We start from the raw sequence: 72,089 nt of genomic DNA, 5'->3' as shown, positions 1-72,089 counted from the left end.
TTAATTTATTGCTTTACGTAGTTGCATGTGATACTTATTTAATGTATGTCTTTGCTTTACTTAGTTGCCTGGTGCCATCGCTTATCTGCCACCGGTTCTGTATAAATTATGATTGGTTGACGCATTGAATGATGATAGTTAAAGAGGAAATGAAAAATGTGTTTAATATGTATTATTATTATTGGTATATATATATATATATATTTTATTTTATTTTATTTTTACTAGATATGACTTTCTGGAATAGACAAAGATGGGAGAAAAAAAAAAAAAAAAGACAAATAAGTTTATATACATTGTTAGGAGTTAGAACCACACGTTATTTGTTATAGTTTCACCAGATAAGTTGGGACTTAATAAAGGACGAGCAAGGTGTCTCTGTCTTTGTCTGCCATGTTTCATTGGCTATGCTTAGTCAGTGCTTTACTAAAATCCATTTAATGGTAAAGCAATAATAGAGTTTCATTCATCTCAATCTCTCAATATAAACGAGAAATCTGTGAGAGTATTGAAAACCCAAGAAGTAAGTTAAAAAAAAAAAAAAAATTGGCGGAAGAGAGTAGAGAGAGGCTGCTGAAGAATGTGGTTTACTATGAGAATTGCCCAGGTTGTAAGGTGGAACAGTATAAAGAGATACAATGTGGTTTACTAATTCGAGACCTTCTTTTTATTTGGATTGTTGTGTTGTGTAATGGTATGCTTTTTCTTATTCTTCTACTATTTGTTATTTATTTATTTTTATTAATTTTTTGTTTTTGGCATTCCAAAGCATTGTTGAATGTTGATCATGTTGATGTTTTGTTTGATTTGTTGCATCTGTGATGTGTATTTTGTTCTCTGCTATATGTTTTGTACTTGTTAGATTACTGGTGGATGAATTTGATGCTGCACTTTGGAAGGTTGGCAGAGGTTGACAAGGAAGTAGCAAAAGAATTTGATGGAAAACATTTTCACATTCTTTCTTCTTCTTGACACTCTGTTTTTGATAGACATGCTTTGAAGTTCTATTTTTGATAGACATGCTTTGAAGTAGGATTGAATGAAGATCCAACAAACATCTTTAACTTTAATTCAGTTTTGTTAACCTTTTTGAAGTCCGACTTATAGCCTTGTTTCTTCTTCTTCATCTTCATCCTTCTTATATTTTTTTTTCAAGTTATTTTATTTTATCTGTAAATAGATTAGACATTTATTATTGCCTTTTGTTTTCCTTTTCAAACATAATTTCGTTGTGCATCACATTGATATTTTTTGTCATTTGGTACTTTTTACTTAGATCAATATTATTTATACCATGTTTTTATAGAATTTTTTTAAGAAATGATCTCTCCTTCATTTCTTGCTTGAATCACACATGTCTGGGACCATTTGTATGATCTATGATCTATATGATTTTCTCAGCATATTAATTGTTTATGATTGACTGTCTTTCTCGATTTGTTTGCAGTGCTGCCAATAGCATCTCTGTTTTCATTCCTTTATTTCATGGTAAGTGTGTATTTTATTTGCGAGTGTTTTTTCCTTCATTATACTCATTCGTAGATAGCTTCCAACATTTATAGCATTTTCGATGCCATTGATGGAATTTTTGCATTGTTATTTTGAATTTGACATGTTTATAAGTTTGAATGTGTTACTTGACATGGAAATGTTTCCTGTGTTACTTTTAATTATATCTTATTTTATTTGTCTTACCTTTAGAAAATTCATAGAATGTATCTGCGGACGTCCTTTTAGCATATTTTTCTGACTCCTTTAGTTCTTGAAGATGTATGAAATTATATATTATTTTTTGAAATGAATTTGGATGAATGCCCCTATTTTGAAAGCTTTAATGAAAAATACCCCCCCTTGTGTTGATATGTATATGTTAATGAAATATACCTTCTCCATTTCAAAATTCTTTTATCTACCCTTTTATACCTATTTAAACCTTTAAAAAAATTAAAAATGACTTTTTGTAATATTTATATTTTTCTGGCAGTCTAGATTAATATTTGTTGAAGGTTGGCCATCTACTCAATGTATTGATTGAAATTGGTGTTTTTGTTGCTGTTTTGGAGATTTGGGCATCCTTTAGCAAATCAGTCTATGAAATTGGATTTTGGTTCTATACAATTCATAGAGAGCAAGGGATATTACTAGGTATAAGCTATTGCCTCAATTGTTATATTTGAACATTTATACTTCTTTATGGATACTTTAGGTATTTAATTATTTTCCTTGAAACTTGTATGTTAAATATTGTAACTAACTGCAGATATTTCGTTTGATTTCATCCACGTATCAAATTCATCCAGGTATCAAATCGGTCTCCATTTTAGTGGAGGTGCCCCGTCTGCTTTTAATGCTGTCACTAAAGTTTGGCATTATACCAATTGTGGTGCCAATTGGTGTTCGAGATTTTGACATTGATGCGGAACATTGGGTCAATTTTGGACTGATACCAACAGAGCTTTTTGTAGGAGTTGTAATATTCTCTAGTTTTTATTCATTAAACACTTGTACAATTTTCTCTTGCTAATTAAGATTTTTTTAGTTTTTGTACATGATTCTCGTGTCAAGATGATGTGTAAGGACCCAATTTCATTATTAAATTCTCCATATTATTTGAGATGTGGAAAAGTAATAAAGAAGAAGGATGAGAATTTAAATGGATGGTAATTGAGTTCTCAAATATTGGCTCTCTAGCTTCTGACCATTTGAACTTGTTTGAATGACATGCATTGAAATGTAGTTAGTTTTATATTGTAGACTATTCCCAGCTTGAAAGCTTCTTCCAATCACTTTTAAAATGCGACTCCATGGTAGTATGTCCAAACGAAAGTTGTCAGGAGGGAATTCATTGTGCACTTGTGGAAAATATTTAAATAAATGGATATGAAAGTATAGAATAAATGGAACAGTCTCCCATTTCTCATCTACCCTCATTTCTTATTAACTGTCGAATAAAGTGCAAAATATTTAAACAATTTTTTTTACCATCTCCCATTTCTCATCTACCCTCCCTGCTACCACATTCAATGAATCCTGTGTGTCTCCCTCTCTCTTTCTCCTTTGTTGGTTACGTACCTTTCAGCCTTTCTTCGCACTGACCAACCATTGCAGAAAACACAATACCACCTTCAATTCATTTCACTCTCCCTACATACCCCCAACCTTTTGTGATAACAACAAGATTGAAAATCTTCATTGTGGAGCCCATAGACTTCAACAGGGTGTAATTAAAGTGTAGTTTGTGCGGATCAGAGTTAAAGATTTTTTGGTCTGTGGATATATATATAAATATATGTACAGATATGTATATATTTTTCCCTTATATTGGATTCATTGTTTGTCACGTTTTGACATGATATATAAATGCAAGTTCTATGTTGGTGCTATTTTATGTAAAACAATCCATAAATGGTTTGAAATTTCCATTTGAAAATTACAACCTTTGTTCGTTACATACGGTCCATCGATAATTACGAAACACTTGCTTGTTGGAAAATTTAACGGCGGTTCCATCGGAATATTTAATTTTTCCATTTTCTGAAAGAAAACCGATTAGACAATCGAATTTGTCCACTTTGATAATGTTATTGTATACAAATGACATACTAAACGTAACTATATTTATGATCTTGAACAAAATAATCCACAAAACACCACAATGTCAACATTGCATCCATTCAAGCTAACGTTATGTTATGATTTAGCACATGTGCCACAAACTTGACATGTTAATCTACTTGATCCACTATTTCTGTTAGAAGTAGCTATTCTACTAGGCGTTAATATGCAACGTTTAAACATAATTATTTGGCTTATTTTCTGAAAATGCATTTGTATTTTTTCATTACTTTTGGTTCAGGATTATAGTTAAACCTTCCAGCAAAGATTCTACAAATGCAATTATTTTTAGCCATACGATCTCACAAATCACCACAAGCTTGTGACAAGGAGATACTTATTATGTTTTGAATTGGTAAACCCTTTGTGCTCAATGTCACTAATTTCAGTTCTACTGTTCTATGATGGACCATAGAGTTTATGTTCTGAAGGTACTTGGAGATACCAACGTCAAAGAACGAAGATTATATGTATCAAAAGGAATTGAACGTTGGTAGAACTTGAAGATGTTGTCTACAACGCTCTCAACTTAGATTCTACACAACATCAATTAATCTTCAAGTTTATATACCATGGGTGTTTGTTATGTGAGCCGTACGTTGTGGAAAATGAGGAAGACCTATAGAGTTTTATAAAAGAGTATAGTTCACACAGACCTCAAGATAGATCTCCACTTATTGTTGATGTGTTATCCAGGGTTCCACAGAGTATTAATACTGCTAGATGTGTTGTGAATAGGATACCTACATGTTCAGGATTTATGACTATTGCCCCACTATTTGTAGTTCCAGAGATAGCTATATGTACCTCTGATGCTGACATGCAGTCCCCAGTGACCAAACTTCATGCCCTAGAAACTCAACCTGGATTCTTTGAAAATCAAATTTGTGAAAACGATGTGCAATCTGTGGAACATGATCATGATAATAAGTGCTTCTACATTAATTATATGAATGAATATCGTGGACATGATTATGATCAAGATGAACAATTTGAGGTTGAGGTTAACACTGATCATAGTGAATATGGGTTACGTGACATTTGTTGGACCCAACATTCAGGACTTTCAGCTGGTGATAGTCGACATGGCGATTCTCCTTATGGTAATAGTCCAATTGATAATGTGAATGATGATGTGCTTACTTCTCCTTATACCGAAAACCATTTGGACATTCGACAGGATTCTACCGCATCCATGGATGAACATAGGGTTAACCGTCGCTTCTTATCTGTCAATGCCCATGAAATCATTCGAATCAACCAACTCTTTGCGAGTAAGAATGCGCTATAGAAGAAGCTTAGTCTTTATGCACTAAGGAGAAATTTTGAATTCAAGGTCGAAGTCAGATAGGGTCCGATATGAGATTGTATGTGTAAACGACAATTGCATGTGGCGATTGCATGCTACCAAGCTACATGGTGATAATACAAAGGCCTTCATGATTAGGGCCTTCAAGGATGAGCATATTTGCTCTTTAAATATCATGAAAAGGGATCATCGTCAAGCAATAAATTCAGTTATCGAAGACATCATCTAGCCAACATTTGATGGGATTTCACAGCAATACAAACCCCGAGATATCGTGCATGACATTCGCCTAATTACAGAGTAAACATAAGCTACAACAAAGCATGGGCCACTAAGGAAGTTGCACTATCAGGTTTATGGGGCACGCCAGAAGAGTCATATGCAAAACTTCCTTTATGGAGTCACGTTTTGAAGAGCAAAAATCCGGGCATGTTTACTCGAATTGAAACTGACGATCAAAATAGATTTTTATATTTTTTCATGGCACTTGGAGCTAACATTAGAGGGTTCCAGCATATGCAGAGAGTCGTAGCTGTCGATGGAACTATGCTGAAGAATAGATATAGAGGTTTGTTATATATTGCATCATGTTTGGATGGGAACAATCAAATTTATCCACTTGCTTATGGAATAGGCCCTGGGGATGACAGACATAAGAACATTGCAAAAGCGATACGTATAGTTTTCCCTAATAATCACCATGGCCACTGCACATATCATCTTGGTACAAATTTAAGTGCTAAGAAGTTTAAAGGTAATGTCAATACGATTATATCAAGTTTTAATGATGCAGCTAGAGCATATATTGTTGAGGATTTTGATAAGGCCATGCAGCTTTTAGAAGGGATTAGTATTGAAGTTGTACAATATCTCAAGGATGCAAATCCTGCAAAATAGGCTAGATCACATTTTTCGGGCAATAGATACAACATAATGACCACTAACATCGCAGAGAGCATGAACTCTGTGCTTCTTGATTCTAGGGATAAACCTGTTTTGCCATTACTAGATCACATTTGTGATGTCTTGTAAAAGTGGTGGTATGAACGTCGAACTAACGCAGCTGCAATGTAAACTCCTGTTACTAATTGGGTGGAAAATATCATGCAAGAGCACTCAAATAATGGCAGAGGTTTACGTGTTATTCCATTGAACTTATATGAGTTTCAAGTTGTTGGAGTTGTCAACTTAGAAAATAAGACGTGCTCATGCAAGGAATTTGACATTGATGGATTTTCTTGTGTCCATGCAATTGCAGCATGTAAGCATCGACATATTTCTCCATATATCGTATGCTTAGCGCATTACTCAGTTGACTCACTCCATGACGCATATTCGGAAACCATATATCCACTTGGAGATAAATGTCAGTGGCATGCTCCAGATGATGTCATAAACCAGGTTGTACTTCCACCTCAGATTGGTAAACAGTCAAGAAGACCAAGAAAGAAGAGGATTCAATCTCAAGGAGAGGAGCGTCATCAATATAGATGTAGGAGGTGCAAACAGATTGGTCGCAGCAGTCGATCATGCTCGGTTGCCGTACCTCTTGATAGCACTACCAACAAACAGCACCATTCAACCGAAGGACCATAAAGCGCTCGACGCTATATTAAGACAATGGGGGCACGTTATGCGGTATGCATGTGTTATGCAATGTAGTCAGGAGTGCAATTAGTAGCTCAACCGCGTAACATGTGTTTTGGCATAATAGACGTTGGTTTTATGTGTTCTTTTGTTGTCAAAGTCATCTGCCGCATTGTGTTGATAACATATCATTCTATGTTCAGTTTTTGGTATGTTTCTTACTGTTGCACGGATGATATTACTGCCCACTGGTAATGACCGATGCATCGTCGGTAATTGACATTTGTACCCCGTCGTAAAAGAATCATCACAATTCCATCTGACAACTTCAATCATGTGTGTTCCAACCAAGAACATGCTAAATGTAGCATTATTAATGATAACTGCTAATAAAGTAAGAGAAAAAATGACATTAATAAGTGAAAATGTTCAATTTGTTTTTGCTTTAAACATTACCGTAGGTTTCATCGGTAATTACCGAAACCCTTGTGGTAATCACATTTTACCAATTTTATGGCCCCTACAAGTCCCCTAATGTGTGTTAAATGAAAAAAACATGCAAAATATAGATTCTTAAATGATCCTAAGGAGAAAAAGCCCCAAAGGTTCAGAAAAAGTTCTCAAATTGGCAAAAAAATATGATTACTGCAGGCCTTCGGTAATTACCGATGAAACCTATGGTAATCAAATTAAACTTACTGGAAATATTACAGTAGGTTTCATCGGTAATTACCAAAACCCCTATAGTAATCACATTTTACCAATATTTTGGCCCCCATAAGTCCCTTAATGTGTTTTAAATGCAAAAACATGCAAAATATAGATTCTTAAATGATCCTAAGGAGAAAAAACCCCAAACGGTATGAAAAAGTTCTCAAATTGGCAAAAAATTACGATTACTGTAGGCATTCGGTAGTTACCAATGAAACCTACGGTAATCAAATTATACTTTCTGGAAAAATTACCGTAGGTTTCATCGGTAATTACCGAAACCCCTATGGTAATCACATTTTACCAATTTTTTGGCCCCCACAAGTCCCATAATGTGTGTTAAATGCAAAAACATGCAAAATATAGATTCTTAAATGATCCTAAGGAGAAAAAAACCCCAAAAGTTCTGAAAAGGTTCTCAAATTGGCAAACAAATATGATTACTGTAGGCCTTGGGTAATTACCGATGAAACCTACGGTAATCAATTTATACTTGTTGGAAAAATTACCGTAGGTTTCATTGGTAATTACCAAAACCCCTATGGTAATCCTATTTTACCAATTTTTTGGCCCCCATAAGTCCCCTAATGTGTGTTAAATGCAAAAACATGCAAAATATAGATTCTTAAATGATCCTAAGGAGAAAAAACCCCAAACGTTTTGAAAAAAGTTCTCAAATTGGCAAAAACATATGATGACTGTAGGCCTTCGGTAATTACCGATGAAACCTACGGTAATCAATTTATACTTGTTGGAAAAATTACCGTAGGTTTCATCGGTAATTACCAAAACCCCTATGGTAATCATATCTTACCAATTTTTTGGCCCCCACAAGTCCCCTAATATGTGTTAAATGTAAAAACATGCAAAATATAGATTCTTAAATGATTACCATAGGGGACTTGTGGGGGCCAAAAAATTGGTAAGATTTACACACGGTTGCTTTGTTCGGTGCCACCCTATACCACTCATTGAATGCCCTCTCTTTCGATGCATCAATATGTTGATTAAGATTAAATTTGACCTTCTTCTTACACGGGTCGGTGTAAGGAGAGATGACGTGATGTGACTGGTGGTAAACTCTACCGAATCGGCTTGTATCACCAACGTTATGTGTCCAATCCTCCACCTCAATCTCAGCTGATTGGTCATGATGTGGATTGTCAACTGAAGCACTAATATCCCACCCCAAATGCAAAGGCCGATATGGCACCAAAGCCTAGGAATCCTCCACATAAGGTCCTCCAGGTACGATAGGCTCAAACGGTGTTGTACAATCCTCATCCTCCTTCCTACCATTGGAACCGTCTATGGGTGCATCAAATTCTTCGGCTTACTCTCCAAATGATGGTGCCACAGGGGATGATGGTTTGGGTGTGCATATGATGTTCGGCCTGCAAAACACAATGGTTATTTTGCAATTCCCAAACCCTAACAACAAATAATTGCTTAATTATAATATATAATTTAATAATGCTGAAACCCTAAAGTATACTAAGTTGTCTAAATGATACCTGATGCTTTTGTTGGTCAATAACAGAATTAAGCATCTTCCTTAACGATGCCATCTCTTTCTTTAATTCATCAAATTTTGCCTCCAAGCAAGCAAGCTAATCAATATCAATATCCAAAACATAAGTCAATATATATTAGTACAACATATGAAATACAAATTTGCATGTAAGTAACAATTGCATACCTTGAAATTAGCATCTGGAGGGCCACTAGAATGCTCCTCAGTTTTGGACACATCTTTAGCGCCAACGGTGGCTATCGATGCGACAAATGGTGGTGCTGTATAGCGAACTTTATGTATGTTCACTGCTATTGTTCTCCAGTAATCCGTAGTCTTCTCCTTATCGGTAGCATCTAACCTCCAGTGCACAACATACTACATGAAATGAAGAAAGTAAAAAAAAGTGAATTTGGTAACTAACTTTGGTAATGTAACTTGAATGTAGTCGTACCATGTAGTCTAAATAAATTTGGCTTACATTGCTATTTAGGTGAACCAATTATGGACAGCAAAATGGTTTGTTGACTTGTAGCATGCCATCCAAGGATCCTCGGACAACGGGTTTCCTGCCGCTCGCCAAAATGGTTACCAAAAGCATGGATGGCTTCAAACCCCTATAACTACAAAATATAAATTATAGGTTATTAAATATAATTTTTAAGTAAACGCTACATGTATTAAATATATTACCGTACCTGAAATGCCAATGGAAAACCTTTTAGGTCATATGACTATGATTTATTCTTTACTGCATGTCCTCTATGCTGGAATGCATTGTGAAATGAGTTGATCGTCTCCTTGTAGCTCAGAATGCCCCATGGGTAGGAATTAAATACCTCGATATCAGCAACCAAATCAATGAATTTTCTATTTATTTGAACCCTTGGATCCATTCCGAGTACACCATGAACTAGGAAATATAGTCACACAATTCTTACAGCATCCCAATCTCCACAAAATGTGTACCCTTGAATATTCATTCCAGTTCGGGCAGTTTCAAGTCAGTCCTATCATTTAGCAACCTCGTGAGCAGCTCCTTTCCTTTGGAAATTTGCATATCATACATGGAAGGGTACCTACAAAACTTTAAGCCACTAACGAGTGCGAATTCCCACTTCGTAAATCGCACTCCAGATCCGCCGAAGTTAAACTCCAGTACTTCTGGATTGTTGGACACAACTCGTCTGCAAAGCAGGTGATGCATTAGATGACCAGAGAACCTGAGGTTCTTCATGTCAAGTAAGTGTCCAAAACATGTTTTTCTATACTTTTCCAGCTGCTCACTTGTGAGGACACTTGTAATTACTTTGTTCGCTTCTATTGGATTCCCGAATGAATGTGCCCTAACTTTAAATATATCGGCATCCTGAAAGATCTGTTCCTTTGGAGCGTCGATGGGCTACAAAATGAATTACATAAATGGAACGGACGTTAACCATTTAATCATACCCTATTTTCCCACCCTAACTTGATAATAATAATTTCCAACCAAATCTTAAGACATATAGGTTCACATTTTTGCACTAGTGGTAATTACTGATGAAACCATCGGTAATCAACCTACAATGAACTAAAAAAAATCCCAATGGCCTATAGGGCAATTACCGATGACATCTGTCACATTCATGAATAAATACTGACAGATGTCTTATCATTTACCGCACAAAACAACATAAATGAATATAAAACTTACCATCTCAGATGGGGGAGAGGAGAGTGGAATGTGCCCTGGAAGTTTAGTGCTTTCCGTCTCAGCTTTGGATTGCTGCCTAGTAGTTCGTCGATGCTTAAAGTTGGGTGCTGATGTGCTACCACCGCGTCTCTTACTTTGCACCTTCTTACCTCCTTTCTTTGGTTGAGCTCGCAAGTTCCTCTTTGGTGCCATTATAAAGTACAACCTACAAATGTACATTGAGAACATTAATAAATTTTTATCTACCTTTAACCACATTGTCAACTATATTTACATATATAAATATCCGCAATCCTCAATTTCATACGCTCTCTTCCTAAGGATATTGTGTATGCCATCTACAAAATATTTACTGAACATTTACTGTATAGCAGTGTGTTTACTTTTAACTCTTTCTATCTTCTTCTTCTTCTTTATTTTTATTTTTTCTTTTTTGGGGATAAAGTGTTTGCGTGTTTGCTTCTAGCTAACCATGTACCTAAAATTTTATGCACCGATCTTCTCTCTCTCTCTCTCTATATATATATATATATCTATACCTTTAGAAAGTACTAACAATTAACAAGTACTAACTCTGGAAATCTCAACTTCAATTCTAATTAATCATAAAGTATTTTTTTCTTATCTCCAAGTATTGATTTTTAGTGATAAATTACCCTAGCAAAAAGGAAGAAGAAAAAACTTAAAAGGAAAAAAAGGTCTAAAAAGCAACTAAGATTTCTAATGCGGCTATAGTTTAAAGTGGGGTTTTAATAGAGCAACCCACAATTGTGGCCAATTATGATGCTACATGCAGAAGCAGATAAAGTGAAACATTGAAATGACTGGAGAGGAAGTAGTCAATTCACCCAAAAAAGAAAAACAAGAAAGTGAAGTATAGAGGTGGAAGACTACATAGAAGTTACACAACAGACAAATTGTTATAAGCCAATCAAAAGCCCTTAGACTGTATATATACATATCATATTTATGTTATATTTAATTATTTCTTAACATACAATATATGTCTAAAGAATATGCACAGAAAGTTGCAGACTATAATCTGAACATATAGGTTAAGCTGGACTGCAACATGTCCACCACTTCTATATGAGTATGTCAACTAATGTAGCTACATCTCTTCCCCATACTGCTTGTGTTTAACCTGATTTGGTTATAAAAGCTCAGACCTACCGACAGCTATATATGCTATACAAATCATTCACTTTATATTTATTTTATCTGTATAATTAGTTTAGGATCAAGGATTTATCTGTATACAAATCAAAAAAGCAAAATAATTAGTTTCTTAAGGGACAAGTACATTTTTATAAAAATTCTTTTTTTCAACCCACAAAAGCAGTTTTCTAGACAGAGTTTGAGTATCATGCACTAGTGAGATAAAACCTTTAGCTTTAGGATTTAAACTTTGATCAGGGTAAAAATCCTTATATCCCTAAGTTGTAACAAATATATATATATATATATACATATATTATGTTTATTTATTACAAACTAACATTAACATTTTTCTTCATCAAATTCATTGATTTCCCTGCTTTCATCCTTTATTTATTTTCCATGCTCAGGGATGTCGATGGAACCCAAAAAAAAAAAAAAAAAATTAAAAACGATGTGTCGTCTGGGTGTCGTTCATCCTAGACGACATGTCATTCGCTCCATCTTCAACCTTTAGCCAGGTTGACCCGAACCCACCTGAATCGATCCCGATCCAATTTTTGACCCGGTTATTTCTCCCACCTCTAGCCACCGTTTAAGGCCAAACCGATCCCCTTTTTTTCCTCTCTTTATTTCCTATTGATACCCAATATCAATCTATCCTAAAACCTAGGTTATAATCACTTCCATACAAAAACCTAAATTTCAAATAAACTTCAAAAATTCCACATTTTTAACCGGTTCTAAACACAAATCAAAAGTTTCAATGTATCACATTGTACTAAATCTGTAAGTATTTAATGGTAAGGCAACAAATAAACACAAAAAAAAAAAACCCACACAGGTCGATGGCAAGGCAACAAATAAACACAAAAACAAATCCACACCGGTCACGGCAAGGTAAAAAATTAACACAAAAACAAACCCACACCGGTCCACGGCAACAAATAAACAAAAATATTAAAATAATTATGTTAGAGATAGCCGTTCAAGGTTGCTGAGATGAGATGAAGTTTTGTTTTTTTGTTTTTTCTTTGTATTTTTAAGGGTGCTGAGATGAAGCTTCCTTTGTTTTTTCCACGGCAAATTTTGTTTTTTTGTATTTTTGTGTATTCTTATAAAAACAATTATTTGATGTACTTTGTTTTCTTTTTCTAAAAAGTAGATTTTTGTTATTTATTTGTTTAAAACATAAAAGGATACCCAAGTTATTTTTTATTGTTTTAAGGTTAAAATAGATATTGAAGGGTAGAAAAAAAATAATAGCAAATAAATGGGCAAATATCACTAAGCTCATCCTGAAAGGGATATTGGGCCAAATTCCCCATTGTTTATTGATAATTTCGTTTTAAATGTCTACGATAATTTTTTTTCCCCCGAAATACTATTATATATAAATTCATATTATAATTCAAATGAATTCTAATTTTATATGACTGCTTAGACTCAAATCAGAATTGGTTTAGGATTCCTGCTCATCAAAATAAACAAGCCAATTTCAAGTTTTGTTATTTTTAAGAGATCAAATATCCAAACCTAAAGTTTAAAACCATAATACCAATTTAACCTGGATTAATATATATATATATATAATTGATAAATAAAAAGAAAAATATAATAAAATTTAGTTGGTGGTTTAGAATTTTTATGGTTTGGAATTTCTAGTATGAAATAAAGAACTTTAATTTCCTGTTTCTAAAATAAAAAGCGCTTGTAGTTCATAGTAAAATAATCTCATTGCTGGAAAAAAGTATTTCGTGTAATAGTGATTCCACATAAGTATATTTAATGTGGTATCGAGATTCACTCATTTTTTGTCATATGTTTTCAACAATGTAAAAAGTTACACAATTAAAATAATATATTTTTGAATTTTTTTTATTTATGTATTTTCTATTTTAAATGTAGATATCTCCTTATTTTCTTTCCAAAGGTCTGTTACAAATCTGAGTTTATTTATTTTTTAATTATGAAATTGATATAAATTTGAATTGCTAAGTGTACAGATATGAGTTGCTAATGGAAGAGGAAAGAAAAAAACTTATGGCTGATGACAAAACTTCCATCACCGCTGCATAGAAGAACCCAACCTGCTGCCATTGACAAGTTATCATCATTGAAAAAGAGCCCTAGCACTGCTGCCATAGAGAAGAAACCCCACTTTGTGCTTCCATCAAGAAGAACCTTAACCATGCCACCACGAGAAAGGACTGCAATCTAAATCCTTGGAGGAAAGCCATGATGCCCCCTTTTTTTTTTTTTTTTTTGGCTTTTAATTAATAATCTGGTTGAGAGGGATTAAAACATATTTTTGCTTAATTATAAACATATGGCAAAAAATGAGGGGATCTGGGCATCACATTAAATATGGTGATATGGAATAACTGTTACAGGAAATACTTTCTTCATTTGCTGATATTTGAAGTAGAAAATAGCAAATCTAGGAGAGAAAGTTTAAAATATCATAGAGAATGAATAAAAATTTTATTTAGAATGGAGATGAAAACTTTAACAAAATAGTGTGATAAAGATAAAATAGACTAGATTATTTGTATCTTTTCAATATTTAATATTATCTTTTAACTGTCAACCCCTACATAGAGGAGAGGAGGGCACTATTTGACGGTAGCAATAGTAGTGCTTATTTTTTAATATGCTTTGGCTCAATTCTTTTGTTGTTGTTGTTCTTCTTCTTCTTCTTTTTTTGGTTAAATCAGTTCTGTTCTTTTTTTGTTATTTCAATTTTTAGTTGAATTTTAGTATTAATAAAAATCCTTTTTATTTTCCTAGACATTTAAAAGACATTGTTTGTTAGTCAGATTTAAGTGTCTTATTTACTATCTTTTTTTTTTTTAATTCAATTTAACAATTATTTCAAAGTTAGCATGTCCCACGATCGAGATTTTTTTTTCGGTGAATCCCACGACTGAGATTGGTAATACTGTAAACAGATAGATATATTAGATTGGTAAATAGAAATCCCATTGCCATAGTTTTATTTATGGGATGTTTAGGTAGTGGTAAAGTTAGTAGAAATTTAAAATTTTCTAGGAAATTGAAATTTTTTCCTGTTTGAATAATTTCTAAATTTGTGGGTTCAAATGTAAAATAAATCTCCTAATTTGGGAAACTAACAAGAAAAGTGGATCCTACTAAAAATGTGTCATTCTAAAATTTTCTAAAAAACTGATATTACGTATTTTTTTAAATACAATTTTATCCTTTATTTTTAATGTATAAATTTCTTTAATTACTTATAAGTCCTATTTTCCTCTATAATTAACCAAACACTATAAAAAGAATCCAAGAAAACTCATTCTCAGGAAACTGAATCCCAAAAAACTGATTTCAAAGAATCAATTTACTTTAATACTTTCTCTTTTACCAAACATCCCATGAGAAAAAAGAATATTCGAACTCTCTCAAGTGTTGACTATTTTAACTATGAGTGAAAAGCTATTCAAATTGGCTATTGAATTTGCTAATATGTTCAACCATATTAGTTTAACTAACTTTCTATCTAAATTCCCATTACCATAAACGTTGAAGTAAATTTTTTATATAATTTAAGGAAAATAAACACTAAAAAAGAATAAAACAACATTTTTAAAAATATTTTTCAATAAAATAAATTTTTATCAATAATTATTAAAAATATATATTTCTTTTTTATAGAAGATCATGAAAATAAAATTGAGGAAGTACTTTATCCTTTGAAATATTTTTTAAAAAGATAAAAATTTTAAGATAAGTATTAATTATTTTCAAAAAACTTTATTCTTAAAATCAAATGCCATTTAGTTTAATTTCTTTTTACATGCGTCATTTATTTATTATAAATTTTTTTTTAATTATCAAAATTCTAAAATTATATGTTACAATAAATAAAAAAACGTAAGAGAAAAATATTTTTTAAAAAGATTTTTTTCAAAGATATTTTTGAATTAAAAATTTTTTATAACTCGTAAAAATCTAAAGTTATGCTTTTTATACAAAACCATGTATATATATATATATATATATATTGGATAAACAGGGATATATGAAACGCTATCTAAAAAAACTATTTATTTTATTTTAAAATATATTTTAAAGGATTATTTATGTCTTTTTTAGTGTTTACTGTATGTATGACCCCAAATTATATAAAAGTCTTACTTTAGATAGAAAATTAATTAGTAGATTCATAAACTAGTTTGTTAAAAAAATTGAGGATTTAAAATGCCACTAATCGTATTGTTTAGGAACCTTTATTATTATTATTATGATGATGATGATGATGGTGAATCTATAGGAAGAATGAGCCGGTCGCATTTACTACACCCAACTTTAAGTTGCAGATATTCTAGCACAAAACTTTAAGATACAGATACTATAAATATTGGTAAAATAATAAGACAAATGAAAATATTATAAAATGACAAAAAAGAAAAGAAATGATTAAAAAAATGAAGAGATAAAACTAGTTAGGAATTATGCTAACGTGTGGTCTATATGAACGTGGGCGGCGTCAAACCGATATAGATATAAATTTCAATTTTTGAGTATATTATTATTGTATTCCCCTGATCGAAGCACTTTCCTTTCAGAATTTTTTTTTTTTTTAATCTTTAAAGTTAAATCTTTTTTAAAATTTTATTTTAAAATGTTCAAACATCATCAATTTAAAAACTATTTATATACTATTACGTAAATAAAATTCAATTTAAAAACTATTTTACGCAAGTAAAATTCAAATGTAAAAATTAAAATTGAAAAAAAAAATTTCAGATTAAAGTTTCAAAATATGTCCGACTCAAGGAAAAGTATGCTAATTATCATTATTATAATTATGTACATTGTATCTATTAATAGGTTAGAATATTTTTGCATTTAAAATATTTTACTATGATAGACCCTACCACGTTTTAATACCCACCATTATAATTTGATTCCCACGTGCATACACCTTCTGATTTCACCCATCCCTCAAGTCCCCAATAATTCATGTCACCCTATTCAACATAATAATAATAATATTGATAATAATTCATTTAAACTCTTATCTATATATCTCTTACCTTTGTGAAACAAAGAAAGCATAAAAAATAGACCTTCCCCTGAATGCTCATCTTCTTTACTTTTTAAAACCAACCAGCCACCGTTGACGATGAACAACGACGACGACCACAGAGCGATGAAAAAAATGCTTCAGATCAAGAACTGAACGAGAAGCCAGCCACCACCAGTAGCCACCAACTGAACGATGACTCCAAGAAGCTTTTGATCTGGCCACTCAAGCTTCAAATCTCATCTAAAAGATATAATTAGCTGAGGGAAGACAAATTTAACAAAATGACTGACGCTGTTCTTGGTTTTGTGTTGGAGAAGTTGGAAAATTTGATCATCCATGAAGCAAATTTGTTCCATAGAGTCAAGGATGATGTTAATTTGCTTCAAGATGATCTTCGCATTATGAATGCCTTTCTCAGAGATTCTGAAGGGAAAGGTGACGGTCAGGACATGGTGAAGGAGCTAATCGGCCAAATCAGAGAAGCTGCTTTTGAGGCTGAAGATGTCATAAACACATACATGGCTCAAGTTATAAAGCAACGGATGAGGAACCTGCTGCAGAAATCGCTCCATTACTTTGATCAAGCAGTCGTGCTTCACCAGGTTGCAGAGAAAACCCAGAGCGTCAAGAGAAGGATTGATAATATTTATGCCAATAAAACAAAATTTGGCATAGAAGCTCAATCTCATGTAGATGAAGAAACAGAGCTATCACTCCAGGAGCGTCGGAGAAATGTTGAGGAAGAAGATGTGGTGGGCTTTGGCAATGACACAGCAAAATTGGTTGATCAGCTTCTCGATCAAGGCAGAGTACAACGCGAGGTAATTTCAATCATTGGCATGGGTGGTTTAGGAAAGACCACACTTGCCCGAAAAATTTACAACAACACTCATATCAAGAATCATTTTGATTACTGTGCATGGGTTAATGTATCTCAAGAATACAAAACCAGAATGTTGATTCTTGATATGTTGAAGTGTGTTGGGCCAATAGCAGACGAAACATATAAAAAGTCTGATGAACAACTTAAAGACACACTGCATGACAACTTGAAAGGAAAGAGATATTTTGTCGTCATGGACGACGTGTGGAAGCTTGAATTTTGGGATGAGATAAGAGCATATTTTCCCAACGAATCAAATGGAAGCAGAATATTAATCACTAGTCGGGAAAAAGAAGTTGCCTCTCATGCTAGCTCAACTCCTTATTTTTTACCATTTCTTGATAAAGAAACGAGTTGGGAACTCTTATGCAAGAAGGTGTTTCGAGGAGAAAAATGTCCTTCAAATTTGGAAAGTCTCGGGCGGCAACTTGCTGAAAGTTGTAAAGGCTTACCACTTTCTGTTGTGGTATTGGGAGGTATTCTGGCAAACAAAGAGAAGACACACCAAACATGGTCCGATTTTGTTGGCAATGTCAATTGGTTCCTCATCGACGAGGACAAAAAGCGCTGTGCAGATATTCTTGCTCTCAGCTACAACCACTTGCCACGTAAATTGAGAGTATGTTTCCTATATGTCGGTATCTTCCCTGAAGATTATTTAATCTCTGCAAGGACACTGACTCAGTTGTGGGTGGCTGAAGGATTCATATCTGTTCAAAATGACAGCACAAAAATGGATGAAATTAAGATTGCAGAACAGTACTTGGAAGGGCTCATCGATCGAAGTTTGATCCAGGTAGCAAGTAAGAGAAGCGACGGAGGTGTGAAGACATGTCGTATCCATGATCTCCTAAGAGATTTCTGCATAAAGATGAGTATTCAAGAGAAATTCTATGAGGTTCGGGTGAATGAGCTAAGTTTATCAAATAGCAACCCTCGGAGACTTTCCATACAAGGTAAAGTTGATTGTTATGAAAGAATTTCCTCCTCAAGCACTAGTTGCAATTCAATTTCTGTTGGGTCTTTGTTTCTCTTTGCCTCATACTTTGATTACAGTTCTTTGGAATGGGCTATGGAAAACTTTAGGTTTATCCAGTCGCTTTCTTTTGAGGCTTCAGCTATGCATCATTCCCTGCATCCTATTCCCGAGGAAATAGGACAGCTAGTATTTCTAAGATACTTTAAAATATCTGTTACTTATGGCTTTGTTCTTTTACAATCAATTCCTGCTTCCATATGCAAGCTTCCTTATCTACAAACAATTCATGTGCAAGGGTCAATTGATGAGGGCTTGCCGAAAGAGATATGGATCATGAAGCAATTAAGGCATCTCTATGCAGGACAAGGATTAAAATTGCCCCAGCCACCTTCAAAAGGTGGTCACACTTTAAGCAACCTCCAAGTCCTTTCCTGTGTAGAGGTTGATGAGAAAACTGTCATTCTCTTTCGAAAATCTTTGTTCCCAAATTTGAGAAAACTGCATTTAAGTTCGCATCTATGCTGGATTGATCAATCTATGGTGTCCGAAATATTGGCAAGTCTCAAGTCGTTGCAACACCTACAAATCTTGAAATTGAGTTGGTTGACAATTGGGCAACGGTTGGATTTGTTCTCACTATCATCATCATCAAAACTCACCAAGGTTACAGTTCTAAATTGCAACAGGGTGGACCTGATAAGTCTTGGGAAACTTGTCAGCTTACGGATCCTAAAAATTAGAGAATGTGATATGTCGTCTCGGCAGCTACATTTCATGGCTGGTGAATTTCCGCAGTTGGAAGTCTTTAAAATGATTGGTTTAAGAGATATTGAAACGTGGGAACTCGATACACATGCAATGCCCAACCTTCAGCATTTGGCCATTGAAGAATGTCAGAATTTGAGAAATCTTCCAGATGAACTCTGGAGCTTGGCTAACCTCAGAAAGGTAGAGTTATCGGAAATCCCACAAAATTTGAAGGAGAAACTCATGACCAAGCAATCAAAGATGAAAGAGGACGGATATTCTTGCAAACTCATCATTCATTGAAATTGATCCGTCATCATCATATTCATGGTTATTGATGCGGTAATTGCCCCGATTGGTGGAGTACCGACGATTTTCTCCACTTGGTGGCATTTTGGCTGTTGTTTAAGTAATTCTTACTCTAACTTTTCTTCAATGCTGTCCCTTTCTTTTTTTTCTTTTTTTTTTTTCTAAAATAAATGTTTGTTTTATAATAATTACCGTCTTGTTATCTGGTAATTTGTATTATGTCTGATATATATGGTTGTTTTTATGGAATGAAAATAGAATTTTTCTCTTTTTCTTTTTCGTTCTTCTTCTTACGATTTTCTATATCTTTGCATGCTCACGAGCTTCCCATATATATTGTATGATATGCAAAAGAAGATACTCAGAACAATCTAATCCACATATGGTGGAGTGGTGGAGTATGCTGGTATGTTAAATTAATGTATATCTTTAATAATAATTTTATAAAAATGTCAAATATTTATAGAAAAACAACAAATAGAAACGTATATGTAGCTCGCTTAGTATTTCAGCTAATATAAATGTATAGCTCGCTTAGTAATGCAACTATAATTTTTAACTGTGTCATGCTCTTGTAATTTAGCCCAATGTAAACTTTTTTGGAGATGCAATTTAATATAGCCCCTCTTTTCAAATAATTAAAATTCTACCAATTAACATTTTTATTTAAATCATTTATTTTATTCTAACTCTGTTTTTAATGTGATTTATTTTTATATGATTGAGCGAAGAGAGAATGAAGATGAGCCTTTTTTTTATAATTTGTTCAAAAATAAATCATATAAATAATAATTTCTTAATACATATGTTAAACTGGAGAGAAGAATAAAATTCTATTCAGAGGCCGAAAATAATTGGTATTGGACCAAACAACCCACCGGACTGAAACCTCAATTTGGGCCCGTTAGGGGTCATTCTCTATTGCGTCGCTTACGTAAGGGCATGAATATACATGTCCACAAATTTATTGGTTGATAATTTCCTTTCAAATGTCATAATTTTTTTTCAAAAAAAAAACTTTTATAAATCAGTAGTATATATATATATATATATGTATTCAAATTATAATTCAAATTTCAAAATTTTGTGAATTTTGATTTCAAATGACTACTTAGGCTCAATTTCAAAGTTTGACTGGGATTCGTGCTCATCAAAATAAGCAAACCAAGTTCAAGTTTTTTATTTTTAAAAGACCAAAGCTCCAATCCAAAGTTTAAAACCATAGCTACAATTTAACATGGATTATATTATATATATATATATGATTGAGAACTAGAAAGAAAAATATAATAAGATTTGGTTGGTGATTTATAAATTTTATAGTTTTGAATTTCCACTATGAAATAAGAAATTTTAATTTCATGTTTTTAAAATGAAAAGCACTTGAATGAAATATAAAAGGCTTACAAAAAACTTGGTGCTGCATAGTAAATAATCTTTTTTTATTTGCTGATGTTTGAGCTTAGAAATAAAGTTTAAGCTATCATATAAAATGAATATAAATTTTATCAAAAATGAAAATAAATTTTATATTGGATAAATATAAATTTTATCGAGATAGTACAATAAAGATAACTAAATTTTATTAGTACGGTATTATCTTTTTCAATATTTAATATTATCATCTCGTGTAATAAAGAAATGAGGCACCATTAAAAAAGAAGCAACAGTGTGTTCATTTTTAATGTGTTCTAGCTCAATTTCGTTCTCATTTTGTTGTTTCATATATATATTATTTCATAAAAGTTGATAATTGAACAAACTTGCATACTTTCCTAACATTCACCATTGCCATCATTAATAATGATTTTTATTAGAAAGCAACGAAGTGAAGAAAATAAAATAAAATTTTCTTATTCACTCTTTCTTGACTAAGCAAGATATTCAGTCAGGAATATTTATACATTTGCACTGCTCTTGTAACGAAAGGAAAGCACGGTAAAAAAATTTCAATTCCTGTAATACTTTTTTACCTAACTAAAAAGAGAGTCCTTTTTTTTTTTTTTTTTTTTTTTTTTTTTTTTTTTGCTAGTGTGGCTGTTGCCCCCAGGCACCCCAACCCACCCCATAGACTCGAACCTGGCACTCACAGGCCAAGACTAAAAAGAGAGTCCTTTTGGATGTGAGGAGTGTGTTTCCACATATGGTTCACATGGTCAGTTGCTAGAATTTGAAACTTTGATTTCCTCCTTGTGCTCTCTGTTGTTGCTGTGATGTGATGTAAAGGTTGGACGACTGTTGACTTCATCGGTTAACCCGCCAAAACAGGTGAGATTCCCAGGTCTTTTGGGAAAATTTACCCTTTTAAAAGCCTTATCCAGAAGCTTCACAACAAAATGGGCGTTTCAATATTGAACTAACCAAAACCCAACAACAAAAATACATGAAGAAAGAATAAGTCAAGAAATACTTACTTTACCAGAAAACAAAGTTTTGAACATATATTGATATCGAAAATTCAAATAATTGCACAAAAGGAATTTATTAAGCTTACGCTATGTCCATCGATTCGGACATATATCGAAATCGGAAAGCCTATGAATATCAGCTATTACCAGAGGACTTGGGCGGCTGCCTATTTTAGGATTTTTGTTCGAATGCTTATATTAGGAAATTACTCAGCGTTCCCTTTTATTTTTTATTTTTATTTTCTAGTTAACTACATTTACTTCCCTCCTCAGAAATCTAATTTAAATCACTCACGGGAAAACACCAAAAACAAAGCCAAGCTACTCTTTTCAACCAGCAAAAATTGGAAAATGCATTAACAAACACCAACTCAACAACAATGAAAAAATCTGTAACAAAAAAAATAATAATAATAAATAAATAAAGAAAAGAGTTGTGAATGTAGAAAGAAGGAATTGAGAAACAACTGTAAGTCAAGAAATAATAGTAAAAAAAAAAAAAAATTAAAATCATTCTAACATGAATCTGACTCTATATGTATATGGTTGTGCTCTGTGGAATGAAAATGGAAGTTTGCTTCCTTTTTTTTTTTTTTTCCTTCGGGATTTTGTATGTTTAATTCAAGAACTTCCCTATTAATATTTAGCATCATACGGAGAAGAAGATAGTTAATGCAATATATGGTGGAGTATGCTGGGGTGGAACTGCTTGAAGATTTTTCGAAATAATATAGTATGTTCAGTTAATGTATATCTTTAATAATAAATTTATTTTATAAAAATTACAATATTTATGGAAAAGCAACAAATGCAAATGTATGCATAGCTCGCTGCTTGGTAATGCAACTGGCTTCTTCAACTGTGTATAATTTAGCCCAATGTATACTTTTCTGAACACGCATTCGAAACATACCCCCTCTTTTTCAAATAATTATATTTCTACCAACATCTTTACTTAAATTATCTATTTTATTTTAATCAAAAAATAATCTATTTTATTGTCTTTATACATGCATTTGAATTATTTTGATTGTTTCTTAATATATGATTTATTTTAATATGATTGAGGGAGAAGAGAAGTAGATGAGTATTTTTTTATAATTTTTTATAAAAATAAATAAATAAATACATTAAAAATAAAACAAGTAAAAATCTTTTTAAGGTGTATATTAAACAAGAACAAAAATAAAAAACAAACTAGAATTGGAGAAGAATATTGGTATTGGAACCCACCAAGGTTTAAAAAATCTAAAATATTCTCGATATTTATTCGATATATCCAATTTTTCTTGGGGTGGAAATGAAATTTAAATTCCAAATAGAAACGGATAAAATTTCCATAAAATTAGTCAAAATTTTTGAAATTTTCGCTATAATTTTTATGGAAATTTCTAAAATTTTTATGAAATTTCCATCGAAATGTCGAAAATATCCATAAGATTTTCTAAATCTTTTCGATTTTTTTTAAAAAAAAATTCACAAATATTATTGATATTACTAGTAAATATTTTGTTCAAGTTAACTTCATTGATAGTTTTTTACCCTTTAATAGCCTTTTAATCTTTTAGTGATATAAACAAAATAGAATGAATTGAATTGAATAACATTAATAAATTCTATTTATTGAATATTGATAAAGTAAAATACAAAAATTGGATTATATTTTTTAACCTGGCAAATCTTATTGCTGGAAATATCTTTTTTACAAATGTGGATAAATAGATGATGAAACATATACATGTGAAAAAATAATGTTTGTTTGAAAAATAAAAATATATTCCTGATAACTCATAATTTTTTTTTAATATTTTCGAAAAAGAAAAATCTAGTAGTGATGATTAATTTTAAAGGCTTATGAGAGAGCCAACTAGAATTATTAATGCTTCAGCCCATCAAGTGGTACACATTCACAATTTGACACTTTTAGTAGTTGTTCTAGCTTAAGTGGTGATAAAATAACTTCAATAAATTATTTGAATTAGAAGTTAGAAGAGATAGTGGCCAAAAGGGAATCATCAAGTTGAAGAGTTTGATTAAGCTCATTTACTGGTGAACAATATTATATACATGCAACACAAGATAAAGATCATTGGAATAGAGATGCAGGTCAAGAAATCGGTGCTATTAGAAAATATTATATAAGTAAAGAGAAATCTATAATGGAGATATCACGACAAGAAGATTATTCGATTTCAATGAATTTTATATCAATAAGGGTTGGAAGTCATTTTCATAACCCTTATTCGAATGTCATCAAGTAGCAACTTATGAATACCTGCTCAAACTCAACTATAAGAAAATAGTAGTTATGCATATAGTCAACTAATAATGCAAGATTCATATGGTTGCCATATTAATAATTATATGCAAAATTATTGAGGAGATATATGTTTTCATAATTACTTCTCACATTTTACATCTTAAAATCAAAATGAGGAAGAGATCGATGATTTTTACCACCCAGAAGTTCTATATGGTATTAAGATAATATTTATGAAATCAATGTAATTGTAATAATCTTTTTATATATTTTAGTTAATAAATAATTTTATCAAATATATATTTTTGACATATTTATATTAATAATAATTTATCTATGGTCATTAATGCTTATTATAAATTAATTAACTAAGAAGAATATAACATCCATTTAAAATTTTAATAAGTTTTATAATCAATTTGATAATTGATAGATTAAATAAGCCAATTCTAAAATTTAAATAAAAAAATTTTATTTTTTAAAATAAATTTCCATCATTTTTTATAATATTTTTATCGATATTCAATATTTTCGGATATTTTCATTGAAACTTTCATATTTTAAAATCTCGATATTTCTGTCAATACTAATTTTTTGAATCTTGTAACCTACTACATTCCAACCTCAATTTGGGCTTGTTTGTGGTCATTCCTTTGCAAGGTTTAAATTTTCAAAATTTTTCGTGAAATTTTCATGAAATTTTTATTTTTCAAATATATCGAAAAAAAAATTCACTTTTTAAGTGAAACGGATATAATTTTCATAGTATCTATTAAAATTTTTTATATTTCTCCATAATTTTCATGAAAATTTTCATCATGATATCCACCTCGAATCTTTCATAATTTGGTTTAAAAATTTATAATTTCTATGAAAATTTTTGAAATTTTCATAAATTTTTTTACAAATTTCCTTAGAAATATCTATGATTTTTTTGTTAAATTTTTTTATCAAAAATTTTTATAAATATTATTGATGTTTGGTAAAAAAAATTTATCAAATTAATATTATTGATAGTTTGTTTTACCTTTTAATTGTCTTCCAATAATCAAGTAAATAAAAATAAAAAAATTCACATTTAACAAACATTATTCAAAATTACATTAGATAAGTCTACCTATTATATTTTTAGAGAAAATTAGTATTAAAAGTTACAAGTTTACTTACCTATTATGATTTTTTTTACAATAATAAATTTAATATTTGTATAAATATTACAAAGTAGATAAATATTAGAATGTAGATAAAAATTGAAAAATATGCAGAAAATATATTTTTTAAAAATCAAGATTCAAAATTTCAATATTGATGGTATTTGATTTATGCGAATTTAACTCTTAAATATTCATATAGATGATATATTGATAATTATATGCAAAGTTATCAAAGATATATATTTTTTAATTGTTATTTCTCACAAGTCGTATTTTAAAATGAGAACAAGGAGAAGACAAACAGTTCTCAACCAACTAGGAATTTTTAAAACATTAAAATGATATTTATAAAATATAATGTTATTGTAATTAATAAATAATTTAATATATATGTATTGTTTTGCATTTTTGATTAATAATAATATATTTTTAACTATTAATGCTTATTATAAATGAATTTATTAAGAAAAATATAATATTCATTTAATATTTTTATAATTTTAATAATCAATTTGATAATTAATTAATTAAATAAGCTAATACTAAAGTTTTAATAAAAAAATTTATTTTTTTAAATAAATTTTCATCAATTTCTATCATTTTTTTATAAATTTTTATTGATATTTGATAATTTTTGATGTTTTATGAATATTTTTATATTTTGAACTTTCGATATTTTTATTGATGTCAAAATTTTGAACCTTGTTCCTTCGTGTATATATATAAGTCCACAAATTTAATTAATGATAATTTCGTTTCAAATGTCTATTACAATTTTTTTCCAAAAAAATTACTATTATAAATTTGTAAATTTGTGAATTCTAGTTTCTTATGGCTGATTAGGCTCAATTTCAAAGTTTGTTTAGGATTCAAAGTTAGGCTAGAATTTATGCTCAACAAAGCAAACAGAACAACTTAAGTTTTGTTATTTTTAGGAGGAGGACCGAAGCTCGAAACTGAAGTTTAAACTAATAACTTCGATTTAACCTGGAGTATATATATATATATATATATATAAATATATAATTGATAAATAAGAAAAAATATAATAAAATTTATTTTGTAGTTTAGAACTTTACAACGTTGAATTTTTACTGTGAAATAAAGAACTTTGGTTTCATGTTTTTTAAAATAAAAAACATTCATGTTTAGCAAAAAGTCTACAAAAAAATTTGGTATTGCATAGTAAAATTATCTCATAGTGAAGATTAATTTTATGTTAGATTAATATAAAGTTTTAAGGTAATGAGATAAAAGATAAAGTCTGAAAAACTTTATCGTTGATATATTATATTTTCAATATTTAAGTGTAATATCTTTAAAGTGTGAATCTCTGTTTAAGAGGAGGAGGGACACCGTTTGGGGGCAGCACTAACAATCAATCAGCTGTTTTTTTTATTATTAGTTCAGTAATCTTAGAGTCAAGCCCTGTTTATTTTCCTTGGCTTATCTAAGCTATTTGTTTGTTAGTTAGGTTTAAGCACTTTATTTATTTTGTTATTTCCTTAAATTTATTAATTATTTTAAAAATTCACATTCCAAAATCAAAGAGACTTGTTAGCATTATAGACAGTTAGATTAGGTGGTAAATAAACATATCGTTGCCCATAGTTTTATTACAGTGGAAGAAATATTGGAGCTGTGTCAACTATTGATTACATTTTTAATCCAATATATATATATATATATATATATATTGACAACTTTAAATTGTGAGTAAAAAATTATTGACCATAATTATTGACCATTTTGATTTTACTTATTTTGATTTTTTTGGGTAAAAATGTTGAATTTATTTATTGTCATAAGAAGAATGAGCTAGTTGCATTTATGACCTTTTTTTTTTTTTTTTTTTTTGGGGTTATCCCCTAAGACCTCCCCATGATACTCGAATCTATGTATTCATGTATGTGTGTATATATATATATATATATATGTATACTGCCAATATTTTTGGTGCTATTGATATTTTGCCCTCAAAACGTAGGGAGGGTATATTTATGGGAATTGGTCAAATAAATGTTGGTAAGTAATAGAGGTGGTAATTTAGATCATGATATGGTAATATAATTTGAAAATGACACAAACTTAACGAGTTTGGATTTATTGTAAATAAGTTTGGATCATATTCGAATCAACCTGTTTAATACGATTAATAAACATGTCAGTTTTAGTTTAATCTGCTTAATCTGAAATTGACTTGAATTCATCCCGTTTAATTAAACGTATCAATTCAATCCGATACGATTATAATCTATTTAAATTATAACTTTAATATATGAAATTTACCATTAATAAAACTTTAACGAATATTTTTTTTATTATTAAATATCAAACTTATTGAATGTTGTATTATTAATTAAAAAATATAAAACAAAAATTATTAAAATAATACTTATTTATTCAAAAATAAAAATTAATATGCCTAAGTCTATTAGAGATGTAAAAAATTAGAAAAAAATTATTACTAAAGTTATAAAGTTATAAAATCCAATGAAAATATTATAAAATCAAAAAAAAAAAAAAGACTGGTTCGGGATTATGCTAGAGTGGGGTCGTAAATGTACGTGGGTGGTTCCCTGGTCTTTATCCCTCAAATTGCGCCCAATTATTCTTCCTCAATCAAACAAGTTCACTTTCTTTTCGAGTGTCCCTTCACTTTAAGTCTTCGCATTATGTCATTTTGTCCTTTCAAACTTATCTCAATTTTTTTTTTTTTTTTTACATGATATATGTCAGGGTAACCGCTAGCCACCATTAGTCGCGACCAGCTTAACAACGACTCCAAAAAATTTTAGATTGTTAAAAAAACTAAAAAGTAATTCGTAATTTTGACTACTTTATTGTCAAGAAATTATTTGATTGGCCGCTTTATTAGGTAAGAAAGTTTAGTGTTGGTTAGATTGAGTTAATAATATTAAATTATGTAACTATATTATGAGTTGCCACATGCAGGAGCGTAGTGCAATTTTTGATGATATCTTGTTTCTTAAATCTTCTTTTGTTTATTGCATTTTTATTTCTCGTAGGCCAATAAATCGGCCTGATTGGGTATTCAAGATAGAATCCATTTGGTGCATGTGATGAAAATAGAGGTTTATTTTATAAAGTTTTACATAATAAATTTTTTTAATTTTTTTTTAAAAATTAATAAATATTTGATTGTAAATAAAAAAAATAATATTAAATGCTTAATAAATAACTATATAAGTTAAAAAGTTGTATTAATGATTATTGAGTTTTCATATAAGTTAAAAAAAAAATTTCTAAATGAGCACAAAATTTGAACTTTTCTAAAACATTGTAAAAAAATTATTTTTTAACAACAAATACTTGTTAATTTTTGTGAAACACTTTTATTTTTTAGCAAAAAAATTTTTGATTTTTAAATAGAACTTTTGGGCTAAAAAAAGCTCTGCCAAACAAACAACTAGTAGTTCTTTATTCCTTCTTGGGAGATTCCTTCTTTTCTAGATTTTGCACAAGCTTTTATTTGCTGATAACTCTTTCTTCTAAATGAAAATATCTTTTGTCCCAAAAAAATAAAAAAAAAGTTCGAATTTTGTTATTTTCATGAGATCAAAGCTCAAACTTAAAGTTTAAACCCATAATTTCAATTTAACCTGGATTGTATATATATATATATATATATATTTTTTTTTTTTTGATAAATGAGCAGAAAAATATAATAAAATTTAGATCATGGTTTAGAATTTTTATAGTTTGGAATTTCCACTACGAAATGAGGAACTTTAGTTTTATGTTTAAAAATAAAAAACACTTGAATGAAATATAAAAAACTTACAAAAAATTTGATAGTGCAAAGTAAAATAATCTCATATAAAATATTTGACCCAAAAAATAGCTAATGTAGGAGATAAATTTTAAAATATCATATAAAATAAATATAAATTTTATCTAAAGTAGAGATGAAATTTATCTGAGATAAATATAAACTTGATCAAAATAACAGGATAAAGATCAGGTTGGCTAGATTTTACTTATGAGATATTATCTTTTTGATATGTGATATAATCTTTAAACTGCGAACATCTAATAAAAGGGAAGAAGACATCATTTGAAAGTAGCAACAGTAATGCTTATTTTTAGCATGCTTTAGCTCAGTTCTGTCCTTTTGTTATTTCATTTCTTAGTTGGATTTTATTATTAATAAAGTTCTTTTTATTTTGTTAGGCATTTAAAGGACATTGTTTGTTCGTGAAATTTAAGTGCCATTTTCACTCTTTTTCAAAATCAATTTTAACATTTATTTTAAAGTTGCCATGTCTTATGATCGACATTGCTAATACTATAAACAGCTAGGTATATTAGCAGGCAAATAAATGTCAGGACCCGTCCAGAATTCCTTCCCCGGAACCCTAGACAGCCCTGATCCCAGGGAAACCCTACCGAACCCTCCAACGGAAAATCCGGCAGAGCCTCCCCTAAGGGATTTACTTACCACAAATTACCTGCACTGAAAACACACTTCTAACAACATCCCCTTATTCCTCCCACAGACTACAAATTGTTTCCACAAATTGCAGCACTTCTCAAAAACAACAACAGTCCAGTGCATAAATAAAACAAAAGTATCCCAATAGTATACAGAGCTTTAAGAAGTGCTAAACAACAGAAATACAACAAGGATGAAAGAAATAATACACTGAAATGAAAGAGTACAAAGAAACTTCTCGAAACACAACAGCAGCGGAAAACTTGGTTCGCTCCGAAAGAACGTCTACCACCACTTGCACATAAGGGAACGGAATTTAAGAGTGTGAGATGCTAATCATCTCCGTGAGTAACCCGAACTACTGAACACCTTTTAATAATAAAAATAATAGTAATAGCAATTAAGGAATAGAACAAATACCAACAATTAATAAATAAATAAATAATATTAACGGTTGGAAAATAATAATTTCCCTCAAAACTCTCACCAATCGCTCCGTTTGAAATGTTCCCTTTTTAAAACATTTTCGCAAAACCCAATGTACATACCTCCCAAAAACCAAGGGATTAAACCAGTTGATACACAATAAATAAATAGAAAACATACCCCAAATATATAATAAAAATATAGTAAATTATCGTAAATAAATTTTGAACACCTTTGGGGTTTAAACCATTATTTGCAATTTACACCGACAATTACACCTGACGCACCACACCATATACCGGTGATGCCCTCCGATACCCAGCGTCCCGAGCACCGACTGGCGGGGGGTTAAAGAGAGAAACCTGCAGCGGTCACTTCGGCGTCCCGACAGTACCGACTGCTAAAAACTATCACCCGGCCAAGGAGGGGGGCGGCTGTGGCCAATAACAACTTGCTTGCCCACGGTCCAATGGCAACTCACGGGTGAAGTAAAAACCGTGCGCTAAACCAGATAATAATCGCGCACTACCACGTGTCCATACACCAGAACACCAATACTGTATGAGTGCGTCTAAAAATAAACAATAATAACCAACCGTACCGTTTTTCCAAAAACCACCGTGGGAAGTATACCAAATTTTCACAAAACACCATCCCACATATTTTTATTCAACAACCCGGTACGAAACAGAGATAATCAACAAAACACAATTTTCCTCGAAATACGAGATGCAACCATAAAAATACCGCGGGCATAATTCATAAATTTAACCAAATATTTTCATAAAATATTTAACCCAATTATGCCCGAGAAATCACATTTGAAACCATGTAAAATTAATACCGAAACATACCTTGCTCATGCATAACAAATAAATTAAATTAAACCGCATTAAAACCATAATTAAACCACACCACATGAGCATAAATTTAAATATCAATTTAAATACCAATTAAATATAATTAAATGCCCAAAATAATTTTTGAAGGTGGGTCACTCACCTGGAGCACGCAAATCAACTAAGATCCTCCTCGGGATTAACTCCACTACTCGCGCGTGCACCTAAACAACCACAGTGCACAAACCAAAAATATTAATATTTTATTCGGATAATTCCCAAATAGATACCCGGGGAGCGAACAGCAAACGATATCTAAGGGTTATGAGTCATATACCGAATCGAAGCTCGCGTGATGAGGATCACGGATTCGGTCTTACTTTCTGGTGATCGGACCCGACGGGGTCGGAATCTCACCGGAAAGCTTTTCGAATTTCGGCTCCGCAATTCTCCCAAACCATCGCGAATTGACGGAAACGGAAGTCGGATTCGGATTCAGGAGGTCGAACACTGCGGACTGGAGCTGGCCGGAATTTCGGGTACTCGCCGGAACAGTATTTTCCGACGAGCCGCCACGGTCACCGGCAATCGTCGCCGGTAGCGGCGCGTACGGTGGCCGTTGCTTTTGAAATTTTGCAGACTTGTAGATCTCGAGGAGAGCAACCCAACGGGATCGGCGGTGAGCAAAACGGAGGTCGGACGGCGGAGAAATCACCGTTTGAAGATTTCCGGCCCCTCGCCGGAAAACGCTCCGATCCCGGCGCGTCGGTGGTCCGATGGCCGTGATTTTTGGTGGGTCGGCCGGACTTGAGGAGAGGATGAAGGCTAGCTGGCGCGTGTGGCCGGAAAATGGCCTAAAAAGGGTCAATTTGCGGTGGCCGGCGGTGGAGGGGAAAAACTCACCGCCGAACTTCGGAGCTCCGATCCGGGTGCGTCCGGCGGCCGTTCGCCGTGAAACTTGGAGGTTTTGTCGGAAATGAGGAGGGCAAGCTTGCTGGCTGGCGCGTGTACTGTATATCGGCCGGAACAGTGGAAAAATTCCGGTGGCCGGCGGTCCTCTCTCTCTCTCTCTCTCTTTCTCTCTCCTCTCTCTCTTTCTCTCTCTTCCCCGAGACTTTTAACAAATAAAAACCCCTGTGTGACACTGTTCATGCCACGTGGACCAATCAGAAGTTGACACGTGGCATTTTACTGTTCACCGACCCAAAAACATTAAAATAATACGGTATCCGGTAAACTTCAAACGTCCATAACTTTTTAACCGGATGTCCGTTTTGAGCGTGTCACTAGTCTGTGAACTCGTATCGACGAGCACTTCACAACCATGCACGAGTCAAAGCTCATTTCCCCATAAACAAAAAGTCAACTTCGGCACCCCTTGGACAGTTTGGACCGCAACTTGTTTCGCCCATAACTTCCAAACCGTAGCTCCGTGTTCGACGTGCTACCAGTCTACAAACTCGTGGCATCGTGCACTTCGCTACGGTACCCTGGTCAACTCGAAATTCCCACCGAGTCAAAAAGTCAACTTTTGACCCCTTTCGGTCAACGGTCAACAGTCAACCTCGATCAACGTGCACGGTTTCCGGTGCGATTTGGGACGGGGTGTTACATAAACATGTAGTGGCCCATAGTTTTATTATAGGAGAAGAAATATTCAAGCTCTCTCAACTGTTGACTACTTTAATTATGAGCAAAAAAAATTCTTTATTATTTTGCTTTTATAAGAATTACTTTTTTTTTTCTTTTTTAGAATAATATCATAAGAGATAAGTGACATTTAGGTTTTTAAATTAATTTTTTTTCTTCAAATTGTTTTTTTGAAGGTGCTAATTTATTAAACCGTTAGTTTAACTAACTTTCTATTCAAATTTCCATTATCATGAGAGTCTTTTTTTTTTTTTTTTTGAATATCATTATCATGAGAGTTAAAGTAAAATTTTTATGCCGTTTAAGGACCATAAACACTAAAAAAGAACCAAGTAATATTTTTCAATAAAATAAATTTTTATCAATAATTTTTAAAAATCTTTAAAAATATTATTTTTATAGAAAATCATGAAAATAAAATTAAGGAAGTACTTCATTTTTGAAATATTTTTAAAAAAGATTAAAAATTTTAAACTAAGTATAAATTATTTTCAAAATAATTATTCTTAAAATCAAATGCCATTTAGTTAAGTTTCTTTTTATATACTTCATTTATTTATTGTAAAAAAAATTATTTTTTAATTATTAAAATTCTTAAATGATATTTTCCAACAAATAAAAATGGAAGAGAAAAATATTTTTTAAAAAGATCCAATTGACTTCTTTTTAGTAGATTCTAGTGTCTTGAGAAATGAGATATAAAATCAACTTTATTTTAAGTCAGATGGTTATTAACTTACCAATGGTTTTAATGTTGGGTTTTTCCATTTTCAGGGATATTATTTTTCTTCCAGAAAATAGTTATTAATTACAGTGAGGGAGCATTGTGCATTTGTTTAGGAGTACAAGCGTTGTGCTTTGCAGGATATTTTGTCATCGCGTTGGGTTTTGAGTCCTAAATAAAAACTTGGGGTTGATCCTGGTAGTTTCATTCATGCTTATGTTACTTTTTTTTATTCCCCACTAATTGTTGCAATGTGGGATTTGCCATGATTGTAGTGGGTATGGTTCCTTCTTTAGGTGCCTGCCTTATCCTTTTTCCCTAGTGAAATATCTTTTTGGTTTTACGATGTTTTCCATGTTGTTATTGTTCTAAGTGGATGATTTTGTTCTGCAGCGAGGGTTATTATTGATAGGAATACTGGGAGGTCTAGGGGATTCGGTTTTGTCAACTTCTCCAGCGATGACTCTGCTAGCTCGGCACTATCTGCAATGGATGGCCAGGTTGGAAATAGAGTTTGATGATAATCTAATGTATTTTATTTCTTTAAGAACTATTACCTTATTTTTGAATAAGTATATGGTAATTGTGAAATGCTGATTTTCAGGATTTACAAGGGCGTCATATTCGTGTGAGTTATGCTACTGAGCGGTCCGAATCTAGTGGTAGATCCTTTGGTGGCGGTGGTGGCGGAGGTTATCGTGGTGGTGGTGGTGGTTTTGGTGGAGGCCGGGGTGGGGATTTTGACTTTTAAGTATGCATTCCCTTGCTGTCCATTTAGGCTTCTTGCTTCATTAGTTGTTTAGAATTAAGTTGCATGATTTGTCTCTTTTTAATTTGCTCTTCGTACTACATTTTTCAGTGATTGCTCTAATATATGAAGCAATTTGTATGACTTGTGGCCACCGTTTTTAACCGTCTCAAATTTTCATTAAAATATGTGAATTGGAGCTTTCATTTGTTACTGAAAGTTAACATCAATGCAAATCATATGATTTTATCTAAACCGATATGTACTAATCTACTTAGCCAGATTATTACCAAAAAATAAATCTATTTAGCTACATCTAATTCGATTATTAATAAAGATTAATTTGATTAAGTTAGACGAGATTTATTTTGAATGCATCTGTTTATTATTGGTTTGGCATGAAAGAGCGAATAACAAAGAAAATACCGTCTTCGATATGCATTCTAAATTGATTAAAAATATCATATTCCGAATTGAATGGATGGCGTGTAGAATGGAAGAACTGAAATTGGATTAAAGGATTCTGAAACCATACCATACTGTAACTGTGACCTGACAGAAATTCTTTGGTATGGGCTAAAAAACAGATTGTATCTTCCCAAACTCTTATCATCTCCATGTCGTTTCAAATGTTAATTTAGGCGAAACTGCCCCTTCGGTTATAATTATAATGAGTTTAATGTTGATTAAATAGTACTCTTCTCTCTCTCTCTCTCTCTCTCTATATATATATATATATATAGATTTATATATATATATATATATATATCTGTCCATCGGTCTAATCTATTGGCACCATGTTCCCTTTTATAGTGGAAACTGTACTGTTTGTGAATACTTCAAATTTGAAAGATCATCTCAATCAATGATTAAAAATAAAAATCCTAGAAGGGAGTAACATCCATTACCATCCATTATGAAATAGGCTAGTATTAATATTGGGTATAAACAAATTTAATGAAACATAGTAATGTGATAAATATTGCTATATTCTCTTTTAGATTTGTAAATTAAGATCTTTAATTGAAAAGATATCGCTGGTATGACATAGCACACATCACCATCGTGATCCCAATATTAGTTAGAAAGGTAAATTCCAACCACGAAAAAAAAGAAAAAAAAAAAAAAAACCACTTCTAACTGTTGCCAAAATTGCCGCGTTTTCAAATATAGTTGTCGTTTTTAATCATTATTATCATAGTATTTGCAACGTCACCAAATAGATAAAATGTTAATAGTATGATGCATTTACCACTAAAATGCTAATCAAAATCTAAAATTAAAAATATATAAAATATTGAACACATTAGCTATATAAAAATAAGTCTCAACTCAATATACATGCACAAAGTCCATATTAAAGCTAAAATTAATCTCTACAATTAACATGGTATGTGACCTACCATCTCAAAGCAAAATTAAAGAGCATTAATAGCTCAACTAGCATTGGACTAATTTATTTGTACATATACACATATGCATATATATATATATATATAGAAATACATATATAAATATATATATATATATATATATAATATTATATTTATAGTTTTCTTGATTCTTCATTATAATATACCTTCTGACTCCTCATGATAATATACCATTCTTGCAGGGAGAGAAAGATGTCAAATTAGATATATTCTCCTCATGGTATTGCGTAAAGGGTCAGCACTACTTTTTCAGTGCTTTATTCTGTCATGGTGAATGTTGAAGAGTAATAATAACACGCAAAACAAGATTTTCGAGTTTGAATTCATGTTTACAATGGAGGTTAGGAATTTTGTTGTTTCTTTTATTTTTTGTAAAGCATGTTCTTTAGACTGCTTTAGTATCTCATTCCTTTCCAGCAAATAATCATGGAAATTTAAGGAACAAATATGTTATGTAGTAAAGTCATATATATCCAAAACCCTCTCCAAAGATAAGTATATGTCTTCTTCTATATATAAACATATTTGCTTATCACTTGTAAAGCATACTATTAGCTTTGTTGTTAAAAAAAAAAAAAAAAAAAAAAAAAAAAGAGAGAGAGGGAGAGAAAAGAAAAAAAATAAAAAATGGCTGACGTTGTTGTTAGTTTTGCCTTGGAAAACTTGAAAACTTTGCTCATCCATGAAGCAAATTTGTTTCGTAGAGTGAAGGATGATGTTAATTTGCTTCAAGATGATTTTGGCATTATGGATGCCTTTCTCAAAGATTCTGAAGGGAAAGGAGATGATCATTACATGGTGAAGGAGTTAATCAACCAAATCAGAGATACTGCTTTTGATGCTGAGGATGTCATAAACACATACATGGCTCAAGTTATTAAGCAACGGAGGAGGAACCTGCTGCTGAAACTGCTCCATTGCTTTGATCATGCAGCCGTGCTTCACCATGTTGCCGAGAAAACCCCCAGCGTCAAGAGAAAGATTGAGAATATTTATGCCAATAAAACAATATTTGGCATAGAAGCTCAATCTCATGCAGACGAAGAGGCAGAACAATCACTTCAGCAGCAACGCCGGAGAAATATTGAGGAAGAAGATGTGGTGGGGTTTGGCGATGACACCGCAAAATTGGTCGATCAGCTTCTCGATCAAGGCAGATTACAGCGCGAGGTAATTTCAATCATAGGCATGGGTGGTTTGGGAAAGACCACACTTGCCAGGAAAATTTATAACAATTCTGTAATCAAGAATCATTTTGATCATTGTGTATGGGTTAATGTATCTCAAGAATACAAAACCAGAATGTTGATTCTTGATATATTGAAGTGTGTTGGGCAAGTATCAGACGAAACAAATAAGATGTCTGATGAACAACTCAAAGGCGAATTGCGTGAAAAGTTGAAAGGAAAGAGGTATTTTGTCGTCATGGATGACGTGTGGAAACCTCAGTTTTGGGATGAGATAAGAACATGTTTTCCCAACGACTCAAATGGAAGCAGGATATTAATCACTAGTCGGGAAAAAGAAGTTGCTTCAAATGCTAGCTCAACTCCTCCTTATTTCTTACCTTTTCTTGATGAGGAAGCGAGTTGGGAACTCTTATGCAAGAAGGTGTTTCGAGGAGAAAAATGTCCTTCAAATCTGGAAAGTCTCGGGCGGCAACTTGCAGAAAGTTGTAAAGGCTTACCACTTTCTATCGTGGTATTGGGAGGTATTCTGGCAAACAAAGAGAAGACACACCAAAGATGGTCCAATTTTATCGGCAATGTCAATTGGTTCCTCATCAACGATGACGACAGCAAGCGTTGTTCAGATATTCTTGCTCTGAGCTACAACCACTTGCCACGTAAATTGAGACTATGTTTCTTGTATGTTGGTGTCTTCCCTGAAGATTTTCTGATCCCTGCAAGGGATTTAATTCAATTGTGGGTTGCTGAAGGATTCATATCTGTTCAAAATGGCAGAAGAAATATGGATGAAATTGATGTTGCTGAAAACTACTTGGAAAAGCTCATCGATCGAAGTTTGATCCAGATAGCAAGTAGGAGAAGCGACGGAGGTGTGAAGTCGTGCCGTATCCATGACCTCCTAAGAGACTTGTGCATAAAGATGAGTTCTCAAGAGAAATTTTACGAGGTTCATGTGAATAGTGCTTACGTTAGACGTTCCTTAAATAATAGAAGGATCCCTCGGCGATTATCCATACAAGGTAACATTGATTTTGATAGCATTTCCTCCACAAGCACTAGCAATAATTCAAGTTCTGTTGGGTCTTTGTTGTTATTTACCTCAGATTTTCGTTTCAACCATTTGAAATGGGCTTCGAAGAACTTTAGGTTTATCCGGTTGTTGTCTGTTGTGGTTAATGATTTAAATCTTGATCTTAATTTTCCTAAGGAAGTAGGACAGCTAGTATTTCTAAGATACCTTAAAATAGTACGTTGGCAAGGAGGATCTGCATATGGTGTTTGGAAATCATTTCCTTCTTTTATATGCAAGCATCCATATCTTGAAACAATTCATGTGCAAGGATGGACTGATATGAGCATTCCAAATGAGATATGGATGATGAAGCAATTAAGACATCTCTATATATCTTATGGAATAGAATTAAAACCACCTTCAAAAGTTGGTCACACTTTAAGCAACCTCAAAGTCCTTTCCCTTGTACATGTTGATAAGAAAACTTCCATTCTCTTTCAAAAATCTTTGTTCCCAAATTTGAGAAAACTGCATTTAGGTAGACTGTTTGAGGGTGTGATGGATGAATCTATGGTGTCGGAAATATTGGCAAGTCTAGAGTCTTTGCGAAACCTACAGACCTTGAAATTGATAATGTTCAAATTTGGGCAACGGTTGGATTTGTTCTCATCGTCATCATCATCATCAAAACTCACCAAGATTACATTTGAAGACTGCGAATTCTTGGACCCAAACCACTTTATGGGAAGTCTTGGGAAACTTGCCAACTTACAGATCCTAAAGATTAACAGATGTGATATGTCGTCTCGGCAGCTACATTTCATGGCGGGTGAATTTCCACAGTTGGAAGTCTTTAAAATGATTGGTTTAAGAGATATTGAAGCGTGGGAACTCGAGACACATGCAATGCCCAACCTTCAGCATCTGGTTATAAAAGGATGTACAAGCTTGAGAAACCTTCCTGATGAACTCTGGAGCTTGGCTAACCTCAGAATGGTACAGGTATCGGACATCGAAACAGATTTGAAGGAGAAGCTCGTGATCAAGCAATCAGAGATGAAGGAGAATGGATATTCTTGCAAACTCCTCATAAATTGAAACTGATCCTTCATCTTGGCTATTAATACGTACTGCTCCCCCGCAACCACTAGGTGGTATTTTGGCTGTTTGTTTAATTAATTCTTACTTTCATTTTTCTTCAATGCTATCCTTTTCTTTTCTATTTTTTTCTAAGATAATGTTTATTTTATTTTATGATAATTATTGTAATGTGATGTAGTCTATTTGCGTTATGGTCCGACGTATATATATAAATATAAATATATATATATATATATATATATGGTTGTTTCTATGGAATGAAGATGGAATTTTTTTTTTTTTTAAATAAAAATTTTAATTACGATTTTGTATGTGTAATTAAAAAAAAAAAAAAATGAAGGGGGCAAGAGCGGCCACATGGCTGCATGCTCAAGAGCTTCTCAGTATAGCATGATATGCAGAAGAAGTTAAGTCAATCTAATCTTTATATGGTGAAGCATGGTGAGGTGGAGCTGTTTAAAGAATTTATCAGAATGATATAATATGTTCAGTTAATGTATATCTCTAATAAAAATGACAAATATTTATAGAAAAATAACAAATGGAAATATATATATATATAGCTTCCTTAGTAATGTAACTAAAATTTTTAGTGTCTGCCTCGTATAATCTAGTCCAATGTATACTTTTTTTCAACACGCAATAAATATATATTTTTTACCCAAAAAAAAAAAAAACACGCAGTTAATATATAACTCCTCTTTTTTAATATGATTTATTTCGATATGATTGCGGGAAAGTGAAGAAGATGAGTTTTTTTTTAATAATTTTTTAATAAAATAAATCATATATTAAAGTTAAAACATATAAATTTCTTAAGACATATTTTAAGCAAAAAAGAAAAAAGAAGTAAAAAATAAAAAAGAACAAAAACTAGATTTGGAGAAGAGTATATAATTCTAGGGATTTTTGACCCATTGCCCACCCAAATAGGGTTTAAATGTATGCCTATTAGAATCTAGTATTTTTTGATCTACCAATCTTACACATTATATCCTAAAAATTTTGCTGAAAAACCTTTTCCTTCCTCTCAACCAAGACCTTTGGAACCCATCGGGAAATGTTTCCTCAAACTCCATCGTCAACCATTATTAAAAGAGCAACAACAAAATCCAACCGAGATTGTAAAAATTTTGAAGCTGTAGTACTGCACCATCAATCATCCAGTGTAGTAATGGCCCTTTAGAAATGACAATCTAGCTATCAGATAATTTTTTTTTTTTTTTTTTGGAGATTTGTACATTATTTAGAAAATTACCAATGAATACTATCAGGATTTTCAATAAATATTTCAGTAATTGCCTCAGCTAATTTGTGCAGTGTGCTTTTTTTTTTTTTTTCCCTTCTTATTTATTTATTTATTCTATTCCATGTGATATTACAATTATTAACATACAATATGTTGTGGCTGCAATCTTTGTGCGTTGTCATACATATTTTTTATCTTCCATGTCTACTTTATATTTCAAATTGTACCAAGTGTCTCACCTCAAGCAGTGAAAAAGAAAAGGAAAGAAACAAAGAAGTCATTTTGGCAAGGGCCCTAATATAGAATGTTGCTAATATAGTGTATCAATATGACTCAAAAGTAACAGAGAACTATTAATTCATCTCCTCGGTATAAAAGAGTTGAAATTCCCATTTGCTCAGCTCCATATTTTCAGAGGACTCCCTTCAACTTTCTTTATCCAAGGAAGCACTATCAAAGTGAGATTTTAAAACTAGTCAAAGAAGACAAGCAAAAACAATGCATCACAACTAGTTAGTAAGGCCATAAACTAGCCATGCAAGAAAACTATATGCGAAAAAACTAATCATAAAAGCCATAGTAGAAAGATACCAGAACCACAAAGGCCCCAAAAAAAAAAAAAATGTAGAAAACATATGTATCTTACAACTAATTACTCCTCATATTCTTATTGAGGGTCAAGGCAAAGCAATTTTACTAAAAAAAAAAAAAAATCTGATGCCAGTGACATTAGGATACAAGTTCAATAGCAGAGCTGTTGAAGTATAACCCCTATGCTGACGTGGAGACAAAGTCTGATGTGGATAAGTGAGCTGTATAGGTATATTTTCACTTTGGCTTATATGCTAGGTGTCATTGTGAATTGTAAAAGAGTGTGCGTGCATGAAAGTGTGAGTGAGAGAATCTTTATCATAACGGAAATGTAATGTTTATTTTAATGATGTAAGCATTTTTTATATATACTGATATATTGAAATGAAAAAGAAGCTAAGCTCACACAATTCTCTCCTCTAGCCTCTCTTTCTCTCTCGAATGTTCATATTTTCTGCATAATACAGAAATATTACAGAGCTTCTAACTCCATTAACATGGTATTAGAGCTCTTGGTAGAATCTGAATCTGGGATAAACACTGTGAGGTAAAAAAAAAATAATAATAATTCGAAACTCTAGTTTCTTGTACTGAAAAGACCAGCATAAACAATGGCTAGATCTGAAGTGAGAGCTCAAATATTCTCAGGTGAGAATTATGAGTGCTGGAGTATCAAGATGGTGACCATTTTCAAATCCTAGGGACTTTGGAGGTTCGTGGAGAGAGGAATTCCTATTTCTGATGAGAAGAAGAAGGGAAAGAGTGCAGCAGCTGAAGGAAGTTCAGAAATGGAGGATGATGAACAGACAATGGAGTTTTATATAAAGGATGCAAAGGCTTTAGAAATTATCCAAGTTGCTATTTCAGATCGGATAGTAAATGCAGAGACCTTAAAAGAAGCTTGAGAGTTGCTGTACAAGGAATTTAATGGTGGTGAACAAGTGAAATTTGTGAAATTACAAAGTCTAAGGAGGAAATTTGAATATACTAAAATGAAGGAAGATGAGACATTATCTAGCTATTTTACTAGATTGAATGATTTGATAAACCAGATGAAAACATTTGGAGAGAGTTTATCTAATGAGAGGATGGTTCAAAAGGTTTTAATTAGTCTGACTAAAGCCTATGAGCCTATTTGCTTAGTGATAGAAAACACTAAGGATCTGGAAACAGTAGAATTCTAAGAAGTGGTTGCAATTCTTAAAAGTCAAGAACAGAGACTTGACTTGCAAATTACTTATTTCACAAAAAAAGCCTTTTCTACCTTATCTGTGAACACTCATGCTACAAACTCTAAAACACAAAACAAAGGAGTAATACACTCTAATGCAGCTAAATTTTAGAAGACTTGGACTCCAAGAGAGAAGAAGTGGGAACCGAAGTAGAGATTTCAGAAAAGATTTCATAAAAATCAAACTCATTCTGTGAATACCATTCATGGTGGAAATAGATGGCAGGTTAGAGGAACCAAGAAAATTCAAAAGCACAGTGTAGAACATATGGAAAATACCATTTTGGAGAGTGTAGATTCAAAGGTAAACCAAAGTGCTATAACTGTGACAGATTTGAGCATTAGGCAAGAGAATGTTCAAATGGGAAGAATGTGTAGAAAGAAAATTGCACAAATCAAATGGAACTGACAGGCAACATGTTTTATGCAGCTAACGAGATTGAAAAGTAAAGTAAGGGCAGTGAATGGTATATAGACAGTGGATGTAGCAATCATATGACATGAAATATGGATCTTTTGATTGATGTTAAAAAGAATTTGTATGGAAGAGTTCAAATGCCCAATGGTACACTAGAAAGCATGGCTGGGAAGAGTAGATTGGTGATTGATACTGACAGAGGCAAAAGCATATGAAAGAGGTAATGTATTTATCTAGTTTGAAATAAAATTTGCTTAGTGTTGGTCCAATGGATGAGCATAGCTATTATCTATTGTTTAATGGAGGGATGTATTATATATATGATGGACCTACATTAGAAAATTTGGTTGTAAAAGTTAGAGCAAAGATAAACCGATGATATCCTTTAACTATGACATCAAGTGAACAGCTTACTCTAAGAGCTTAAACAGATTTCAGTGTGGAAACTTGCCATAGAAGGATGGGACACTTACACTTGAATGCATTGCTAGAGTTAAATAAGAAGGATATGGTTTTTGGGATTACCAAAACTTAAGGAAACTACAAAGATATATGAAGTATGTCAATTTGTAAAGCAACATCGAGAAGTTTTTCAAAAGAATAAAGCATGGAGAGCAAGTCAGCCACTGCAATTAGTTCATACTAACTTGTGTGGTCCAATGCAAGTAGAAACCCTTGCTGGAAACAGATACTTTATGCTTCTTGTGGATGATTATACATGCATGGTTTAGGTATACTTTCTAAAAAATAAATCTAAAGCTTTTACTTGTTTCAAGAAATTTAAATCCATGGTTGAACTTCAAAGTGGGTTTAAGATCAAATGTATGAGGAGTGATAGAGGAGGGGAGTTCATGTCTATTGAATTTGTTAAATTCTGTGAGTTTAAGGGCATTCAAAGGCAAATGACAATAGCTTATACTCCACAACAGAATGGAGTAGTTGAAAGGAAGAATCGAGTAGTTGTTGAAATGGCTAAGGCTATGTTACATGATAAATAGATCCTTATTACATGTGGGAAGAAGCTGGTTACACAGCTGTGTACTTGCTTAACAGATGTCCTACCAAAGCTCTTGATGGTGTAACTCTTTTTGAAGCTTATAGTGGAAGAAAATTAGGTATTGCACACTTGAAAATTTTTGGTTCCCTATGCTATGTCCATGTTCCAGCTGAAACAAGGCAGAAATTGGATCCTAAAAGCATAAAAGGAGTCTTTATAGGATATGGAACTTGTGAGAAGGGTTATAGAGTATTTGATCCTATAACTAAGAAACTGATTTTGTCTAGAGATGTTGTATTTAATGAAGAAACTTCATGGATTGGAAGGAAAGTGCAAATAATGGAAGTGAAAATGTAATTTCTGCAACCATTGATAGTTGTGAGGCTTCAAGGAGGAACTCAGTGTTTGAAGATAGTAAGCAATACACCAGAAAAGTCAAAACTAGAAGTTTTTGGTTCAAAAGAGGATATAAGCAGTAGAAGTGGTGTGTTAAATATGCATAGAAATTCATGTACGGGTTCTATTCACTCAGAAACTGATAGAGTGTATGCTGATTTTGATCAAATACCAGTAAAATGGAGAAGTCTCACTAATATCTTAGCAAAATGTAATAATTGCATCATTGAGCTTGAAAATTATGAAGAGGCAGCTCAGAGTTAGTCTTGGATCAAGGCCATGACAGATGAATTGGAAATGATTGAGAAAAACAAAACTTGGCAGTTGGTGAACAGACCAAAAGATTAACTAGTGATTGGTGTTAAATGGGTATACAAGACCAAACTCAATCTAGATGGTTCAATTCAAAAGAATAAGGCTAGATTAGTTATTAAGGGGTATACACAGAAACCAAGTGTGGACTTCAATGAAACTTTTGCCCTGGTTGCTAGGCTTGATACCATCAGAACTTTAATTGCTTTAGCAGCTCACAAAAGCTGGAAATTATATCAACTTGATTTTAAGTCAGCATTTTTAAATGGAGTGCTGCAAGAGGAGGTTTATGTAGAACAACTAGATGGATTTTGTGATTAAAGGGCATGAGGATAAAGTGTATAAATTGCACAAGGCATTATATGGCTTGAAACAAGCTCTTCGAGCCTGATACAGTGAGATTGATACATATTTCTGTGAGAATGGGTTTCAACGGAGTCAAAGTGAGGCTACTCTTTATGCAAAGGCTAGGGGAGAAAAAGGAATACTGATAATTGCTATATATGTCGATGACATAGTGTATACAAGGAATGATGGTGAAATGCTTCACTGGTTTAAGGAAGATATGATGAAAAGGTATGAAATGACAGATTTAGGTTCACCAGAAGAGGTATGCTTCCACATTACTAAATAAATTTGGTTTAACAAATTGCAATCCAGTTCTCACACCATTGATTGCAAATGAGAAGTTTAGCGAAGAAGATGGTAGTGGAGCTGTAGATGAAGAGTTTTATCAAAAAGTTGTGGGAAGCCTACTATATCTTATAGCAACAAGACCAGATTTCATATATGCAGCAAGTTTCCTAGCAAGGTTTATGCATTGTTCTACAAACAAACATCTTGGCACAACAAAGAGAGTACTAAGATACATCAAAGGTACCTTAGACTTGGTTTGGAATATGTCAAAGGAAAACAGATTGTTTTAGTAGGATATTGTGACAGTGATTGGAGTGGATTTGTGGATGATATGAGGAGTATATCTGGATATGCTTTCAATTTTGGGAGTGGAGTGTTTTCATGGGCTTCAGTCAATCAAAGTTATGTTGCACTTTCTACTGCCAAGGCAGAATATATTAGTGCATCTGAAGAACCTACACAAGCAATATGGCTTCGGTTTGTACTTGAGGATTTTGGTGAAATACAAGCTGAAGCCACTCTTCTACATTGTGACAATACTTCAGCTATTGCTATCACTAGGAATCCAGTTTTTCACCATAAAACTAAGCATATTGACAGGAGGTATCACTTTATCAAAGAAGCTTTACAAGATGGAGTGGTTAACTTGACATATTGTCCTTTTAAAAAGCAGGTTGCAGACATATTCACTAAGCCTCTACCAAGGGATCGGTTTAATTACTTGAGAGACAAGCTAGGAGTTGTTTTAACACAAAGGTTACAGGGGAGTGTTAAAGTATAACCCCTGTGCTGACGTGGAGACAAACTCTGATGTGGATAAGTGAGCTGTATAGGTGTATTTTCACTTTGGCTTATATGCCAGGTGTCATTGTGAATTATAAAAGAGTGTGCGTGCATGAAAGTGTGAGTGAGAGAATCTTTATCATAGCAGAAATGTAATGATTATTATAATGATGTAAGCACTTTTGATATATATTGATATATTGAAATGAAAAAGAAGTTGAGCTTACACATTTCTCTCCTCTAGCCTCTCTTTCTCTCTCTTTCTCTCTCTCTCTCATGTTCATATTTTCTGCATAATACAGAAATATTACCGAGCTTCTAACTCCATTAACAAGAGCATGACAACAAGACGATATGTAAACTCCATCCAAAATGGCAAACCAACATCATTCTTAAAAACTGGAAGTAAGGTTTACTGCTATATTTAAAGAGAAAATGCAGCAGCGGTCTATGATAAACTTATACAATGTTCATGAGCATGAGCGCCAACACTATTGGAGCATCTATCAAGGAATAAAGAAATGTTGGAAATTGAAATTGAAATTGAGAATAAATCCAATATTATTTTTATCAAAATAGAAGACTCTATGTTTCTATGTAGCCATCTGTAAGGTGGGTTGAAAAGGTGAACATTGATAGCTACAAATTAAATTAATATTGACCTAAATGTAAGCAAAAAGCCTAATTTTTCTAAGTTAAACGGCTAGTGTTGATCATACAGCAAATAATCTTGCCAAGTCGACTTTTTTTTTATTATTATTATTTTTTAATTTTTTTGAAGCTGTAGGCATTTAAATGATTCGAAATCATTGTCCGCCTATGAGCTACATTGATCAAGCTCCATATCGCTACATGCTCTAGAGCTTCTCAACATAGTATGATATGCAGAACAACATAGTCAATCTTATCTATATATGGAGTGGAACTGTCTAAAGAATTTCTGATAATACTGATATAATATGTTCTCAGTTAATGTATACCTTTAATAATAATTTTATAAAAATGACAAATATTTATAGAAAAACAACAAATTGAAATATACCATATATCGCGTGTCACTTCTTAGTAATGCAACTAGAATTTTTAAACGTGTATAATATATATATATATATATGTATATTTATTTATTTTATCATTAAAAGTGTACAATTTAACCCCATGTATACTTTTTTGAACATTCAATTGAAATATGCCCCCTCTTTTTTAGATAATGAAATTCTACCTACATTATATTTAAATTATCGATATTATTGTTTTTATATATTCGCTTTAATGATTTTAATTTTTTTGAATATGTGATTTATTTTAATATGTTTTTGAATATATTAAAATTAAAAAAAAATTATATATATATATATATATATATATATAGATTCTTAAGACGTATATTAAGCAAAAACAAATAAACAAATTAAAGTTGGAGAAGAGAATGTAATTCAATTAAGAGCCCAAAAAACCTGGTATTGGACCGAATAACCCACCACACTCAAACCTCACTTTGGGCCCGTTTGTAGTCATTCTCCGTTGCTTTGCATATTTAAGTCCACAAGTTATTTATTGGTAATTTCGTTTCAAATGTCTACTACAAATTTTTTTTTTCCCCAAATTACTATCATAAACCTGTATTATTTATACATTCATATTATAATTGAAATTTGTGAATTCTAATTTCATATGACTGCTTAGGCTCAATTCAAAGTTTGTCTAGGATTGCTCATCAAACTGAACAAACCAATTTCAAATTTTGTTATTTTTAAGAATTTAAAATTTATAATCATAACTTCAATTTAGTATGAATTAAAAATATATATGTATATATATATATATATGTATATGTATATGTATATATATCTCCTTTAAGAGTATAGCTTCGAGTGTGTTGGATGAAGAGATTAAGGAATAGCGCCAAAAAAAAAAAAAAAAAAGATAAATAAGGCAAAAAATATAATGAAATTTAGTTCGTAGTTTAGAATTTTTATAGTTTGAAATTTCCACTATGAAATAAGAAATTTTAGTTTCATATTTTTTAAATAAAAAACATTTGTAGTTTGTAGTAAAATAATCAGTCATTTGCTAATGTTCAAGTTAGAAAATAACAAATTTAGGAGAAAAAATTTAAGATATCATATAGAATAAATATAACTTTTATTTAGAGTGGAGATGAAATTTACCTGAGATAAATATAAACTTGGTAGTAGGATAAAGATAAAATTGGCCAGATTCTATTTGTGAAATATTATTATCATTCGAATATTTAATATTATCTTTAAACTGTCAACTCCTATATAAAGGAGACAAGGGTACCATTTGAACGTAGCAACAGTAGTGCTTATTTTTAATATGCTTTAGCTTAGTTTTTGTTCTTCTCTTGTTATTTCATTTCTTAATCCTTTTTATTTTATGAGTCATTTACTCTTCTTTTTTTTCGTTCAGTTTAACATTTATTTCAAAGTTGGCACGTTTTACGATTGATATTGCTCATACTATAAAAAATTAGGTATATTAGTTGGTAAATAAACATCTCGTTGTCAGAGTATTATTATAGGAGAAGAAATATTCGAGCTTTTTCAACTTTTGACTACCTTAATTATAAGCAAAAAACTATTTATTATTTTGCTTTATTTATTTTTCTAATTTAATTGTTTTAAATTTATTTAATCTTTAAATAAGAATTATCTTTTTTTTTCCTTTTTTGGAATAATATCATCAGATGTCCCTAAATTATATATGTCATTTGTGACATTTACGCTTTTAAATTTTTTTTTTTATCAAATTGGCTTTTAAATTTGCTAATTTGTTCAAATGTTAGTCTAACTAACTTTATATCTAAATTTCCATTATCATGAGGGTTAAAGTAAAATTTTTATATAGTTTAAAGACAATAAACATTAAAAAAAGAACCAAATAATTTTTTTAAAGATTTTTTTCAATAAAATAATTTTTTATGAATAATAATTTAAATATATTTTATTTATAAAAAATCATGAAAATAAAATTGAAGAAGTACAGTAGATTGAGATGTACTATATACAGCTTATATATATATATATATATATATATTATCATTAAATGTGTATATTTTAGCCCATTGTATACTTTTTTGAACATTCAATAGAAATGCACCACCTCTGTTTCAAAAAATTAAAGTCTGCCAATGTTTTACTTAAATTATCTATATTATTGTTTTTATATATTTGCTTTAATGATTTTAATTTTTTTAATATATGGTTTATTTTAATATGATTGAGGGAAGAGTAAAGAAGGTAAGCTATTTTAAATAATTTTTTCAAAAGTACATCATATATTAAAATAAATAAAAAAATATTCTTAAGACGTAAATTAAACAAAAACAAATAACAGATGAAATTGGAGAAGAGAATATAATCCAATTAAGAGCCCAAAAAAACTGGTATTGGACCGAATAGCCCACCACACTCAAACCTTACTTTGGGCCCGTTCGTAGTCATTCTTTATTGCTTTCCATGTTTAATTCCACAAATTATTTATTGATAATTTCGTTTCAAATATCTACTATAATTTTTTTGTCCCAACTATTATTATAAATCTGTATTATGTATACATTCACATTGTAAATCAATTTTCAAAATTTGTGAATTCTAGTGTCATATGACTGCTTTGGCTCAATTCAAAGTTTGTTTAGGATTCGCGCTCATCAAAATAAACAAACTGATTTCAAGTTTTGTTATTTTTAAGAGATCAAGGCACAAACTTAAAATTTAAAGCCATAACTTCAATTTAACCTGGATTTATAAATATATATATATATATATATAATTGATAAATAAGAAGAAAAATATAATAAAATTTAGTTGATGGTTTAGAATTTTTATAGTTTGGAATTTCCAGTATAAAATAAGGAACTTTAGTTTCATTTTATATATTAAAAAAAAAAAAAAAAAACATTTGTAGTTCATAGTAAAATAATCACATGTCATTTGCTAGAGAACGTATTACCTACAATAGTAACTCCACATCAACATATTTAATATGGTGCCAAGATTCATCCATTTTGTGCCATATGTTTTCAATTATATAAATAGTTATACAATTAACATATTATATTTTAAAATTTTTTATTTACGTATTGTTTATTTCAAATGCAGATATTTCCTTGCTTTCTCTCCAAATAAGGTCTGTTACAAAGCTAAGTTTTTTTTTTTTTTTTTTAATTTAAATTATGAAACTGATACATATTTGAGTTGCTAAGTGTGCATATTTAAGTCGCTAAGTGGCAGAGAAAAGGAAAAGTTGGGTTTGAAATAAATTCAAACAAATCCACATAAGTATTTGGATTTGGATGCATAAAGTTTATCACTGGGTTTAATAATTTTGATAATATATTCAAATCTACAACTTCTTGACTGTATTGATGAAAAAAAAGAAGTTCTTATGAATCCAATAAACAAAATAAACAATACTAATACAAGCATAAAAAATAGCATAGTATTGTTTGATTCCTGTGGATGTGAGACTTATGGTTGATGATAAACTTCCATTGTCGCTGTCTAGAAGAACCCAACCTGCTGCCATTGAGAAGACCCTAGTCATTATTGCCACTGAAAAGAACCACAACACTGCTGCCATAAAAAAGAAACCCCAGTTTGTGCTTCCGTTAAGAAGAACCCTAGCCCATGTTGCCATGGGAAAGAACTGCAACCTAAATTCTTGGAGGACAATTGTGATGCCTTTTTCTTTAATATTTTTTTTTAATTAGAAATCTGATTTGGAGAATTAAAACATATTTCTGCTTAGTTAGAAACACATGGCAAAAAAGTAAGTTGATCTTGACACCACATTAAATATGCTGATATAGAATAACTGTTGCAGATAATACTTTTTCCATTTGCTGATGTTTGAACTAGAAAATAGTAAATTTAGAAATAAAGTTTAAGATATTATATAAAAATATAAATTTTAAGTGGAGATGAAATTCATCTGGAATAAATATAAACTTTAACAAGGAAGGGGGTTAAAGATAAAATAGACTAGATTTTATTTGTATCTCTTCATTGATATTAACTTTAAACTGTGAGCCCCTCTATAAAGGAGAGGAGGGCAGTATTTGAAGGTAGCGATGGTAGTGCTTATTTTTAATATGCTTTAGCTCACTTCTGTTCTTCTTTTCTTCTTTTGCTATTTCATTTCTTAACTAAAATTTATTATTAATAAAATCGTTTTTATTTTCCTAGGCATTTAAAGGGACATTATTTGTTAGTCATATTTAAATGTCTTATTTACTCAGTTTTTCATGCAATTTAACATTCATTTAAAAGTTGGGTAAATAAATATCTTGTTGCCTATAGTTATCATAGGGGAAAAGATATTCGAGCTCTCTCCACTGTTGATTACTTTAATTATGAGCAAAAAAACCATTTATTGTTTTGCTTTTATTCATTTGATGAATTTAATTGTCTTAAATTTATCTAACATTTAAATAAGAATTACCTTTTTTTTTTTTTTTGGATTTTTTGGGTCAAATCGGCTTTTGATTTGCTATTTTGTTCAACCATGTTAGTCTAACTAACTTTCTATCCAAATTTTCATTATCATAAGAGCATTCAAGGGTTCTTTCTATTAGAATCTATATTTTTTTTAGATCTTAGATCCTCGGTATCCAATGGATCTCATCTTTTCAGAGATCACTAAGCCATAGGACTCTATCTTTCCGATGGTCACTAGGCCCCGACTAATCCCGATCTTTCGGGTGGTCACTAGGCCCCAACTAATCCCGATCGAGTCGGATTGGACCACAAGTGTGTAAAGCTCTTCCAGCGCCAATTTTCTCCATTCACAAGACTCGAACCCGAGACCTTGCTTAAGGGGAACAGGTGCCAAACCACCTGAACCAACTAGCGTTGGTTGATATTCTCTCTATTTAATAAATAATATTTTGGATAATTTTTCTTTAATGGATTCTGTTTAAAATGTTAGAGAATGTTAATGTGTAATTTTTTATTTTAAAATTATATCTAATTAAAAAATCAAAAGCTTTCTTAGGAATTATTTTTCTTTTAATAAAAGTCAGTAAAATAAATAAAATACTGATTTAGCGTGTTTAACAGAATAGAAATAGACAGTGTCCTTCACAACTTCTATTTCTTTTGTTGCCACATCAGCTTGACAGAACTAATGCACAAAACCATTAGAAAGAATTTTTTTAAAATCCTATCTATTTATCTGATGTGACAATAAATTTTTAAATGGACAAAGTCTATATACATAGCCACTGTAGGAGAAATTTTCCTATATACAATGTATATCAAGGTGGAATACTTGCTGGTGCACATAACCAATAAAAAAATACCATGTATAGCATACATCCTAATCATCTATAAAAATTCACGTCAGCTTGCTAACCCTGTTAACCCTCTGTTATTCTTTTTATTTTATTTTATTTCTTATTTGCTTTTGCTCCTCTTCTAGTTTCTCTTCACGCCATTTTTTCTTCCTAGAAAAATAGAAACCCTCTGTCCATTGAGTTCCATTCCCAAACCAATGCTATCTCATCAACACCTCCCAATTTCTGAAACTCATCGAGATTCTTCTTCCTCACAAGATGAACTAGACTTTTTTGATCTATTCGAAAGAAGCCCCTTTCTAGGCTTGTTCGATCAATTCCAACGAAGCCCCTTTCTCCTGAATTGATGGATGAATGTTGTTTTGGTGGAACAGATGGTATGATCACCTTGCCAACAACCACATTAGTACCAGAGAACAAGAAGGGATTTTAGTCATGGTTAACTTTTGTATAGTCACTCTCCCTTGTCATGCTTGATTCATCCATTTGCAGACAACAATTCTATTCCAAGAACAACTCATCTGCTGGAACTTGGTCTCCTACAGTTCTGTTCCAAGAACAACCCATCTGCTGGAACAACACTTACAAGGAACCTTCTACAAAAGGGTTTCTGTATCATGTATGGGAACCTTTCCAAAATAGAACCATAATCATCCTTTTGGTCTGTGGTGCATTTCTCGTTGGTTTGGGAATGGGGGTTTCTAGTTTTCTGGGAAGAAAAAATGGTATGAAAAGAAGGTGGAAGAGGAGCAAAAAGAAATAACAAATAAAGTAAAATAAAAAGGATAACAGAGGGTTAATGGGGTTAGCAAATTGACATGGCTTTTTATAAATGACTAGGATGTATGCTACACATGGTATTTTTTTTATTGGTTATGTGCACCAGCAAGGATTTCACCTTGGTGCACATTGTGCACAAAAAAATTTCTCCCATTGCATATGCTCTAACGGTTAAAGTAAAACTTTTTGATAGTTTAAAAACAATAAACACTACAAAAGAATCAAATAATATTTTTAAAAATATTTTTCAATAAAATAAATTTTCCATCAATAATTATTTAAAAATATTTTTTTAATAGAAAATTATGAAAATAAAATTGAGAAGTAATTTATACTTTGAAATATTTTTAAAAAGGATAAAAATTTTAAATTAAATATAAATTATTTTCAAAAAATTTTATTCTTAAAATCAAATGCCAGTTAGCTAAATTCTGGACAAAGTGGGGTGTACAAAACACTATTTAAATAAATATTTATTTTATTTAAAAATATATTTTAAAGGATTATTTAAGTTTTTTTTGGTATTTATTGCATGTGTGATCCCTAAATTACATAAAAATTTTACTTTAGATGGAAAATTAATTAGTAACTTCGTAAACTTATTTGTCAAAAAAATAAAATTTGAATATCTAAGTGCCGCTAATAATATAGCTTATGAATCTTTATTATTATTATTATTTTTTGGTGAATCTAGAAGAAGAATGAGCCAGTTGCATTTATTAGACCCAACTTTAATTTACAGATACTATAAATATTTCTGTTGCTCTTGAATTTTTTGCCTTCGTATCGGTGAGAAGGAAATAGGGAGGATATATAAAAGGAAATTGGTAAAATAATAAGCCAAATGAAAATATTATAAAATGGCACCAAAAAAAAAAAAAGAGAGAAAATATTATCAAATGAAGAGAAAAACTGATTAGGAATTATGCTAATGTGTGTTCTATATGAACTTGGGTGGGCGTCAAACCGATATAGATATAAATTTCAATTTTTGAGTATATTATTATTCTATTCCCCCATGGATTGAAGAACTTTTAGTTTCTAAATTTTTTTTAGTGGAATTCTTTTAAAATTTTGTCCTTAAAATACGTAAATAATGATCAATTTAGAAATCATTTATGTAAGTAAAATTTAGATTCAAAAAATAAAATACCAAAAAAAAGAATTTCAAAGTAAAGTTCCAAAATATGTCGTACTGCTAATTATCCTTTGTACATAGCATCTATTAATAAGTTAGAATATTTTGCTAGGATAGAACCTAAACCTATCACATGTTAATCCTCACCATAGGATTTGATTCCCACGTGCACACACACTATCTCATTCACCCATCCCTCAACTGCCAATAATTCATGTTACCCTATTTAACAAAATAATAATAATAATATGAAAATAATTAATATAAACTCTTACCACACCCCCGCGTGCATCACCCCCCAGGTGCCGCCCCCCCCCCCAACGCCACAAAAAAACAAAAAAGAAAAAAAGAAAAAAAAAGTTTAGTTGATGTGTCCCAATCAATGTGGTCGGTAATGATGTTGTCATCGCTGATGCGAAAGAACAAAGAAAAAGCAAAGAATAAACCAACAGGCCAAACTTTAGACTGGATGCTCATCTTCTTTACTTTCTAAAACCAACCAGCCACCGTTGACCGCGAACAACGATGAGGACTACAGAGCGATGAAAAAGAAGCTTCAGATCAAGAACTGAATGAAAAGCCACCCATCACCAGTCGCCACCAACTGAACGACGAGTACAAGAAGCTTCAGATCTGATCACTCAAGCTTCAAATCTCGCCAAGCTGAGGGAAGACAAATTAACGAAATGACTGAAGCTGTTGTTGGTTTTGTGTTGGAGAGGTTGGAAAATTTGCTCATCCATGAAGCAGATTTGCTCCGTACAGTCAAGGGCGATGTTAATTTGCTTCAGGATGATCTTCGCATTATGAATGCATTTCTCAAAGATTCTGAAGGGAAAGGAGACGGTCAGGAAATGGTGGAGGTGCTAATCGACCTAATCAGAAAAGCTGCTTTTGGGGCTGAGGATGTCATAAACACATACATGGCTCAAGTTATAAAGCAAAGGAGAAGGAAGCTGCCGATGAAATTGTTCCATTGCTTTGATCAAGCACTCGTGCTTCACCGTGTTGCAAAGAAAACCCAGAGCATCAAATGAAGGATTGAGAATATTTATGCCAATAAAACAACATTTGGTATAGAAGCTCAATCTCGTGCAAATGAAGAGGCAGAACAATCACTTCAACAACGCCGGAGAAATGTTGAGGAAGAAGATGTGGTAGGCTTTGGCAATGACACAGCAAAATTGGTCTATCAGCTTCTCGATCGAAGCAGATCACAACGCAAGGTAATTTCAATCATAGGCATGGGTGGTTTGGGAAAGACCACACTTGCCAGAAAAGTTTACAACAATACTCGTATCAAGAATCATTTTGCTCACTGTGCTTGGGTTAATGTATCTCAAGAATACAAAACCAGAGCGTTGATTCTTGATATATTGAAGTGCGTTGGGCCAATATCAGAAGAAACATATAACATGTCTGATGAAAAACTTAAAGGCGAATTGCGTGACAAGTTGAAAGGAAAGAGGTATTTTGTCGTCATGGATGACGTGTGGAAACCTCAATTTTGGGATGAGATGAGAGCATGTTTTCCCAATGACTCAAATGGAAGCAGAATATTAATCACTAGTCGGGAAAAAGAAGTTGCTTCGAATGCGGGCTCAAATCCTCCTTATTTCTTACCATTTCTTGATAAGGAAGAGAGTTGGGAACTCTTATGCAAAAAGGTGTTTCAAGAAGAAAAATGTCCTTCAAATCTGGAAAGTCTCGGGCGGCAACTTGCAGAAAGTTGTAAAGGCCTACCGCTTTCTATTGTGGTATTGGGAGGTATTCTGGCAAAGAAAGACAAGACACCCCAAACATGGTCCAATCTTATTGGCAATGTCAATTGGTTCCTCATCGACGATGACAACAAGCGTTGTTCAGATATTCTCGCTCTGAGCTACAGCTACTTGCCACGTAAATTGAGAGTATGTTTCTTGTATGTCGGTGTCTTCCCTGAAGATTTTCTGATCCCTGCAAGGACATTAATTCAAATGTGGGTTGCTGAAGGATTCATATCTGTTCAAAATGACAGCAGAAAAATGGATGAAATTGATGTTGCTGAATACTACTTGGAACAGCTCATCGATCGAAGTTTGATCCAGGTAGCAAGTAGGAAAAGCGACGGAGGCGTGAAGACGTGTCGTATCCATGACCTTGTAAGAGATTTCTGCATAAAGATGAGCATTCAAGAGAAATTTTACGAGGTTCGTGTGAATAGTGCTGACCTTAGACGTTCATCAAATAGTAGCATCCCTCGAAGACTATCCATACAAGGTAACATTGATTCTGAAAGCATTTCCTCTTCAAGGACTAGCAATAATTCAATTTCTGTTGGGTCCTTGTTGTTATTTAACTCATATTCTCATTACAACCCTCTGAAATGGGCTTTGAAGAACTTTAGGTTTGTCCGGTTGTTGTCTGTTGAGGTTAGTGATTCATCTCATCGTTCCCGTACTTTTCCTAAGGAAATAGGACAGCTAGTATTTCTAAGATACCTTAAGATAGCATATACGGGCCGAATTCGTATGGCATCTGCGGGCAGACGTTATTTAGTTTATTATTGGAAATCATTTCCTGCTTCCATATGCAAGCTTCCATATCTTGAAACAATTCACGTGGAAGGATGGATTGTCAAGTACATTCCAAATGAGATATGGATGATGAAGCAATTAAGACATCTCTGCGCAAGATATGGAATAGAATTAAAACCACCTTCAAAAATTGGTCACACTTTGAGCAATCTCAAAGTCCTTTCCTTTGTACAGGTTGATAAGGAAACTTCCATTCTCTTTCGAAAATCTTTGTTCCCAAATTTGAGAAAACTGCATTTAGGTAAATGGTTTCGACGCCAGATTGATGAATCTATGGCGTCGGAAATATTGGCAAGTCTAGAGTCTTTGCGAAACCTGCAAATCTTGAAATTGAGTAACTTCAAATTTTGGCAGCGGTTGGATTTGTTCCCATCATCATCATCATCATCAAAACTCACCAAGATTACATTTGTAGACTGCGAATACTTGGACTCAAACCACTTGATGGGAAGTCTTGGGAAACTTGCGAACTTACGGATCCTAAAGATTAGAGGATGGCTTAGTTCTCCTTCGCAGCTACATTTCATGGCGGGTGAATTTCCGCAGTTGGAAGTCTTTAAAATGATTGGTTTAAGAGATATTGAAACGTGGGAACTCGAGACACATGCAATGCCCAACCTTAAGCATCTGGTTATAGAGCGATGTACAAGCTTGAGAAACCTTCCTGATGAACTCTGGAGCTTGGCCAACCTCAGAATGGTAGAGGTATCGAACATCGAAGCAGATTTGAAGGAGAAGCTCGTGATCAAGCAATCAAGATGAAGGAGGACGGATATTCTTGCAAACTCATCATAAATTGAAACTGATCCATCATCTTGGCTATTAATACTACTCCCCCGCAACCACTAGGTAGGTGGTATTTTGGCTGTTTGTTTAATTAATTCTTACTTTCATTTTTCTTCAATGCTATCCTTTTCTTTTTTTTTTTTTTTCTAAGATAATGTTTATTTTATTTTATGATAATTATTGTACTGTGATGTAGTCGATTTGCGTTATGGTCCGATGTATATATATATTTATATGGTTATTTCTATGGAATGAAAATGGAAGTTTTTCTTTATTTAATAAAAATTTTAATTACGATTTTGTACGCATAATACCAACAAAAAAAAAAAAAAAAAAGAGGCAGCAACAGCCACCACATGGCTGCATGCTCAAGAGCTTCCCAGTATAGCATGATATGCAGAAGAAGTTAAGTCAATCTAATCTCTCTATGGTGAAGCATGGCGAGATGGAGATGTTTAAAGAATTTATCAAAATGATATAATATGTTCAGTTAATGTATATCTTTAATAAAAATGACAAATATTTATAGAAAATAACAAATGGAAGTGTATATATAGCTCACTTAGTAACGCAACTAAAATTTTTAAACGTGTCTGGCTCGTATAATTTAGTCCAATGCATGCTTTTTTGAACACGCAATTGAAATATAACTCTTTTTTTTTTTTAGTAATTAAAATTCTAACAACGTTTCTACTTAAATTATCTATTTTATTATTATTATTCACTTTATTTCTAATTAAATTCTAGCAAATTTAGGAAATAAAATTTAAGATATCATATAGAATATATATAACTTTTATCTAGAGTGGGGATGGAATTTTTCTGGAATAAATATAAATTTGTAGTAGGATAAAGATAAAATTGACCAAATTCTATTTGTGAAATATTATTATCATTCGAATATTTAATATTATTTTTAAACTGTCAACCCTTACATAAAGGAGATCAGGTACTATTTGAACATAACAACAGTGGTGCTTATTTTTAATATGGTTTAATTTAGTTTTGTTCTTCTTTTTATTTCATTTTTTAATCCTTTTTATTTTCTAAGACATTTAAAGGATACTGTTTGTTAGTCAGATTTAAGTGCCTTGTTTACTCTATTTTTTTCATGCAGTTTAACATTTATTTCAAAGTTGGCACGTCTCACGATTGATATTGCTCATACTAATGGCGGTCGAGGTCGCAGTCAAATTGGCTAAGGCTGTGCTTCTGTTCCGTCCCTGTTTAGATTCAACTGGCAGTGTGGCAATGCCGCATAATAAATAAATAAAAAAAGAAAGATATTGCTCATACTATAAAAAAAACTAGGTATATTACTTGGTAAGTAACCATCTCTTTGCCCATAGTATTATAGGAGAAGAAATATTCGAGCTTTTTCAATTGTTGACTACTTTAATTATAAGCAAATTTTTTTTTTATTATTTTGCTTTTATTTATTTTTCTAATTTAATTGTTTTAAATTTATCTAATGTTTAAATAAGAATTATCTTTTTTCCCCCCCTTTTTTGGAATAATATCATCAGATGTCCCTAAATTATATATATCATTAGTGACATTTAGGCTTTTAAATTATTTTTTTGATCAAATTGGCTTTTAAACTTGCTAATTTGTTCAACTGTTAGTCTAATTAACTTTCTATCTTAATTCCCATTATCATGAGGGTTAAAGTAAAATTTTTATATACTTTAAGGACAATAAACATTAAAAAAGAATCAAATAATTTTTTTAAAAAATATTTTCCAATAAAATAATTTTTTATGAATAATCAATTAAAAATATTTTATAAAAAATCATAAAATTGAAGAAGTACAGTAGATTGAAATGTACTATATATATATGTATGTATAATCACTAAATGCGTATATGTTAGCCCATTATATACTTTTTTGAACAATAAATAGAAATGTACCACCTCTTTTTCAAAAAATTAAAGTTTATCAATGTTTTTACTTAAATTGCCTATATAATTGTTTTATATATCAGCTTTAATGATTTTAATTTTTCTAATATATGATTTATTTTAATATGACTGAGGAAAGAGTAAGAAGATAAGCTTTTTTAAATAATTTTTTCAAAAGTAAATTATATATTAAAATTAAAAAAAAATTATCAAGGCATATATTAAACGAAAACAAATAAAAATTGAAGAAGCAATATAATTCAATTAAGAGCCTAAAAAACTGCTATTGGACCGAATAGCCCACCACACTGAAGCCTCACTTTGGGCCGTTCGTAGTCATTCTCTATTGCTTTCCATGTTTAATTCCACAAATTATTTATTGATAATGTCTACTATAATTTTTTTGTCTCAAAATACTATTAACCACCACTTTAGATCTGAATAGTGAATCTTATCTTCTTTGCCTTTTAAACCCAGCCAGCCATCGTTGAGCTTGAACAACGACGACGAACACAGAACGACGATGAAAAAGAAGCTTCAGATCTAGAATTGAACCACCAGTAGTTGCCATTAACTCCAAGAAGCTTTAGATCTGGCCAGTTGAGTTGCAAATCTCGCCTAAAGATATATAATTAGGCGAGGGAAGACAAATTAACAAAATGACTGACGCTGTTGTTAGTTTTGTGCTGGAGAACTTGAAAAATTTGCTCATCCATGAAGTAAATTTGTTCCGTGGAGTCAAGAAAGAAGTTAATTTGCTTCGAAGTGATCTTGGCTTTATGAATGCCTTCCTCAAAGATTCTGAAGGGAAAGAAGCAAACCATCATTTGGTGAAAGAGCTAATCGACCAAATCAGAGAGGCTGCTTTTGATGCTGAGGATGTCATAAACAGATACATGGCTCAAGTTGTTAGGCAACGGGTGAGGAACCTGCCTAAGAAGTTGCTCCATTGTCTTGATCATGCAGCCGAGCTTCACCGTGTTGCGGAGAAAACAACCAGCCTCAGGAAAAGGATTGAGAATATTTATGCCAATAAAACAACATATGGCATAGAAGCTCGATCTCATGGAGATGAAAATGCAGAACAATTACTGGAGGAACGTAGGAGAGACGTTGAGGAAGAAGATGTCATGGGCTTTGTCGATGACACAAAAAAATTGGTCGATCAGCTTCTCGATCGAGGCAGATTAAAACGAGAGGTAATTACAATCATAGGCATGGGTGGTTTGGGAAAGACCACCCTTGCCAGAAAAATTTATAACAATCCTCTCATCAAGGATTGCTTTGATCATTGTGCATGGGTTAATGTATCTCAAAAATACAAAACCAGCGTACTGCGTCTTGATATATTGAAATGCCTTGGGAAATTGTCAGACAAAACATATAATATGTCTGATGAAGAACTTAAAACCACACTGCGTGAAAACTTGACAGAAAAGAGGTATTTTGTCGTCATGGACGACGTGTGGGAGCCTGAATTTTGGAATAAGGTAAGAGCATGTTTTCCCGACAACTCAAATGGAAGCAGAATATTAATCACTAGTCGGGAAAAAGAAGTTGCTTCAAATGCTAGCTCAATTCCTCCTTATTTCTTACCATTTCTTAGTGAGGAAGCGAGTTGGCAACTGTTATGCAAGAAGGCTTTTCTAGGAGAAAAATGTCCTTCAAATTTGGAAAGTCTCGGACGGACACTTGCAAAAAATTGTAAAGGCTTACCACTTTCTATTGTGGTATTAGGAGGTATTCTGGCAAACAAAGAGAAAACGCACCGAGCGTGGTCTGATTTTGTTGGCAATGTCAATTCTTTCCTCATCAACAATGACGAAAAGCGCTGTGCAGATATACTTGCTCTCAGCTACAACCACTTGCCACATAAATTGAGAGTATGTTTCTTATATGGCGGCATCTTCCCTGAAGATCATTTAATCTCTGCAAGGACACTAACTCAGTTGTGGGTGGCTGAAGGATTCATAGCTGATCAAAATGACAGCAGAAAGATGGATGAAATTAAGATTGCAGAACAGTACTTGGAAGGTCTCATCGATCGAAGTTTGATCCAGGTAGCAAGTAGGAGGAGCGACGGAGGTGTTAAGACATGTCGTATCCATGATCTCCTAAGAGATTTCTGCATACAGACGAGTAGTCAACAGAAATTTTATGAGGTTCTTGTGAATGAGCTAAGTTTACCAAATCGCAACAACCCTCGGAGACTTTCCATACAAGGTAAAATTGATTCTTATGAAAGAATTTCCTCCTCAAGCACTAGTTGCAATTCACTTTCAGTTGGGTCTTTGTTTTTCTTTACCTCATATTTTGATCACAACGCTTTGGAACGGGCTGTGAAAAACTTTAGGTTTATCCGATCGCTTTCTTTTGAGGTTTCAAATATACATCATTCCCTGCATCGTATTCCTGAGGAAATAGGACAGCTAGTATTTCTAAGATACTTTAAAATATCCGTTACTTATGCTTATGTTTGGTTGAAAGCAATTCCTGCTTCCATATGCAAGCTTCCTTATCTAGAAACAATTCATGTGCAAGCATGGATTGAGGAGGGCCTGCCGAAAGAGATATGGATCATGAAGCAATTAAGGCATCTCTATGTAGGACATGGAATAGGATTGCCCCAACCACCTTCAAAAGGTGGTCACACTCTAAGCAACCTTCAAGTCCTGTGCAGGGTAGAGGTTGATAAGAAAACTGCCATCCTCTTTCGAAAATCTTTGTTCCCAAATTTGAGAAAACTGCATTTAAGTCGATCGCATACATGCCTGATTGATCAATCTATGGTGTCGGAAATATTGGCAAGTCTAGAGTCTTCGCAATACCTGCAAATCTTGAAATTGGATAGGTTGACAGTTGGCTCACTATCATCATTATCATCATCAAAACTCACCAAGATTACAGTTCTAAACTGCAACAGCGTTGACTTGATAAGTCTTGGGAAACTTGCCAACTTATAGATCCTAAAGATTAAAAAATGTGATATGTCGTCTCGGCAGCTACATTTCATGGCGGGTGAATTTCCGCAGTTGGAAGTCTTTAAAATGATTGGTTTAAGAGATATTGAAGCGTGGGAACTCGAGACACATGCAATGCCCAACCTTCAGCATCTGGTTATAAAAAGATGTACAAGCTTGACAAACCTTCCTGATGAACTCTGGAGCTTGGCTAACCTCAGAATGGTACAGGTATCGGACATCGAAGCAGATTTGAAGGAGAAGCTCATGATCAAGCAATGAGAGCTGAAGGAGGACGGATATTCTTGCAAACTCATCATAAATTGAAATTGATCTTTCATCATCACAGTCATGGTTATTAATGCAGTAATTGCCCCACTTGGTAGAGTACCGAAGATTTTCTCCACTTGGTGGCATTTGGCCGTTTGTTTAATTAATTTTTACTCTTTAACTTTTCTTCAATGCTATCCCTTTCTTTTTTGACTTTTTGATTTTTCATTTTCCTAAGAAAATGTTTGTTTTATAATAATTATTGTACTATGATGTGGTAATTTGTATTATGTCTGATATATATGGTTGTTTTTATGGAGTAAAAAAATGGAATCTTTTTCTTTTTAAAACAACTCAATTTTTTCCCCACCAAAAAAAAAAAAAAAAAAATCTACATATGGTGGAGTGGTGGAGTATGCTGGTATGTTAAATTAATGTATATCTTTAATAATGATTTTATAAAAGTGTCAAATATTTATAGAAAAACAACAAAAAGAAATGTATATGTAGCTCGCTTAGTATTTCAGCTAATATATATATATATATATATAGCTCGCTTAGTAATGCAATTATAATTTTTAACTGTGTCATGCTTGTGTAATTTAGACCGATGTATATTTTTTTGGACATGCAATTTAATATAGCCCCTCTTTTCCAATAATTAAAATTCTACTATTTAACATTTTTACTTAAATTATTTATTTTATTCTAACTGTGTTTTTAATGTGATTTATTTTTATACGATTGAGGGAAGAGAGAATGAAGATGAGTTTTTTTTTATTTTTTTTAAATCATATAAATAATAATTTCTTAAGACATATGTTAAACTGTTAATTTATAAAATAAAAAATAAAAACTAGAATTGGAGAGAAGAATATAATTTTATTCAGAGACCAAAAACAATTGGTATTGGACCAGACAGCCCACCACACTCAAACCTCAATTCGGGCCCGTTAGTGGTCATCCTCCATTGCTTCGCTTACATGTAGGCATGAATATATATATCAACAAATTTATTGGTTGATAATTTCCTTTCAAACGTCATAATTTTTTTTTTCCCCAAAAAATTACTTTTATAAATTAGTATTATATACATACATTCAAAATATAATTCAAATTTCAAAATTTTATGAAATCTAGTTTGATATGACTGCTTAGGCTCAATTTCGAAGTTTGTCTAGGATTTGTGCTCATCAAAGTAAGTAAACCAAGTTCAAATTTTTTTATTTTTAGATGACCAAAGCTCAAATCTAAGGTTTAAAGCTATAACTTTATTTAATATGGATTATATATTTATATGTATATGATTGAGAGCTAGAAAGAAAAATTTAATAAGATTTAATTAGTGATTTATAAGTTTAAAATACTTGAATGAAATACAAAAAGGCTTACAAAAAATTTGGTACTGCATAGTAAATAATCTCATGTCATTTGTTGATATTTGAGATAGGAGATAAAGTTTAAGATATTATATAGAATGAATATAAATTTTATCAAGTGAAAATAAATTTATCTAAATAAATATGAACTTTATTGAGATAGTATGATAAAGATAAAATTTGCTAGATTTTATTGGTACGATATTATTTTTTCAATATTTAATATTATCGTTCCCTGTATAAAGGAAGGGACCATTTGAGGTAGCAACAACGGTGCTTATTTTTAATATGTTTTATCTCAAGTTTTTTCTTCTTTTGTTATTTCATTTTTTTGATGAATTTTATTATTAAGAAAGTCCTTTTTTATTTCTAAAGAATATAGTTTGTTAGTTAGATTTAAATGCCTTATTTATTTTAGTTTTTCATTCAATTTGATATTTATATCGAAATTGGCATGCCAATAGATTGCTAATATTAGAAACAAGTAAATAAACATCTTGTTGCTCATAGTTTTATTATAGGGGAAGAAATATTCAAGCGCTCTCAACTATTGGCTATTTTTATTATGAGCAAAAAAACCTATTTATGAATTTGCATTTATGTATTTAACTAATGTAATTATTTTAGATTTATTGAATGCTTAAATGAGAATGCCTTGTTTTTTTGTTTTGTTTTTTTGTTTTGTTTTGTTTTTTTTTTTTTTTTTTGAATAATGTCATCGGAGATCTTTATATTATAGTCACGTATAGGTCTTCAAATTATTTTATTTTATTTTTTTTACAATTTGCTAATTTGTCTAACCATTAGTCTCTATCCAACTTTCAATTCAAAATTTTAAAATCACAAGAGAATAAAGTAAAAAAAATTTATATAATATAGGGACAATAAACACTAAAAAATAACCAGATAATATTTTTAAAAGTATTTTTCAACAAAATAAATATGTTTTACCAATAATAATTTAAAAATCTTAAAAAATATTTTTTATAGAAAATCATGAAAATAAAATTGGGAAGTACATTATCCTTTGAAATATTTTTTTTTTTAAAAAAAAGAGAGAAAAATATTAAAATCAAATGCCAATTTGGGGAATGTTTGGATTTTTTCCCATCATCATCATCAAAACTCACCAAGATTACATTTGTAGAAGGTAAATACTTGGACTCTAACCACTTGAGAATTTTTGGAAAACTTGCCAACTTGCCAACTAACGGATCCTAAAGATTACAGCTTTGAAACCAGGTGCTCCACCGTTGACCTTGCCATTTTCCCTTCTCGAACCAGTATTTCCTTCCACCTCTTCTGCACCACAAAGAAAACAATATCATGACCTGCATCTAAATTATGTATTTAATGTTAAGAAAATTTTGCACCTTAAAGGTACCTAAAATTTACAACCAAGAAAGTACAGAAGAACATGAATGCATTCATACAAAGCACCAAATAAACAAAACATGATTTAGAAAAGAAGTTATGTTCATAATCATATTATTTTATGTTTTCATTTATGTTTAAGATTTACAGCATACAATCGGCTACCAATTGAATCTTTTTGGATCATTATAAACATCAATAATTATACACACATTCGAATGTTTTTTATATTTGTAACAAAACAACCTGCTTGATATTTTACATACACGATTAATAGCAAATAAAATCTTGTTTGATTTTGCATTCTTCTTTTCTAATGTATAACTTGATGAGGAACCAATTATCTTGATATAAAATTATAAAATATATCAAGACACCATTGCTGCTGATCATTAATGATCAAGGACTTTCTTCTGTGCAACAATTAACTTAAGATAGAAAATTCTATGACTCCTGCAATTGAATCCCAAATCAACCTGACTGAATGAAAAACCATAAAAAAGAAAGTGAAATACAAAGAAGTATCTTGCATGCCATGTGGAAATCAAAAAGACACAAACTAAGTGCTTAGATTGCAAAACACAAGAAGGGTTATAACCTTTTACTCCTTGATCAAGAGCAGTATGCATCGTACATCATTAGAGCAGCAGCTTCTCCATTCAATGGATCAGATGGGTTTGGATACATAACGGACTGAGGAAGAAATACTTCAACCACATTGATGAGGTCTGAGAAAAATTTTAAAATGAAAATAATTAATCCTAAATTTCCAAAAGTAATAGCATTATCACTGAGCAAGAAAAAGAAATACAAAAAAGAATATATCTTGTTGGGTTTGTATTCCTAAACCATAAAAAGTTTCCATAAGCAAAGAAAGTAAAGAATTGACATACCAAACATGGAGCTCCATGTCTGGTTGATAACATCTAAAAAAGCCGAGCCAGACCTAGACGTCAAGAAACACCAAAGAAGTCAGACTCCAATATTAGCTTCACAATGGATTTGCATCTTACAAATTATAGAATTCAAAAAGGAAAATATCAAGCCAAAATGCTAAATGTTTAGCATCTGCCAACTCACATTTCGTCAACATTTGGATAGTAGACTTGTTAATAAACCCAATAGATCGAGATTTATAAAGATAAGCATCTGGCAGCTCCACCCTTATCCTCCATAAACCTCCCTGATAAGGACCTGACATATTCCATAGCCCAAGAATTCCATTCCAAGTTTTGGTTTATCTACAAACATAATCATCATACCTCCATTGAGGAAAGTTAAAAACTGGCAAACTTACAATCCCTCAATGAAGAAGAATCAGAGAAGAACATAAGTAAATTTTCTGACAAGTCAAAATTCCAAACTAAATTGAATGGTTAGCTTAGATATTTGGACATATTTCGACAGTCAAAATGCTCAAAGTATGTATTTTACATAAGAGAAATGTTAATGCCAAATGCGTAGCTATGCAAATAAATCAAATTTTTTAAAATTTATTTCTAACCAAACAAGATTAGCAAGATAACAACAAATAACACAAGAATGCTAATGTTTACAACGAACTAAGGATAATAACCATACTAAATATTAACAGAGGCTATAACTTACACTACTGAAGCAGAACCATACTAAATAATAGCCATTCAAAGTGACACGAAAGAAAGTAGAGAAATGACATTCACTCAAAATGTCAGACAGGATGCATGTTAATGTATTTTGAAATGTAAATGAGAGTAACATAATCTCACATGTAGCACAGTAGCAGTTGCAGAATAAGGTAGTCACTAGCTTTTGAAGAGACTCAAAGTGAATTGTGCAAAAGAGTAACTAACCTGTAGTAGTCACAAACTTGGTCTAGCTACTTCCCCAACACATTCCCACTACAGCCAGTATCCTGTTATAACAACAAAAGACAACAAAAAATTAAAAACAATCCAAAAGAACTCCAAATATTAATTGTAATAGGTATTATGCAACATAATTGATATGTATCATACACACTTTCCCTACAGCCAGTATCCTGCTCAATGAGCCTCCTGCAACCAAAAATCAAAACTTTTGAATTAAATATCAAAGTAAGAAGTTCAACAAAAAATCAGAAGAAAAAAAGGCAACAATCACTATGAAATATAAAAACACACACTCCCTTTCAGCCAAAAGATTAAATTCTGTAAGTGGGAAACCAGACCTCATCTATGCTCTTTGCAGTCTGAAGTCTGTTATACATCACATGCCAATTTGGTTCAACAACCTGAAAACAAATATTCATGTAAAAAACCAAAAGCGCAGTAAAATTGCCAATATACAGATAAAACTATATTTCAGGAAGAATAATAACCAAAACTCAATTCATCTCAATGGTTCTGTTCCTTTTCCACTGCTCACCAGCACTGGATGAAACCGAGACCCTACAAATCCAGCCAGAACATCATAAAACAGATACCTCATACATGGATGTTCATTTCGCAAGTGACAAGTAAATTTCCTTTCTCGAAAGGAAAAAGTCCATAAAATTAGCAGTTAATAGCACAAATAACATCAAGGTATGATAAAAGATGGTAAAGTAGGGTGTAGGTGTTTATTACAAGCAAGCACTCCAAGTATCAGCTTCAACTGTTTCAATCCACCATTTTGAAGAGTCTGCGGATGTATCCATATTATGTCAGATTTTTCTCCTTTTGGCCATGCATTTTGTGTTCTGTTTACATGGGCATCATAGGGCTAGTAAACATTTAAGTAAAACAATAGCAACCAAAAATGAAAAGCTACTTAAAAATAAAAAAAATTAAAAAGGAAAACACGAGGCATAGATTTCTATATCATAAAGTTTTAGAAACCATAAACGTCAAAGTATAAGGTCGAAAAAACAGAACAATCACTCACCAGTGAGGAATACTTCAGTAAAAGAAGACAGAATTTCCTATTGCAGGTAGATATTAACTTTTACTTTCCTCTTTCTCTCTGTATTGCTTCTGAAATTTAGAAGTAAGACTATCAACTTCTTGAACCCTTTCTTCAAGTTAGACCTGTGAAATAACAACAAGATAAAAGAGATCAAGTTACAAACACCATACAATATATATCTATATATATATATATATATATATAGTTCATATATATTGATAATTGAACAAACTCGCACTTTCTTAACATACACCATTGCCATCGTTAACCTGGTAAAACAACCTAAGAAAACAGAAATTACAATGAAAATAATCACAACTTAAAAGTACTATTTTCAAGTTTTAAAGCAAAATCTGAGAACAGAGAGAAAAGAAGAAAAATTTAAGTATCCAAAAGAAAAATCATGCCAACGATAATGTGATATGGGAATAGCCACCATTTGCGCACACATGCACAGAGTTATATAGTTATTTTGATAAATCATGTGAGATTCCCAGGCCTTTTGAGAAAATTTACCCTTTTGAAAGCCTTCTCCAGAAGCTTCACAATAAAATGGGCGTTTCAATACTGAACTTACGAAAACCCAATAACAAAAATACATCAAAACAGAGTAATATATATATATATATATATTAAAACTCCCAAACCCCCTAACCTAATCCCCGAACCAAAACGAATGACCACACTAAGAGAGAAACAGAGCTCAAACAAAATAACAAGTGGAAGATTGATGAATGCGCAAAATACCTTACAGAACATGGGTGGAGCGAATAGCCAAGGGCCTGGATTGACGTCTCACGGACTTAGACGCCTTAGCCACTTTGAGCCATTGCAAAATTATAGAATATGAAATCCTTTGTCAAAGTTTTGAATTACTTTACCAGAAAACAAAGTTTGAATATATATTGAAATCGAAAATTCAAATAATTGCACAAAAAGAATTTATTAAGCTTACGCTATGTCCATCGATTCGAACATATATCGAAATCGGAAATCCTATGCTATTATCAGAGGAGTTGCGCGGCTGCCGGAGAGAGATAGCCGGAAAGAGATCGTTGAACACCTCACTCGGCCCATTTTAGGATTTTTGTTATAATGCTTATATTAGGAAATTACTCAGCGTTCTCTTTATTTATTTATTTTTTTTTTTTTTAATTTTTGGTTAATTTCATTTACTTCCCTCCTCTGAAATTTAATTTAAATCACTCACATGAAAAACACCAAAAACAAAGCTAAGCTACTCTACTTCAACCAGCAAAGATTGAAAATGCATTAACAAACCCAACCCAAAAACCAAATTAAAATCAACAGCAATGAAAATATCTGTAACACAAAAAAGAAATCTTTTATCATAACTGCAGTGGTGTAGTATACTACGGTGGAACTGTTTGAACTTCCCAAGTAATATATAGTATGATTTGCAGACGAAGATGGTCACTGCAATCTATGGTGGAGTATACTGGGATGGAACTGTTTGAAGATTTTTTCAAAAGAATATAATGTGTTCAGTTAATGGATATCTTTATTAATAGTTTTATTCTATAAAAATGACAATATTTATAGAAAAACAATAAATGCAAATGTATATAGAGCTCGCGGCTGAGTAATGCAATTAGATTTTTTAAACATGTATAATTTAGTCCAATGTATATTTTTTTGAATACGCAATTGAAATATAGCCTCTCTGTTTCAAATAATTGTAATTCTACCAACATTTTTGCTTAAATAATCTATTTTATTTTAATAAAAAAAAATATTTTATTGTTTTTATATATTCACTTTAATTATTTTAGTTGTTTTTAATATATGATTTATTTTAATATGATTGAGAGAAGAGAGAAGAAGATGGGTCTTTTTTTATAGTTTTTTCAAAATAAATAAATATATTAAAAATAAAACAAATAGAAAATTTTTAAGCTGTATATTAAACAAAAACAAAAAAACAAAAAATAAAACTGTAATTCGAGAAGGGAATATACTCATATTCAGAGCCCAAAAAAATTAGTATTGGACCCAATAACCCACTACATTCAAAGCTCAATGTGGGCCCGTTTGTGGTCATTCTCTGTTGCTTCGTATGTATAAGTCCACAAACTTATAAAAACAATAAAATATACCTCAAATTGGGCAATCAAGTGTTTATTTTGATTATTAGCTCAGTAATATTAGTAAGTCAAGTCATATTTTCCTAGGCCTATCTAAGTATAATTGTTTGTTAGTTAGGTTTAAGCACTTTATTTATTTTTTTATTTCCTTCGATTTAATATTTATTTTAAAAATATAATGTTCCAAAATTAAAGAGACTTGTTAATATTATAAATATCTATATTAATTGGTAAATGAACATATCGTTGCCCATAGTTTTATTGTAGGGGAAGAAATAGTGGAGCTTCCGTAACTATTCTTCCAACAAAATACTAATGACTATTTTAATTTTGAGTAAAAAAATATTGACTATTTTGATTTTTTTTTTTTTTTTGGGGTTAAAAATGTTGAATTTATCTAGTGAAATTTTGCCCTCAAAACTGTCGGTAAGCAGGAAAAGGGGGGGTATATTTATGGAAATTGGTCAAATAATAAGACAAATGAAAATATTATAAAATGAAGGGGAAAAAAAACCCAAAAAAAAAAAAAACAAAAAACATAAAAACAAAAACTGGTTTGGGATTATGTTAAAGTGGGGTCTTAAATGAACGTGGGTGGTTCCCAAGTCTTCATCCCTCCAATTGTGCCCCAATTATTTTTCCACAGTCATGCAAGTTCGCTTTCTTTTCGAGTCTCCCTTCATTTAAGTCTTTGTATTATATTATTTTGTCCTTTCAAACTCTTTTTTGTTTTTTTTTTTTTTGGTCAACGGATATATATCAAGGAAATTTCGTCCTAAAAAAATAAAATAAAATCCAAACAATGTCTCTCATCCTTTTTATGAAGCAAAGAAAACTCAAAGAAATAAACCAGCCGTCCAAACCTTATCCTGAACAGTGAATGCTCATCTTCATTATTTTTTTTAAGCCCAGCCAGCCTTCGTTGAAAAAGAAGCTTCAGAGCAAGTACTGAACGAACAGCTGGCCACCACTAAACCGAACGAAGACTCCAAGGAGTTTCCCGAGGAAATAGGGCAGCTAGTATTTCTACGACACCTTAAAATATCCTGTGTTAATTATCATGTTGAATTGGAATCAATTCCTGCTTCCATATGCAAGCTCCCTTATCTAGAAACAATTCATGTGGAAGGATCGATTGCTGAGTGCTTGCCGAATGAGATATGGATGATGAGGCAATTAAGACATCTCCAAGTAAATGGTGTAGATGGGGGAATAAAATTGCCCCGGCCACCATCAAAAGGTGATCACACTTTAAGCAAACTCCAAGTCCTTTCCGGTGTAGAGGTTGACGTCGAAACTGCCATTCTCTTTCGAAAATCTTTGTTCCCAAATTTGAGAAAACTGTATATATTAAAACATCCTCATTACGCTGATTGTGATGATGATAAAAGTATCCAGGCGTCAACTGAAATGTTGGCAAGTCTAGAGTCTTTGCAATGCCTAGAAATCTTGAAATTCGGGCGATTTTATTTTGGGCAACTGTCTGATTCGTTTCCATCATCATCAAAACTCACCAGGATTACATTTGATAGTTGCAATTTCTTGGACTTAAACCGCTTGATGGAAAGTCTTGGGAAACTTGCCAACTTACGGATTCTAAAGATTAAAAGCTGCGGAATGTTGTCTTCGCATCTATATTTCAGGGCGGGTGACTTTCCGCAGGTTGAAGTCCTTAAAATGATTGATATCTATCCTCTTGGATGGTGGGAACTGGAGACACATGCACTGCCCAACCTTCAGCATTTGGTTATAGACGGATGTGGATATTTGAGAAATCTTCCAGATGAACTCTGGAGCTTGGCTAACCTCAGAATGGTTGAGGTACTCGGCAATACCCCAGAATATTTGAAGAAGAAGCTCAACATGACCAAGCAATCAAAGAGGAGGACGGATACTATTGCAAACTCATCATAAATTAATTCATCCTTCATCATCATATTCATAGTTATTAATTATTGTAATTGCCCCACTTGGTGGCTCTGTTTGTTTAATTAATTCTTACTTTCATTTTTCTCTTCAAT

At 31.9% G+C, this 72,089-nt stretch overlaps 5 protein-coding genes and 1 pseudogene across 5 annotated transcripts; 5 read left to right on the top strand and 1 right to left on the bottom strand.

The window, feature by feature from the left end:
• The first annotated feature begins 16,624 nt into the window (after positions 1-16,624).
• Positions 16,625-19,832, top strand: LOC125423491 (disease resistance protein RPP13-like). Its single transcript, XM_048477869.2, has 2 exons — positions 16,625-18,481; positions 18,800-19,832. Exons 1-2 carry the CDS (start codon positions 16,924-16,926, stop codon positions 19,552-19,554), a joined length of 2,313 nt encoding a protein of 770 aa, XP_048333826.2. The 5' UTR covers positions 16,625-16,923; the 3' UTR covers positions 19,555-19,832.
• Positions 19,833-33,742: 13,910 nt separating this feature from the next.
• LOC125423192 (glycine-rich RNA-binding protein 2, mitochondrial-like) lies at positions 33,743-34,365 on the top strand. Its single transcript, XM_048476818.2, has 3 exons — positions 33,743-33,755; positions 33,871-33,977; positions 34,082-34,365. Exons 1-3 carry the CDS (start codon positions 33,743-33,745, stop codon positions 34,226-34,228), a joined length of 267 nt encoding a protein of 88 aa, XP_048332775.2. The 3' UTR covers positions 34,229-34,365.
• A 1,920-nt stretch (positions 34,366-36,285) lies between these two features.
• LOC132803107 (disease resistance protein RPP13-like) lies at positions 36,286-38,958 on the top strand. The gene has a single exon (XM_060815347.1). It carries the CDS (start codon positions 36,286-36,288, stop codon positions 38,956-38,958), a length of 2,673 nt encoding a protein of 890 aa, XP_060671330.1.
• Positions 38,959-54,497: 15,539 nt separating this feature from the next.
• Positions 54,498-57,149, top strand: LOC107405605 (disease resistance protein RPP13). The gene is made up of 2 exons (XM_060815346.1): positions 54,498-54,816; positions 54,892-57,149. The coding sequence occupies exons 1-2, from the start codon at positions 54,498-54,500 to the stop codon at positions 57,147-57,149; spliced, it is 2,577 nt and encodes an 858-aa protein (XP_060671329.1).
• A 2,586-nt stretch (positions 57,150-59,735) lies between these two features.
• Positions 59,736-62,039, top strand: LOC107408906 (disease resistance protein RPP13). Its single transcript, XM_016031792.3, has one exon. The coding sequence runs from the start codon at positions 59,736-59,738 to the stop codon at positions 62,037-62,039; it is 2,304 nt and encodes a 767-aa protein (XP_015887278.3).
• A 2,643-nt stretch (positions 62,040-64,682) lies between these two features.
• LOC107434775 (ubiquitin-conjugating enzyme E2 5-like) lies at positions 64,683-69,555 on the bottom strand (annotated as a pseudogene).
• Between the last annotated feature and the right edge of the window lie 2,534 nt (positions 69,556-72,089).

The sequence above is a fragment of the Ziziphus jujuba genome, chromosome 3 (genome assembly GCF_031755915.1).
Source record: "Ziziphus jujuba cultivar Dongzao chromosome 3, ASM3175591v1".
NCBI lineage: Eukaryota > Viridiplantae > Streptophyta > Magnoliopsida > Rosales > Rhamnaceae > Ziziphus > Ziziphus jujuba.
The sequence above is the reverse complement of the archived record's forward strand: the minus strand, read 5'-3'. Positions and strand labels throughout refer to the sequence as shown.

Bases quoted from the DNA above. Each gene is read 5' to 3' on its own strand.
- LOC125423491 (XM_048477869.2), top strand. From the start codon at position 16,924: ATGACTGACGCTGTTCTTGGTTTTGTGTTGGAGAAGTTGGAAAATTTG. The intron at 18,482-18,799 runs GTAAAGTTGATT...TTCATGTGCAAG, and splicing joins TCGGAGACTTTCCATACAAG to GGTCAATTGATGAGGGCTTG.
- LOC125423192 (XM_048476818.2), top strand. The intron at 33,978-34,081 runs GTTGGAAATAGA...GCTGATTTTCAG, and splicing joins TATCTGCAATGGATGGCCAG to GATTTACAAGGGCGTCATAT.
- LOC132803107 (XM_060815347.1), top strand. From the start codon at position 36,286: ATGGCTGACGTTGTTGTTAGTTTTGCCTTGGAAAACTTGAAAACTTTG.
- LOC107405605 (XM_060815346.1), top strand. From the start codon at position 54,498: ATGACTGAAGCTGTTGTTGGTTTTGTGTTGGAGAGGTTGGAAAATTTG. The intron at 54,817-54,891 runs GTGTTGCAAAGA...CATTTGGTATAG, and splicing joins TCAAGCACTCGTGCTTCACC to AAGCTCAATCTCGTGCAAAT.
- LOC107408906 (XM_016031792.3), top strand. From the start codon at position 59,736: ATGACTGACGCTGTTGTTAGTTTTGTGCTGGAGAACTTGAAAAATTTG.